Consider the following 52934-nt stretch of genomic DNA (forward strand, 5'->3'; position numbering starts at 1 on the left):
AACACTTGTCAATCTGAGCTTCAAAACCGATGGTGCCCTGTGGATACACACACACATAAACACACACAAGTGTTAACATAAATGACACACACACACACACACACACACACACACACACACACACACACACACACACACACACACACACACACACCAACCACACACAAGGGTTAACATAAAATGACACACACACACACACACACACACACACACACACACACACACACACACACACGTGTTAACATAAATTACACACAAACACACACACACACACACACAAACACACACATACACACAAACACACACAAGTGTTAACATAAATGGTCTGACAAGGTGATTTCCCCCCAGGGTCTGATACACGAAAGATAAAACCATGGCAACAGCTCCGATAGGCCGACATGCTAATCAACAGCACATAGCACAACACCTGGGAATAAACACAAACAAACAGGGTTACAGCCAGCTGATAAAGCAACTTAAACAGAACCATCCATCTACCGAGAGCAAAGCTAAATGATAATTCCAGAACCTTCCACAGGTTTCTGAGGCAGGGAAACTGTATCCCTGCGGCTTGGCCTTATGTCTCTTGTTACAGATATGACAGGTCAGTGGGGATGGACGGTTGCCATATCCTGGGCTGTGTTGAGCATCACCAAGCCCTCTTTATGGCCACCATGTGTGCATAGCAGACTGACTCAGATTACCGCATTCACTACATCTGATGAAGTGTATCTCTATTGAAAGCATGTGTCTTGGCCACGAATCATAAAAATCTCTTAATGACAAGGTATATTAAAACCTTTGGGCATACGTTCATGCTCTGTTGGACTCAAAGGTTGGAACATAAAAGGGACACAGAGCAGGACATTTCCAGTAGGAGAGACAGGAGTTTGGATACCCCGGTCACACATGGACCCAACGGCTCTCTATGTAAGGCACAAAGAAACAGCAGCCGCTGTCTGCAACATGTCGGAATCTGCTGATACACATTGCCGTGGCAGGATAAGCAATTACCTTTCCTGCTCACTGTCAAGTGCGAGAGAATCTGCTGATCGAGACAAACCCGCATCCAGCTTCGAAACACGCTATCAGGCGCTGCTAAGGGGGGACGTCGGCCCACTCGTACTGTCAATCAAGAGTACAAGTCAGAGCCAAGAGATAAGAAGGACAATGGGGAGCTCTGCCAGTACACTAAAACAATGCAAAAGAACACGTCTTACTATCGAAACCAGAACTGTTATCTTTCCATAGTCACTTCAATCACCTACTAATTACATCTGACATCACAGGTTGCAGAACTACGCCTTATCAACAAAGACCCTTAATGACAATGCCTTAACCAAGTACACATTTTGAAGACATTCCATCTCAGAAATACCAGCTGTACAATATACACACAATAACTCCAATAGGAGTCAGGGGGAGGTCACAGGGAAAGTAATTAGAATCAGGTCTAATTTAATACTGACATCAGCCAGTGAGCTCTCAGCTGGACCTCAGCTCGTGAGCTCTCAGCTGGACCTCAGCTAGGTGGACCTCAGCTCGTGACCTCTCAGGTGGACCTCAGCTGGTGAGCTCTCAGGTGGACCTCAGCTAGGTGGACCTCAGCTGGTGAGCTCTCAGGTGGACCTCAGCTCGTGACCTCTCAGGTGGACCTCAGCTGGTGAGCTCTCAGGTGGACCTCAGCTCGTGAGCTCTCAGGTGGGCCTCAGCTCGTGAGCTCTCAGGTGGACCTCAGCTAGGTGGACCTCAGCTCGTGAGCTCTCAGGTGGGCCTCAGCTCGTGAGCTCTCAGGTGGGCCTCAGCTCGTGAGCTCTCAGCTGGACCTCAGCTCGTGAGCTCTCAGGTGGGCCTCAGCTCGTGAGCTCTCAGGTGGACCTCAGCTTGTGAGCTCTCAGGTGGACCTCAGCTCGTGAGCTCTCAGGTGGGGCTCAGCTCGTGAGCTCTCAGCTGGACCTCAGCTAGGTGGACCTCAAGCTCGTGACCTCTCAGGTGGACCTCAGCTCGTGAGCTCTCAGGTGGACCTCAGCTTGTGACAATCAGTGAGTTCTCAGATGGACCTCAGCTTGTGAGCACTCACCTTGGCCCTCCACATGAGCCAGAGCTTGAAGATGTCCACGTGACGTCCGCACTGCAGGGCCTTGTCCCCCGTGTCGTAGGATAGGTCGTAGTGCTTGTCCTGCTGGAACAGGTAGAACCGCGGTGCATCTGGTTGCAATTCTGCATCAGGCCCTGAAAAGTAGGCAAGGGGTAAGATCAATTAATTAGTCAATAAAGAAATGAATAAAACAGCTACAAACTAACAGTGCAGTCTGTTAAGAAGCAAACCACTTAAATGTGAGTTTCTGAGTGAATGTATAAAATTATGAGACTTCCATAGTACTGTGTATAGTTGAAGGAGTAATACAGATTAATGTTGAAGGCCTCCTGTATGGATCACCAGGCCAGCATGCATTCATAGATAAAAGGGTTCAGAGCTGGTCAGCATCAGCACCAGGCCAGCAATGCATTGATAGGGTTCATAGCTGGTCAGCATCAAGCTGGACAGTAATCAGCTGGTCAGAATCAGCATACCTCTTCTCTGACCAGGAGGGCAGAACACTGGCAGTGGGACGGCCATCATCTTGTGGGGGTTCCATGTCATTGAATTGGCTCTATGATGAACCAGTCACATGATAATGTCATCAACCAAGCCTTAAATAAATACACTAAATGCATATATAACTCACAATTAATGTCATCAAACCAACCTTAAATAAACACACTAAATGAATTAAAAAAAAAACATAAAATCACAACAGCAGCAAAAATACAGGGGGGGGTGGAGACCACCGAACTGACCTCTCAACCCCGTTCAGCTTCCCCCGGTGTTTCTGTGACATGAGCAGACTGCCTCCCCAGGCACCCTACACACACACACACACACACACACACACACACACAGACACACAAAACAGATGCTACAGAATCATCACGGTAACGTCACACCTGGTGAGAACTCAACATGGCACTGGGACAGCACCTTCCACCTCAGCAAGCCTGTAGTGCCAACAAGCTTTTTTCACTCACACACACGTCTGTGTGTCATTTAGCCCCTTCGACCTGAGCAAGCCTGTAGTGCCAACAAGCCTTTTTCACTGACACACACGTATGTGTGTCATTAGCCCTTCCCCCCGAGCAAGCCTGTAGTGCCAACAAGCCTTTTCCACTCACACACAAGTATGTGTGTCATTTAGTTAACAAACTACGAGGAAAAAAAAAACCCCAATTCAAAACAGAGCTGTTTCTGACTGAACTTTTTACCCTACCTGGAGGATAACAAGATGAAGCCATACGTGAATCGCTGTCATTCATCCTCCTAAGCTATTCCTACTGTTTTTAGATAGTTGTAATATTGTTGTGTTATATGTTGTTGTTGTGTTATATGTTGTCCCTCGTCGCACCAACAGGAGAAGCACTCCAAATTTTGTTGTATGCAAATACAATGACAATAAAGGCTTTTCTATTCTATTCTATTCTATTCTATTCTATTCTATGGAATTTTACATGAAGACAAAATGGACAGAAAGGTCGCGCGCACACTAGACCCTCTCACCCAGAAGGATAATGAGCTACTGGACGGAGGGAGTCTAAAAAGGGAAAGACCTTCATCACTCTCTTCATCACTCTCTTGTTCTCGTGTGCTCTGCAGTGACACACACTCTAAATGGCTCACCCTTGGGCTTGCAGGTCAGCTGAATGTAGGAGTGTGTGTGTGTGTGTGGGTGTGGGTGTGTGTGTGTGTGTGTGTGTGTGTGTGTGTGTGTGGGGGTGTGTGTGTGGGTTTGGGGGGGGCCCACACTGCTAATAACACACCCATAGGCTACATGGTATGGAGTCACGGACTAATGAGGAGACAACACACACCTATTAATCTCGCAGCGCTCAGAGACACACACTAACATACACACTAAAAAACATACACACACACTCACTTTGAACTGACATAATAAACACCATCTGTTGAAGCATTTTTTTTTTTAAAAGCACAGCTTGATTTAATTTCTTGATGCATTAACAATGCAGAACTCACTTCAGACTTATGATGTGCTCGCGGCACTAAGAGATCAATTTTGAACAGTGTGATGCACAAACCAGTAATACTTCACTTACACGCCAACACATCTCAGGACTCTTCAGACAAGAAGTGTTTCAAAGAGCACAGAGCATGAAAGCCAGTAAGAGCTGAGCACTTCAAATGATTATTCCACACTGGTTTGGGCTTAGGAGATCAGCTTCCCCTTTTGGTAGACACTCCTGTCTGCAATGAACATCTCAACCCCACACACACACACACACACACACACGATAGGAAGTGAGGTCCAGAGGAGAATAACATGCCCACTCACGTCCACGTGGAACCAGACGTTGTATTTCTTGCAGATGTCAGAAATGGCGATGAGAGGATCAAAGGCTCCGTAGACAGTGGTGCCGGCCGTGGCGCTCACAAAGAACGGGACGAGGCCCTGGAGGACACAACATATTCACAGGTGACACCTTAGTTCCTGAATGGGCCGCCACACAGAGTCTGGAAATCATGCTTGTCACGGCATCAGTTTAAACAGAAAGAGATCTTGGGACTTATATGAGAATATACTGCTGGAGCTGGAGCTAGAGCTGGGTGAGACGATTGCCAAACATACCCTAAATCTATAGCCTGACGTTGTCATACTCATAATTCTAGTCAGAATATGAGTCTGATACTGCTCCATTGGGCCTTGTGATTATGGGGCGTGTTTCAACCGAATCAGGAAAAAAATGCCTCTTCGCTCAATTGGTTACCTACAACCAATCAGAGCAACGTAGTATGTGACGAGGGCCAGCTGATAAATTAAACTTTTACCGAATCCCGTAGGAAGGACGGCAAAAACATCTTTCGATCGACAAATGCCTTGATCGCGTTTCTCTGTTCCTCTTTCAAAATGAATGCGCTGTCTTCTAAAAACAGACTTGATGGCAGAACACATCTCAGCTCTCCAGCGGCAGCTATGTTTGTTGAAAACGAATTCAAACCAAGCACTCTTTGGTGACGTGGTTGATTACGTTACTGTTGATCATCTGTCCATCATCGTATAAAGCCCGCCGAAACTTCCCGACCTCAAATGTTGTGGGCGGGGCTAAGTTCGGCTGGTTCCCAGGCTACTAAATCTATTAAGTTTCATGTGAAAAATATGAATGGAATCTTCTATGGTTTCAAAACATCTAATCAAATAATTTTGGTTTCTCTGTAGTAATACCCCACATATATTCCATTTAAACTATTAATATCTACTTTGTATTGAAAAACAATAAATGTTAATCATACTGATTGGACAGAGTGATGGTTGAGTTCCCAACCAAAACTGTTTGGTCATTGTCACTTCAGTCATTTCAGTCCGAAAGCTATTCATTTCCACGGAGCACTGGAGCAGCTAGTGTTACTGATGGGGTTCCTATACCTCATCACAGGGGTGCAATAACATGCAATGAGCTGTTTGGGACATTATGCCGAAAACTAAATCTTCCCAAGCTCTCTCTGTGAGCTTGTTGGGCACCACTGGACCATGAAGTCCATTAGATGGAGAAATATTTCTGAAAGGGTGTGATCATGCGGGGACTAGGAGAGGAGGTGCAGGGACTAGGAGAGGAGGTGTGATCATGCAGGGAGTAGGAGAGGAGGTGAGGAGGTGTGATCATGCAGGGAGTAGGAGAGGAGGAGAGGAGGTGTGATCATGCAGGGAGTAGGAGAGGAGGTGAGGAGGTGTGATCATGCAGGGAGTAGGAGAGGAGGTGTGATCATGCAGGGAGTAGGAGAGGAGGTGTGATCATGCAGGGACTAGGAGAGGAGGTGTGATCATGCAGGGACTAGGAGAGGAGGTGTGATCATGCAGGGACTAGGAGAGGAGGTGCAGGGAGTAGGAGAGGAGGTTTCAGACGGTACCTTCTGCTTCGCTTCCAGGATCTTCTTCTCAAGGTCAGATGGTATCATCTTCCCTCTGGTGAAGACAAGGTGGATTAAAATGTGTTTTTTTCCTTTGAGCTCATGCCACCATGTGCAGAATTGGGAAGTGTATTTAATTTAGAAAAATCTTTCTATAAACTCAATTTAAAATCCAATTACTTTTTCATCTCTGATCCACCATACTTATTCTAATTGACAAGGAAAGCCGAGTGGGCTAGTAGAAATTTTGCAACTGTCATTTCACATTTTACATGCTCATTACATCCTCATCCTGTCCTAAATTACTTCCAAACCATGTGAGTTGCTTCACTCATGTTACTGAAAGAAAATGCACTACAAAACAAGTTTCACCACTCATTACAACCATATCTTCCCCCAACTTCTCACTGTCTCCTGTGGCTGTGGTAGACATTGCCAGGGGCGACAGTGGTACAGGAGGTAGAGAAGTCGTTTAGTAACCAGAAGGTTGCTAGTTCGATTCCTTGAGCAAGACAATGAAGCCCTAATTGCTCCTGATGTGCAGTGTGCCATCAGTGTAAAATGTGTATACATCCTTGTAAGTCGCTTTGGATAAAAGCATCTGCCAAATGTAAATGTAGGTAATCACAGTAGCGCTTACGTCTCATCCACCTTGATGCAGATGACGCTTTCTGTCCCGATGCCAAGGGCAGCAGCACCTTTTTTGATGGAGAAATGGCTCTAGAAACAACAGACCACAAATATGTTATTGGTTATTTTTTTTCAAATCAAAGTTGAGATAAACATTCATAATCAGAATTAGGCATTTCTTTATCAGAAAATGATAAATGGTGACCATTGAAGAGAATTCATGAAGTATGTGATCTACCACAGCAGCTGATTACTAGTTATTTTACATGAGTTGTTATGGCTATGGTCTCTCTGAACTTCAGTGTCATGAGTTTCAATATTTCATCACACATGCCATTGCAAAAAGCAATTGGCATCCAAATCCTATAAATATGATGGAAAAGGGACCATCTTTTAGAACTAAGAAGTGACATCGGATATTTTCTCAAAAGACTTTCGATTCCTCACCAATGATCTGCATTTATGTAAACATGAGCCCGAGGATGGCTACTGTTGGCACTTCATCTGACCAGAGTAAACCACATGCAATATCTTAATTCCCATTTCATCTTTCAGAGCGACCTAATCAAATCAAATCAAACTTTTTTTGTACGGTGCATTTCATACCAGAAGGTAACACAATGCGCCTCACAGAAGGAAAAAATGGGGGGGGGGGGGGGGGGTTCAAACCCTTGTAAAGACACAGATTTTCCAGAGATAAATAAACAGGAAATGACGTACTAACCACACCGTAAAGGACTGCTCAGTAATGTAAAGAATAATGTCAAAATATGAATTCCAAGCCGAAGGATATAGGGATGATACACTCTAAAATACTAATTTTAAAATACTGTCATAAAATACTCATCATAAAATACTGTCTGAAATGATGTTCTTATATAACTTTGGGAAAGAGAAAGAGATGAAGCAACAGAGCAGAAGAGAAAAGACAATGATACAAGACAACAACATAAAAACAACAATATAAAGACAACGATATAAAGACAACAATGATACAAGACAACAACATAAAGTGACTGAGAATGAGCAAAGAAAAGTAGCAACAGTGGGGCCTACATGCTCTGAGGTGAAGGCTGCTAGTTTGGGGATTGACGACATTCCTTTTTCCTTCACTTCAGGGAACATCTTGAAGCGTGCCAGCAGCATGGCGTACATGTTGGATATGGCGCCACCTAGAGGAGAGTGACAGTCGCCAGTGATTATGAGAGGCAGGTGATGGGGCTGTGCAGCCTCAGCCAAAGGCAGCTCACAGCTGCCTGACAAAGAGCAGCGGCACAGTTGGCACAAAATCTCACTCACATTCACTCACACACACTCTTTCTTTCTCCCTCTCACACACACTCTTTCTTTCTCACTCTCACACACACTCTTTCTCCCTCTCACACACATCTGTCTGTCTTTGTCTTTGTCTCCGTCTCGTTCCCTAATGTTTTGTGTAAACACTCCTCTATTAGCGGAAGACTCACACACTAAAGGAGTGTGCCTGTTTTTTTCCCACAGTACAAAAACATACTCACTACTGATTTGGCGTACACAAAATATCTGAAGCTGAGTAGTAGTAAAAACATCAGGCAAAAAGGTTGACATCAAGGCTGAGCAGTTTCAGGGGCCTGCATGTGTGCTTTTGGCAACACAACTAATCTAGCTTCTCAGATACCCCTCAAAGCATGAGTGAGACAAACCTGGGATTCATATACATCTCAAACGCCTCTCAACTGTGTGACTCACGGCTCACTGATCAAAATGGAGGCCGAGATACAATGTGAAAGCCAGGCGGACACTCCGCTCCATCAGAATTAGGAAACAAGTCAGAGAGGAGAGGGTAGCAGGGTGGGTGGGGATAGGGGGTGTGGGGGGGCAGTTATGTGTGGGCGGAGCTCTGTGACGTGACGCTTACCAGGAGAGAAGATTCCGTCCCCGCGGCCCTCAGGCCAGCCAATGATCTCCCTCATCTTCTTGAGCGTGACGTACTCCAGCAGCACGAACACCGGCGCCACCTCATAGGTGAACCTGTCCAACGCCGGGAGACCACATGACCCGGTTACACAAAACGCCAAGACAGCACCCCTCCTCCCCAAACGGAGTCCATGATGTCGTTTTTTTTCACTGTTTCACAACAGTCTGCGCCAGTGGTTTTGCAACAGCGTGTCATTGACAGTTTGAGGGCGTATTGAGGGTGTTACATAGAGGAAAAAACTGGGCTGAGACGATAGACAGGGGCTCTGACATTAGCAAATCCTCAAAGTTAAGGACATTTCGTTTTTTTCACAGACACAAAAAAAACGAAATTCCTCAGTAAAATGTTACTCTGAATTGCCTGCTGAATTGATAATGATGCTATCAAACTGCCATTTCATCTGGAAAGATTAGGGAAAAAAATGCCCGACTGAATATCTATTGCAAACAGAATCCAACCCCATGGAGTAACTAGTAAGAATGTGTGTACACCACTGGTCCTGAATCATCCCATTGCCAAAGGAGGGGGATTTTAATTTTATTTATCTTATTTACTTTCCATTATCTAAAATGTACATCACTACCTACTGTATCAAAAGCTTGTCATCAGTTCAAAGGAACATCTCACAAACTAAACTGAAATGAACCTTTAATGTACATGAGTCAAAGTTGTTTTTCCCTCCATTTTAATTTTCTCAGCGTGAATGGCTGTTCTGAGGGCTGGGTTTGGGGGAAGGGCGTGGGGATAATTTCATGTTGGATTCGTTTCAAGCCAGGCTTTTCATTTCACTCCTTTCAAATGATTTCTTTGAGGCACTCAACGCTATCAGACGAAACAGGCGCATAATAAAATGGCATTACAGCGGGGAACCGGGGGGCAGGAAATGAGTGAAAATTCGCCATGTGGTCGAGCCGACAGGAGGAGTACTCACATATTGGTATTGGCAGTCGATGTCAACCAATCTGCCGCCAGGCCGACCATGTCTAATCCAGTGGAGAGTTGATTGAAATACCTGGGGTGCGCTATACATAGACAATGAATTGAGAGAGATTAAATGCTGTTGATGGATTTTAATTAGGCTGTGCATTTAATACGTGTATGGTCTGTGCCTGTTTTAGGGTTCGATTGAGGAAATGTCCAACCATGGCTAAAGTTCAATGTTAGCGATGGTTGAGGAGGGCCTAAAAACACAGGCTCTTCCTGCTACCATGATTTAGTCTGTGTTGTTCTCACAAGGTGCAATAACAAGCCTGACACACCTTTACAACCACAAAAAAAACATTTGCCATTTACAATTCAGTCGACTCACTGAAACCCTTCAATACAGTTACGACAGAACCGAGGAGAAAAATTAAACAATACTCGTTGCTCACTTATCGCCACACTAACACCATGTTGGTGACATTAAAATAACCAATAAATGCAATCTAGTAAAAAATGATTTAAAATAAAAATCGAATGTTAAAAAGACATGACAATTACCTGTTTTAATGGCGTATTTCAGGGTGGCCCGACAACTTACAAGGATATCATCCAGGCTCTCAGGGTCGTCGGAAAGTTCCCAGTTGTTTCTTTGGAGTAATTCATTGGGGTAGTGAAAATCGATGACTTTCGTTGACCTATCGAAGGACTCCACAATATAGGCTAACAAGATATCCACGACCTCCTGGAGGAAAGTCATTGTCTTCGCATCTCCATCCAAAGCAGGAAGAAGATCTGTGAAAATATTTTAATTGTTATCTTTTTAATTATTCATATTTATTTGACTGATACCGAATGATCACCACACTGTAACGGTGAAAAGTCTGATCATTTCACCTTGACAGAGGAAGGTCATGTTGATGATAAACGGGTAAAGGGTGTTTTTTTTTTTAGAAAAGAACACTACGCATTCAAACAGGCTACCGACTGCAAATAATCATATTATGTACAATAAATAATAGGCTGGTAGACAATGATTTACTCCATTCGATATTTATGTAAAATATGATTTCATGTCAATGATCAGTTGAGAAAATAAATGTGTCATAGAATAATGTTAGAAATAAAACATATCCACATTATAGGCTATTTTCTTTTAACATACAACAAATGAATGTGTTCCTGCAATAAACCTTTCTTTTAAAATGGGGAAATGAAGGGGTGTCTTGTACCTGTTGAGTAGAGATCGGAAAAGCCGGTTGCTGCTTTAGAACAATTACATGGTTTATTGCAACCGCAGGTCTCATCCAGTGTCTCCTGCTCTTGTTTGGTCGGTGTGTCTGCTGGTTTCTCTTCCTCGCCGACGTTTAGCATTGCTTCAGTAAAAGCCGAATATCAATTCAAGTCAAAAATCGTAAATCTAAAACAAGTGAGCACCTTTTCACACTGACCTAATACTTTGGAGCAACAAAAAAAAAAACTTAAATTCCGGAGAAATTTTACACGTATTTGATTCTATTCGAAATATTTAAGACTAGCATGGCAATTAACGAAATGTGCAAAAAATCAGGGGATAATGTCAGAAGAACATACCACATAATTTCGATCCAAGACCTCCGGGAAATTTCTGGGCCGCTGCCTGGCACCATGCTCTTGCTGAACAAATACAGTCAAAGCGAAATTCGAGGACAATTCATTTACAGGCATTATTTCCACGACAATACCACAATGAAAAACGCAACAATTCAGGACATAAAAGCACCGTGATTTCATCGTTAACATTGTAGCTGAATTCTTAATAATGGAAACAGAAACAGACGAGTCGTAATGAAATACGCCTGCAACTTTCACATCATGTTAACCTTGAACTAGGAGATTTAGGCTAGGTTCACCATGGTAAATGTCCCATTTTCCAAACACGTAGCGAGCTGAATATGTAATATTGCAAAGCACATACGGTTTCAGTATTACCGCTTGGTCCATTCTGAAGCGTAATGTATAAGGGACTAGGCGTCTCATAGCTTATGATTTTTTTTTTTTAATGATAACTAAAATGTAGCCCTTACTTACTTGCACTGGGGCTTTGGTTGCCGGGGTTATCAGCATTTTGGCCACCGAGAGACCAAAACCCGCTAGAAGCCATTGCAGTCAGTCACAACTACGAAAGACGGAGACAGATAGTGCCCATCCAGACAGAAAAACAAGCCAGCGGGAAACGGGAGCTGTTCAGAGACGTGGTGCTGAAAGCGTCCTGGCGACTCTTCAGTTTGCTGTTGCAAATCCAATTGAGCATTCAACGGAAACACGAACAAGGCGTTAAGATCGTTGCCCCCTCTTCACTCAGGTATCCGCCTGTCTTAAATCTCGGTTGTCCACAGGTACCACAAAACTGCGTGGCGTCTGCTCTGCGCGCAACGCGATTTAAAATGAACAACCACTTCTTCTTGACAGCATGCTCTCCAAATACGCGATGCGTCCACACAATGCGATGAATTGCGTAAAATGTATTTCGAAACGATGTTTTTGAAACAAATCCAAAAATATGAACTAATGAGGAAAAATACCGGCAGATTTACGACCAGTGCAATGCTTGAAATAGTTTCCGGTAAGTGCCAGATTCACTTTTATAAGTGCATATCATAGTCCAACGTGGAAAATAGAGCGAGGGGTTATAATGCCATTAGTAATATAAAAGCCTCGTGTAGCGTGATGCTAACCCAGGTTCACGTCACCACGAGAAATTCTGACGTGATTCTCATCATGACGAAGGGCGTTGCGTGCTGAGTCGTGACCACACATTCGGAGCTTTTCTCTCCTCCTGCTAATTTCAACACTTTGGGAAAAGGACAAACATTCCGAAGTGAAAATTCAGCCTTTTTTCTTCAGGTAACTGTCTCCATGAAGCCCTGTGACTGGAAATGGCGCGCAGCATTTTTACAGCCATAGAATTAAAGTGCGAGCGCATGAGTGAGCGCTCAATGTAGCATAACGTCTAAACTGGGTTGATCTATGATTTTCGGCTCCCGCTATTTTTGTGTATATGACCGACCGGTACCCTTGATGCTGTAACGGTTTTATTTTTTCTGTTATTACGGACCAACACCGAGACATTAATAAACTTCACAATTTTAGGATACCGACAAACCACAACAAGCACCTGCAGATAATTTTAACAATACTTTAGATAATGAGTGTCGCACATTTCATGTGCTCGTTGTGGTTTGTTGGTAGCCTTAGACAAAGCAAAAATACAAATGTATCAAAATAAAGAAAAACATTCATTTATTGCCAGCACGTGCGCACCAGAGGGCACGCGCCTATTACGCACGCGCCTTTCACAAACGCCAATGTAACTTTGAAAATAATCTACACATTTTTCATGACCTTCAACTTCCAATCAATCATAGTCACATATATTTCACAACCTAGCGTTCTGCAGAGTAATGCAAAAGACGCACACAAACAGCATCTGTCGGTTCGCGGGAAGTAGAGTCCGCATCAAGCTTACAAACGCTAAGTGTGGCTCCATCCATCCCTAGCAATAATGTGTGCACCAGTGACCGCCACTCCAACCTACTCACACCCTTGCGGGTGTTGGGTTAGAAAATGTCATATGAAAAGGTTAGAGTTAAGGAAAGCTAAGGGAATAAGCTGATGTAGGATATGGCTTGTTCTAAGAGTGATTTTTTTTTTTTAAATTGGGGTTTGTAAGTGAGAGGTAAAGAGCTCCTATAACCTGTTATTAGTCTCAGGGGTTCCCTATAAACAGGCCCATATTATAAGGGGCTTATCATTTTAAAGTACTCCACATTTCATTATATCCATAACATGGAGCATAGGTGTTGATATTTATGTGCCCTCAAAATTCCATCCAAAATCACAAAAAGGAAGGGAATGGAATAAAATGTTTTGGGATCACACACACACACACACACACACACACACACACACACACACACAGAAAACACAACACGATATGTAATAAATTAGAAACGTTGTATTTTTTAAAGTAAAATATAATGAACACCAGAGACCTAAAAACCATGATGGAATGTGAATGTTGTGGCCCAGATTCTATTCTTATGGTAAGAATAGTTAAGCAGACAAAATGTGTTTCTAAGCACACACGTCATATTACACACAGCTCTCTGGTGTGGTTGTTACAACAATATGTACAGCATTCAACAATCATTAAAACGTCATTGACACAGTACTGTTTATGTTCATAATCTACGTTATTTACAGTGACATCTTCATTGGTAAATACATGTCTCACCCAAATGTGTTACAAGGTCTGATCAGCATTTTTCAATCAACCATAAAATATTTTCATGATGAGTATGTCAGAAGCAGATAAACACCAAATATGTTACATGTAGATGTGACTGGGTTGACATGTGTAGCACTGTGGTCCTACACATATTCTTGGTACAATGGCAGTGATTCAGAGGTTGATGGTCAAGTAGTGATAATGGACAGAAAACCAATTACTTTCTATGTCCATCCCTGAACCCACCAGTTACACTGAGACCATGACCAGTTAATCCTGTAGTTTTTGAGCCATTTCTGATGTCTTGTCACTCAGAGAGTGATCTGTGTATACTTACGGGCAGTTGTTTTGTTGCTAGACGATACAGATGGTAGATTACATTAGCCTCATTAATTCAGCGAAAAGATCCAAACCATTTGTACAACGTGCTCTTCAGTAGTTAACAGATTTTCAGCTATCTTACCAGAGAAAAGCTGTTTTGTTGCATTACATTTCCACAGTATGAATTCCACAGTCTACATGTAAACAAGTACATAGAGAATGAAGGAGAACTCTGTGGGATGCTCTATAGATGCCATTTACAGAAATGATGAGAAATAAACAGTTAAAAAAATTAAATATACATGTATCACAAACAATTTGAGAGGAGGGTGGTTGACCAAGGCCTACCAAAGGTCTACCCCCCCCCCCCCCCCCCCCTCTCTCTCTCTCAAACACACACACATCCACCCACCTACCCAAACACCCACACACACACACACAAACACACACACACCCACACACACACACACACACACACACACACAGTGCCACCTCAGCACTGCTTGATTAGTCTTCGTCTTTGAGAGGTCTTGCGCAGAATCTTCCTGAAGTCGTAAGGGTTGTCTTCTGCCTCACTCTCTGTGGAGGGCATTCTGGGAAGGGATCGCCTGTCCACACAGTGAAAGAAAGAATGAAAGAGAGAGCGAACAAAGGACAGTTACATCACTAGATCCTGAAAAACAAAACGCTTCTCGGAGGGTCGTGCATATGTTACAGTGGTCTTGAGGTACTTGAATTACTAAAACCAGCCGTTTCATCGGAAACTGGAAAGAAGATGAAGAGTTCAAGAGACAATAACGGAGATATTGTGAGAGCATGTGTTCAGGTGTGTGCATTTCCATTTAGACACACACACACACACACACACACACACACACACACACACATATATCTCTATGTGACCCATGGATGTGTGCATTGAGAAACACACAAAGTTTTCTATTATGCTTATGTTAATTAGTCTTATTTTATTCTATTGTATTATTATAGTTAGTTTCTACTATGTTGGCACTCTGAGATTCTTCTGAATGAAGAGTGCGTTACAAATAAAATAAATTATTATTATTATTATTATTATTATTATTAGATGACAGAGTGTATTTATTGCGTCCTGCTCTGCTCATTTACCGTTGGTCTCTGGGCACGATGGGGGCCCCAGGCTCCGAGAGGGGCCTGTCAGACGATCTGCTCCGGTCCGTGGAGGCGCGCGTGTCGTCGGGCAGCTGGCACTGGCTGGACAAGGCGCCCATGGACTTGGAAGGAGACAGGCCCTGGTAATACTGGTCATCCATGTCTGGCAGCTTCCCTCCACTGGATTCAAGACAAATCGAAAGAATGAATAACAAAATGGTTTGTGCAAGACATGATGACATCCCAGGACTGGACACACTGCTCTTGCTCTTACTCTTACTCTGTTGTTGAGTTATTAGTTCTTCCCTGGCCTGTGTCATATGGACTTTGAGACAGAATAAGCGATCAAACCTTTGGGCACTACTACACTTACTAATCTCTCTGCCTGGGTGGCTCACCTATAGCCCTACAATATATACTGTGTTTGGTTTGCCACCTGCCTCCTGGATCAGGCCAGGTTCAACTTGGGTGGTCCTTGCATACTTGCATACTTTTACGGTACAGTCATCCTGTGTACGGTGAACTCGTAACCAGAACGAGACCACTTCTCACGAGCGAACCTGGACCAGTCATTTTGGTCCGTGCCTGAACTCCATTGCTGTGACCTCACATACAGATCCAAATCATACCAAGTGCAGGAAACATTTAAGGTAACCTCAGTTTGTTCGGGTCATCTGGGATAATTTTCTTTGTTGAAAAAAATAAAATGAAAGCAGAGTAAAACTTGATAAAGCCGTATGAGTCATGGTGACATGCAATTACGAGGGTGTGGGTGGATTGTCAGCAGTCATTACTCTGACAGGGGTGACAGGCCCTAGGATATTCCCCCAGCTCGGGAGCAACCCCCCTCCTCCCACACACTTCACTTCAGCCAGAGCCACAGCCAGGGGGGCGGCCAGCGAGCCATAGGCATAAATAAAAGCTTATTACTGGGTTTCATAGCAGGCCGAGCATGGAGCTGCAGCGCCATTATTTCAGTTTCAGCTGAGCTCTCTTGGTCTGTGTGTGTGTGTGTGTGTGTGTGTGTGTGTATGAGAGATATATGAGAGACACACTCTCAGACACTCAGTTTCTCCCTCTGGTGATTTTCCCATCGCTCATGCCCTTCTCTCTCATCTCTCTCTCTTCCGTGTGCGGCCCGTGTGTCATCTCCCTACGACACCCTCCCTTTTTCTCTCTTGCCATCGTCTCCATCCCTCTCCTCCGTGTCGTCTCTGATTGCCCTCTGTTCTTCTCTTCTCCAGCTCCTCTGTTTTTCTCTTCTCCAGCTCCTCTATTCCTCAGCCTGATGTAGCACTGTCTGCTCTTCTTATCTGAAGGGCGCGCTGTAATTCCAATTTTTTTTTTCTTTCTAGAGGTCTTTCCATCTCTGAAAGTGAGGGCCATCTCTGTGGGTCTTCATGATCTGCAACCTCACTCAGTGATTATGATGTAAGGCTGACTAGAAATTGGACCATAACCGTTGTCTTATCCACCAATGAGTGATTGAGTGATGAGCTCCTACTGAAGCGGGGAATGTATATGGTCCTGGAGGCCGTCCTCTGTATATGGTCCTGGAGCCCTTTCACCACTCCATCTCATCCCCCTTCAATGCATGTTTTTATCTCTCTCCACCTCCTTCTCTCTCTCTCTCTCTCTCTCTATCTATCTATCTATCTATCTATCCACCTCCTTCTCTTCTCTCTCTCTCTCTCTCTCTCTCTCTCTGTCAGCCTGCATGCCCAGATGCTATCTTTCTTCCTGACCTTCTCGTTCCTAATAGGGCAGGGAAACGGCTCCTGTCCACAGTCAGCTTTATTTATGGGCAAACAAATTATGATGCCTGTGTGTGTAGTGTGTGTATTTCTGTGTGTGTGTGTGTGTGTGTGTGTGTGTGTGTGTGTGTGTGTGTGTAAGACAGACATGATGGAATGTCTGGCTTAGTTCTCCCAGCATTAAGTCAGATTGTTCAGCTTTTTGGCTGGCTGTCAGTTTGACTACAGGAGGCACAATACTCGCACAGAGAGAGAAAGACTGTGTGTGTGCGCGTGCGTGTGTGTTATACTGTGTAAAATATTTCTCTGTATCAGCTGTAATAGGCAGTACATCCATTTGGTGGAGATGCTGCTGCCTTTCCCCATAAGTGTACTGCTTTGGGCCATAAGTGTACTGCATTGGGCAGAGTCTTGAATTGCAGATAGGCTCAAAACAATATTTGGATCTTGTTAGGATTATTTCATTTTACCTGTGCATCCAAATAAAGTTATATAAATCATAACAATGTTCTATATTCATCCATGATTTGTATGTTCAGGGCATTTTCACATCTCTTAGGGAGACATTTGTAGTTTGGCCAGCTGAGCTGCTGTTTAGATTTCTACAACTGAATTATCATTTATTACATATTGGTCCTTTAGGCTGACTTTGTGGTTGTTGTGAGAGCGCATTAAGCTACGTGACTTGCCTTTTAATCTGTTATTTTTTGCTGGTAGTAGAGGGATAGCAACAGACCTATTGAAGAGATATAATGGGTTCGAAGTCTATACAGAGACAACGTACACACGCATTCTAATGAACAGAATAGAATGCGTGGTCTTTCAAGCAATTATTTAACTACCATGGACGTTATCTTGTTGATTATCCTATACCCCATTAATTCTCTCATAGGGATACACCATAGACATTACAGACCTAGGGTTAGTTTGGGTCACCTATGCTAACCCTCGGGTACATGTGGCTCACACTCACACATGTCTCCAGTACCTAGACTCAGTGAATACACATTTACCATTGCTTCCTGGGCCTTCGCCTCTCATCCTGGACTGATCTCTGCAAGAGAAAAACAAAAATAGAGAAGAGAATAATTAAGAGTTAAAGGCCAAGGTTCATCTGGGTGCAAATGTACCTGTCCTGGACATGAATGCTACCTACATATGATGAGCAGAATAATCACTGTGCACTGGAGGTCATGCGGCTTGACCTGGAGGCAATGCTACCTCAAGCCTCACACACCTCTTGGGTTTACTGCTGCGCTCCGAAATGAAGATATTTCAACACTGAGTCAGTTTTAAAACAGTGTACCTGCTGCAATACAATGCAGCAGGTACAATTGCTCCTTGAACTGTGTGTCTGCATAAACACCAGCGATTAAAAAAAAAGAATTTAAAATGTAAATGTAAATTGTCAAAAAAATGCTGTATTTTTCTTTGCATCAGGCATTTGCCAAACATGGCGGTGAGCAAAAAGGCTTGTGTTCTGTGTTCACAAGTGACAAACTTACATGGATGAGGGTGTAGTATGTAGAATCTAGGGTTAGACAAACTTACATGGATGAGGGTGTAGTATGTAACTTACATGGATGAGGGTGTAGTATCTAACTTACATGGATGAGGGTGTAGTATGTAGAATCTTCTGGCGTGTTGAGCGTCTTTGGTTTCTGTGTTCGCCGGGGAGTGCGCGTCTGCTTCGGGTCGACTAAGAGCAGAACAAATGAACAGTAGCTTTTGGTTAACAACAGCATCAAACTCTGCCACTCTCTCTTGCAACTCGAAATATATTGAATTCCTGTGAAAAGGTGCTTTGCAATTAAGACGTGAGCAGGGCTATTTGTCTGCCAAAACTGTCCATTCTCCACTTAAGAGATGGGCTGAGGGGGAAAATGTCATTTTCAATATGCTTCACACAATGGCACAGCTCAGGAGAAGGCCTCCCATCCCAGCTAGTGGAGAGGAGAGCACACAAAGGCTCCTGCTGGTTTAGCTTCGCTGTTTAGTAACTCTTATGTTGTTTTCAATGGACTCCTTTCAAAGCAGTCGCTGAGGGAAAAAAAGAGGGGCAATCCTTTAAAGTGGGATCACACACAAACACTTTCCACAGCGAATACCTGACCCCCCCTCCCCCCGTCCTTATTGAGCGGGGGCCACTACTGAGAGTTTAACCCCGGGGCGCATGTAGTTTTAATTTTTTTAACAATCAATCAGAAATCCCCTGCCAGTCACAGCATGTTCTAGGCTTTAGCTGACCTATTACCACCGAACAGTGTATCTGCGTTTGCTTGTACTGGGGTAAAGGTTTTTTTTTTTTTTTTGCATTTATTTGGGGATTACACTAACCAGCGCTGGTAAAAATGGTATATTTTCTATTGTTTCCTAGGGTTCAGCAGCGAAACGGTTGACACACTAGTGTTAAGTTAGTGACGTGGGGCAGAGCGCTAAGTCCAGTTCAATCGAGTTCAACTTCCAGAGCAAAACACAATGCTCATTAATGTTAGTTTAATGAATTCTAGGAGCATCTCAGGCATTCTGACCAATCAAAGCTGTAAGATTCTTTACAGGAGCGGGACGTTTCTTCTTTTGTTTAGAAATTAGTATTTCACATCACCTAACATTGAGATAGAACTTTGTTTAAACGAACAGAATTATTGTGGTCGGAGCATTGCGTTGCCCTATGCCTCAGGCACCTCCTTATTTTCATTGTGAGCCCCGCCTTACTGCCTTGAGAGGCAGAGATACATCTTTATGTATTACATTGTTGATCTTACAGTGATATATTTTATTCAACAATGTCTGATCATTATATTTCCCATCCAGGTAACTGTTGGGTTAAGCCCAAGAAAGCCTCCAGAGGAACAATTCATCAATGTCCAGGAACGCCAAATGAGAAGAAAAAAAAACGTTGTCATGTTTATTGTACAAGCTTTTCTGAAAGGTCGACCATGAGCCTTGATTGCTCAAAGGGAATAAAGCCAATTCAGGGGGCTTTCATTTTAATGGTCACTGTAATTGCAGGAGCACTTTCCACTGAAATATAATTAGCATTTAATGACCTTTGCATAAAGAGCAATGTGATTGGCATTCAAAATGGAAATTATTGCTCAGTTGTATTTCTTGCTAAGATGGGCGCCTACAGGTAATCTGGTTACATGTTCAATTGTTTATTAGCTTATTATGCTAAAAGCATTAGAGAAGAGCATGTGACTGCAACGAGACTGAACTGCTCACCTTATCAACATGCATTAAAACATGACATTTCTGTTTGCTTACTCATCACTAGTATTAGTCATGGCATGTGGTACTTCTTCACTAATTGTTTTTTGTTTTATTTTATACTTTAATGAAATTCCAGTGAACTAACAAAAGTGGTTTGAAAACTCTTCAAGTTTCCAACCAAGAACGTTTACACAGCACCTTATGTTACATGGGTCTGGCCGCTCGAATGTGGTCAGTGAAGAGTGTAAACCAGCCCAATATCCACAGTCTGTGTGTGGCACCCTTGCACTAAACTGATAGATTTGAGATGGATTGAATTGGAGGAATTGATTTGCCCATGGCAACCATTTTCTAGGTTTTGATTAATAGGTACTGAAAAGGTTAGCCAAGTCTTCAACCAAGCACACATACATATACACACACACACACACACACACACACACACACACACACACACACACACACACACACACACACAACACACACACACGCACACAGCTCTCTTGGAGATTAAATGTTATGACGATATAGCTTATAAGCCAACATGCGTTTTGGAAAATAGCAGGAATAGCAGATATAGCAGAAATTAAACCACAACAAATTTGGGAGAAATGGGGAGTCCCGAAGGTCATCCACACTGAAGTTATCAAAAGAATGGGAAGCCAGGGCAAATCAAAGTAATGGCTTCAGACACAATTATTTGTTATGTTCTGTGTGGACATGAGGTGAAACCACAGATAATAGAATCTTAGCTATCTTAGGGGCGAATTTGCTGATGGCAAAAAAGACTGAAGTTTGACTGTGTTCCCTGGCTCATCAGTCCTAAAGCAATTAAATATATCACCCAACACAATCAAACCAACAACAGATCCTGAGCTGCACTGGGAGTTGGCTGATGACGCATCTTGTCCAAGAAACACTTTCCTGTTTTAGCACTTGACATCTCCCACGTTTGCCTTTTGTTTCTTTTTTTTGTATCTGATCAGGTGCCACGGGAGAGAAAATGGGAACTTCTTTCACTGATAACATCTCAGCTGGCAGGGGGTACTGACACCCAATAACAGAAGCTGGGCTTTTTCAATCTGTCTCTGCACCTGAGGCAGCGGTTGCGATGGGAGGATTAAAAAAAGAAAAAAAAGAAAACCAGAGTTTTAAACAGTGTGTCAGCTCTGTGTATCTTAAAGAAGTCTTCGACAGTAAAATATTTTAACCACAGGGTCCCTGGGAACTCCTCACTGTAATACATGGAGTTCTATCACATTGGCTATAGCAACCCACTCTGTTTGTCATTCAGTCTGGTATTATTCTTGTTTCTATCTGGCTTGAACTTAAAAAACATACTAATGTCCTACTAATGACCCTCAGGAATGTCCATGAAAGTAAAGAATCTCTGGGGTTGGTTAAAACAGTTAACCAGTAAAACAGGCTACTATAGATATATTGTTTTAAATAGTAGATAAACAATAATACACGCAAGGTCGTTGATACATATTTTATCCTTGCAGTGCAGTTTAAGGGCGTATTAAGACTGCCAATCACATCCCCATGATTTATTTATGATATGTCATGCCCCCTGCCCTGGAAATGGTTCACTCAGAGCTACAGAATCTTGCTGCAGATTTAATGTCACTAGGAATGCATATGTATTTGCCTTGGTACAGCACAGCTTGTCCTGTATTTTGGTGTGCCGCTTCAGCTCAAACTCAACTGAATTCTACACCCGGCCCATGCAGCAGTGCCCACCTGACTGTTGATGAGCGATGCCATTCACAGCTTTTCCCTTCATGAACATGCCATTACTGCTGGGGTCCATCTGGTGGGCGAGGATGATCTCATTCAGTTTCAGCTGCACGGTATAGCAGTCCTGTGAGGCCTTGGAGATCTGAGGATCACAAGAGTTTAGAGTGTTGTTCCTTTAGGACCGGAACAAAATGGCACACAAGCTTAACATCCTTGGAATATGTGCCAGGTATACTAAGTTCTTCTAATGACTCTTCTATGACCTTGACCTCCATCCATGACCTTGAACGGTAATGCCCATGCAAGAGTATTTCCGTATCTGTAATCACCCAAATTTGGGTTTAAAATATGTAATCTGGTTTGGAATACTATAGGTTCATGTAAAGTTACCTGTGTGGAGAAGTCCTCCAGTTCCTCTGCCTCTCTCTCGGTGGCAGCCTTTAGATTCTTCCTGTCCTTGTGGCCCCTGAAGGTGCTCTGGATTTTTACGGCAGCCTGTTCTTCCTCATGGAGCTCATCCTGCTGTGACACGCATGTGCGGTGCTCTACATGGATATCAGTGATCTCCAGAACCTCTCCCTCAACCTCTTCACATTCTTCTGTATTCTCCTCCTCCTCCTCCATGTTCGTTTCACATCCCTTTTCTTGTTGTGTTTCTCCTCTCTTCTCCTTGAGCTTCTTCCTCTCTCTGTGTCCTCGGAAATTGCTTTGGAGGACAGTGGCTGCCTTTTCTTCGTCAATGTCTGGCTGGCTCGAACAAGGCTGTTCTACATCTGGCTCCTGCCCTGATTCACGCACACATTCAGTCTCTAGTTCTACCTCAAGTTCTGACTCAGTTTTTGGTTCAGAAGCAGGCTGTGTTGGATCTGGCAGGGGTTCCTCAGCTAAAGGCTCTGGTGACGGCTCACACGTCGTCTTCTCCTTTTTATTGGGTATCTTACCTTCTTCCTGCAGCTTCTTGCGCTCCTTGTGGCCCCTGAAGTTGCTCTGGAGAACCGTGGCGGCCCTCTCTTCATCCTCCTCCCCTGTGCCCTCGGCTGCATCTTGCTCCTGCTCAACAATGACCTCCTCACATGCCTCCTGTAACTCTGTGGCTTCGTCCACTGGGGGAGGCTCAGGGAAAGGCTCTTCATGCTCCTCGGGGACACCCTTCCCTTTCTTCGGAATCTTCCCCTCTTTCTCCAGACGCTGCCGTTCCTTGTGCCCTCTGAAGTTACTCTGGAGGACCGTGGCGGCCTTGGCTTCCTGTTCCGGGTCTGGTTCTCCCTCAACTCCTTCCTGGTTCTCCCCTTCGGGTTCAGCTTGCTCGATCTGTTCCTCTTCCTCTTGCATGGCAACAAGCTCTGGTTCATAATCGTCTGTGGAGCAGGGTTCAGGGTTCATGGCCAACTCTTGCCCAGCCAAGGTCTTCCTGCGCTCCTTGTACTTCTTCCTCTCTTTGTGGCCCCTAAAGTTGCTCTGGAGACAGACGGCAGCCTTAGTTTCATCCTCCTCTTCAGTTGTTCCACCGTCGGCCCCTCCAGACCCACAAGCCGGGCCCGATTCTGTAGCCATCGCAGCTTCCTCTGCCAGGATAAGGTCCTCTTCCATGGGGACAGGAGTTTGGGTCGGTGTGATCTCCTCGTCCTCACTGGCCCTTTCCTGCTCCATGGCCTCTCTGGGGATGAACAACAGTAGGTGGATAATGACTGGCACCAATCAACAACATGTTGTGTAGAACGTTCATTTTATAGCATTCTAAACACACTGGCATGATGGTAACTGCTGAAGGGAAAACTGGCCGTTTTGCAGCACTGCTTGGAACTCATGTACCCATTTAAGTCTGGCTTTACCAATTTGTCTGTCTCAGAACTGTCTCACACCAGGCAAACAACGAGGGAGAAAATGAAGCTCTCCTGAGCCAGAAACTCACTTCCTCTTTTTGAAACTCTTCCTCTCTCTGTGGCCCCTGTAGTGAGCTTGGATTTTGGCAGCAGCTTTATTCTTCTCATCCAGTAATGCCTTACACATTTTTCTGGCAAGATACCCTCTGCAGACTAGAAAAGCAGTAGGTTAATGCAACAATATGGTAACACAGATGGGTAAAAAACATTGAATGACCATTATAAAAACTAAAGTTACAAAGGAACCTACTTGCTTGAAACCGAATGATGCAGGCCTCAAACTTGGCTTTGCTTTTGTCGTCTGAAACCTGTTTCCGTACTTTTTGTCCTCTGTAGGCTAAAGTGGGAGGCAGGTATGAGCAGACAGGTGCACATGTTAGAGAGGACACAACACAGAGCACACATTCTTCATGTGAAACAATTAAGAAAAGACAATTAGAGTGATACAGAGACAAGGGCAAAGTTATATTCACTGTAATCATCCGTGGAGTCCTATGATCCTGCCCTCAGTGTAGTCACATGACTAAATCACATGACTAAATCACATGACTCTCAGTCTGGCCAGCTGACTCTCTTGACTCTCTCGACCCCTCACCTGACTGCTCGCTCTCTTGACCCTCTTGACCCCTCACCTGACTGCTGGCTCTCTTGACCCCTCACCTGACTGGTGGCTCTCTTGACCCCTCACCTGACTGCTGGCTCTCTTGACCCTCTTGACCCCTCACCTGACTGCTGGATCTCTCGACCCCTCACCTGACTGCTGGCTCTCTTGACCCTCTCGACTCCTCACCTGACTGCTGGCTCTCTCGACTCCTCACCTGACTGCTGGCTCTCTCGACCCCTCATCTGACTGCTTGCTCTTTCGACCCCTCACCTGACTGCTGGCTCTCTTGACCCTCTCGACCCCTCACCTGACTGCTGGCTCTCTTGACTCTCTCGACCCCTCACCTGACTGGTGGCTCTCTCGACCCCTCACCTGACTGCTGGCCCTTTCGACCCCTCACCTGACTGCTGGCTCTCTCGACCCCTCACCTGACCGCTTGCTCTTTCGACCCCTCACCTGACTGCTGGCTCTCTTGACCCTCTCGACCCCTCACCTGACTGCTGGCTCTCTTGACCCCCTCGACCCCTCACCTGACTGCTGGCTCTCTTGACCCTCATGACCCCTCACCTGACTGCAGGACCATGGCACTCTGATTCCTCTTTTCCAGGATCATCTTGTAGCGTTTGGCGCCCAGCCAGCCCCGCACATAGGCCTGTACCAGCACAATGCGTTCAGTGGTCAGACGCATCATCAGGTTCAGCTGCTCCACATGGTAGTATTTCAAGAACACCTGACAGAGACACACACACACACACACACACACACACAACACACACACAACACACACCATGAGTAAAGAGGGAGCTGGCAGTGCTTAAAGCGTCACTGGAGTGAAGGTGTTATGGGGACGTTGTTGACAGTGAGCTCACCTTTGTTTTACCCAAGACCCAGTTCTCCAACTTGGCTTTCTCCAAAATGGCGGCACAAGTCTCTGGAGTGAGAGGTGGCTCTTCGTTGGCCCGGAAGGCCAGGATGTAGTACCTGAAAAAAATATTCCAAAGAGCATTTCATGCACATATCCAAAAGTCCAACACAACATGGCAGTAATCATTTCAGGGATTAGATGGTCATGCAAATTATCAGCAAATAAATAACAATATAATAAACAAAACAATGCTCATACTGGTGGCGTGCTTTGAAACTGTTGTGTTGTTAGTAGGTTATCATCTGCAGCTTCCCTCACCTCTGGATGAAGTTGGCGAAGGCGATCCGGTGGGAGTAGCCCTGCCGGCGGATCTTGGCCGTCTCCAGGATTCCGGTGTAGCGCAGCTGGATCAGAACTTTCTCCCGATCAAACTTGCTGGCCTGGCGGTCGTTGTTGGGCTTAATGCAGCGCACAAAGTGTGGCTGGCCAGCCACCATCTTGGACAGCAGGTCCATTAAGGAGTACTGGAAATCGACAGCAGTGCAAAGACTGGAACACAGTTGCTACTGACACTAACTATGATGTGTGAACTGGTCTGTGTAACAAGGATTGACCGCAGTCTAGCATTAGATGATGCTTTAAAGGGAGAGTGAAACCATAGTATTTCCCTCAAGTAGTTTCCCTAAGTATTTCGTTCTCTTTAAGTACTTTGCAAATGACATAGGAAGACAAACGCTGGGCAGAGATTGCATCACAGTGTAGCCGTCACCGTGGACAAATCTGTTCTAGATTTGAAAACTGACGCAGATCAATACAATCAATTAGCAGAGTGGAGTAGAACATGGTCCTGCCTGGTTGTAGATAAGACTGAACAGGCCTTGTTTACAGTCAAGCACATCTATCTCTGGAATATCATGGTAAAAGATCCCTCTTACTCTGAAGTACGAGGCCACTGTTTGCGTCCTCATGTTGGTTGTCTCTCTGGGGTGACGAGTAGTATCACCACCTTCCCCCTACACACACAAAAACACACACACACACACGTGCACAGACACACAGACACACAGACACATACACACACACACGTGCACAGACACACACACACACACACACACACACACACACTCAGTAGTCTGAAGGACACATGACATACATAATGGGAATGATATTCTACTAGTCTATTCTAAGGTGGCCTTTTCTGTCATTAGTCTGTGCCACACCAGGGAACAGATGAGAGAGGCTGAGCCTGAGAGAGGCTGAGCCTGGGAGAGTCTTTGTGTTGCAATTAAGAATTTAGTTAGGCTCTTAAAAATAGAGGACGAACCAGAGGAAGAAGAGATAGGTGCTGTTCTTTTTTTTTTTTTTTTTAAAGACGAGGTTCTTTTTTTAAAAGAAAGAGGAACAAGACACATAAAAAACAAATCATAGTGCATATCCTCAATCACCATTTGAAAATGTACGGTGGGCAAGGCAAGCGTGTTTACATTTTCGGGGCTGAGCGTTAATTTCCAACAGCGCGGCTGCAAGAGAGATGCATAGACACAACAGGCATGTAAACGCACACAATGAGCACAGGCAGAGAAATAATGGATAATGACCTCAGGACGAGCGTCAGACTGGCATGCAAAAAGAAGAGAACACTCTGTGAAAACACCACTGCGACTTCCAGCCGGTCAACACGCAAACATTTTCCACAAAAGGTCAAGCCCAATTTAAAGCCCACAGTGCATCTATGAGGTACACTTAATAAAATGCCAACGCCCTCCTGTCACATGCGAGTGAGCTGAATCTCTGGCAATGGAAGACACAGAGGCTTTAAATAGAGCATCACCCAACTAATGAACCACTAAATGAAGGCTGGAGCTTTTTTTCCCCCCCACAATCCTTTGTGTCTATCGTGGCATTGTGTGAAAAAAAAGTCTGAGCCTCACTTGTAACAGAGATCCCCAAGCTATTCTACAGCCTAATAGGGATGCATGACAGAATGAGCCGAGTCATTAGTCCAGTAATGATACATTAGACCTCATCAGAGTTCCTGAAAGACAGACATGCATCTGCCCACCTGGACATAACATAACTGACAGGCAGCCTGCCTTCTCATCTGCACAACTATACAACAGAGACTCATTAACAGTATAAATATATATGCTAATCAGCACTATGGTAAAATGAACCTTGAGATGTTACATATGTTGCATGTAGGTTATTTCATAATTTTTGTATACATATCTGGGCTGATTTAACAACGGTAAAAGAAAGGGAACGTGGGGCACTTTACTGCCCTGTCTCTAGTCTGCCTCTAACCGTAATCAGTGGTGGGGCACTTTAAGGCCCTCTCTCTAGTCTGGCTCTAACCGTAATCAGTGTTGGGGCACTTTAAGGCCCTCTCTCTAGTCTGGCTCTAACCGTAATCAGTGGTGGGGCACTTTAAGGCCATGTCTCTAGTCTGCCTCTAACGGTAATCAATGTTGGGGCACTTTAAGGCCCGGTCTCTAGTCTGCCTCTAACCGTAATCAGTGTTGGGGCACTTTACTGCCCTGTCTCTAGTCTGCCTCTAACGGTAATCAATGTTGGTCTTACTGTGGGCCAGCTGGATTCTTTTGATGCGAATGTTCCGACTGAAAGGGTAACGGCACACTGCAGATGAATGCAAATGTGCCCATCACCATAAAACACAGGAGGCCATTCTTTAGTGCTGGTTCATGGACTGATTGATGGTGACCTATTATCTTTGGTTTAAACTACATTTAAGTTGCTTTCATAAATGGAAAAAAAACTTTACTTTTATTACTGCTTAAAATTAGTTTTGTCATGTCATTTTCTTTGACTCAAGAACTGTAGATAAAGGAGAGTAAGTGGCAATATTCCATTAAAATGTCTTGCCATACTTTTGCACACACTTTTCTGAACCAGCACTAAATGCACTTTACATACTATTCTTTCAGATATCAAAACACAAATGATGATGTTTGATCTGCTACTAATATAAAAGAAATACAGAACTACTAAAAGCCATATGCTCACATCCACAGACAGACACATATATGCGTGTATGGCCACAAAGATCTGATTGGATATGGGGAAAGGGCCAGGGGCTATAGCTATGTAACTTGTGTGTGTGTGTGTGTGTGTGTGTGTGTGTGTGTGTGTGTGTGTGTGGATATGCATGCTTGTATTGGAGTGGCTGAGAGTATGTGAGGTGACTGAATGGACATTGTGCATGTGTATGTGTGTGTGTGTACGTGTATGTTTCTACGGTGAATGGGAAAATTTGGCGAAAACTTGCACAGAGGAAAGAACGCCCTGTTACCTCACTGGCGGAGAAACTGAAAAAAGAAAGCATCCCCATCTTGGAGAGAAGAAAGGAAGAGGAAAGATAGAATGAAGCTTTTAAGATGAGTTAAAGCTGGAAACTGTGCAAGAGACGAACGATCTACAGCTACATCTACAGGGGTAGCTGAAAAAAAGGAGCTAGAGAGTAACAATACCTCTAAACAAAAACAAAAAACTGGCCGAGATGTTTGAGGTCTAGCAGGGGCAACATACCTTGGCGAGGTTGATGGTGCGTTGAGGGGTACGCTGGCTGCGCAGTGTGCCCATTGTCTTGCCCTTGGTGTGTGCCAGGTTACCTGAGACGGAGAAAGAAGTGGTCATCACAGTAGCACATCAAGGGACTCATTGACTGACGTTAATAATGAATCATTCTCTGATTTCGCCAGGTAGAATCAGGTGGCCCAACAGTGGTAAAGCTCTAGAGAGACACAGCTGATTGGGGCTCATTAGGAGCTACAACACAATGGGAACAGAGACAAAATGGTCATTCAGGCACCGATTTGGCATCAGACACACTACGCAGAGGAAGGAGTTAAAAATCATCATGAATCTTGGATGCGTAGCAGGTGAGAAAATAATTAGAAATGGCAGCTGCTGGTGATACTAATCCTCCATAGACAACTTCTCAACACAATGTTGAACATGAACTTGCTCAAAGGGGACGTATACAAGTTAAATCAGACTTCCAAAAGGGCCATTGGTTCACAATGTGCTGGACTATAAGCACAGGTTCAGGACATACAGGGCTTTACTTCACATTAAGTGTACATTATGACTATAAGCACAGGTTCAGTACCTACGGGGCCTTACTTCACATTAAGTGTACATTATGACTATAAGCACAGGTTCAGTACATACAGGGCGTTACTTCACATTAAGTGTACATTATGCCGTTCTGACTGCTCCTACTGTATTCACAACTACTGACGCTGAGAGCTACACACTGTGACACTGTCACGTAGCGTCTGTCAAAGAATAACGTCAATGAGGCGACTCTTTGAGCACTCGAGAGGAGTGTGATGGACTGTGGCGGCAGGATCTAAGGGAGGGCCCATGGACTGTTAACTCGCGTCCCAGAGCTGGGCCTAGCTGCTCCCTTCAGTAACGTCGTGGAGACAGGGAGGAAGATGGAGGCTGTAGAAATCTGCCAGCGATTAGCGTCAGCATTATCGAAGTCTGTTAGTGTGCACAGGGCCGTGGTCGGGAGGGATGTTAAACACACTTAAGGCCACATTAAAAAGTGATTATGCGACTCTGCTTGATGCATGACGTGTGGCACCGCGGTGTTAGTAGGAAGCCGGCACCTGCCGGGGATGGGTACTCACACCGCAAGGGCCAGCTCTTGGCAACACAAGCATGGCCGAATTGCTGAGGGGATGACACTGAAAGAGGGATATGCACTGGTTTGGTGTCTGTCTGAGGGGGGAACTCACAGAAGAGCCTTTGCCACCGTTCCCAAGTGTAATTACCCATTAGAGCAACTGATTTCAGTTTTAAGTAGTGTTCAAATAGTTTCAAACGCTTTCTTAAGGGTGAAAATGACATTGGAGGGATTTATACATCACAGGTCTCCCGTTATGTTCACCGTGTCAGATTTCAAGAATACTCAAAGTAAATTAACAAACATGCTCACAGACTTGTCTTGTTTCAAGCTATATCTTGTAAGACAAAAAAGGTGTCACTTTCTAAAAATATATTCTCAAGTAAGCTAAAGATGTTAGCTCCCTCTGATATCTATCTAAGCGCCTTGAGACAATTGTATTGTTATGGCGCTATATAAATAAAATTGAATTGAATTGAATTGAATTGAATATCCTTCAACACCACAGGAAATATCTCGATAAATAAATCTGGATAGCCACCACACACAAAACCAAGAAAAGCCTCAGGCCTGCCGAAGGTCTTGAAAGGTTACCTGTTTTGGTGAGTGGATGGGTGACCAACCTGCGGATAAGGTCATTTTCGGATGACCTCAGCAGCAAGACGATGTCAGCAGGAAGAGCATCTCTGTTTTTGGCCAGGAAACCACCTGCATTGTAAACCACCTAGCCAAGCCACCATGTATGGGATGGGATGGGAGATTAGAATGACGAACACAGAGAGAAAATTACATTTGTTTACATAAGACATTTATGAGGGAAGAATTATCACATTTTTAACTCCCTCAAGAAAAACTGACAAAGAGTGACTCAATAGCTCTACAAGTACCTTGCCGGCATAGTGGTGGATGCCGAACCCCAGGTCTACTCGCTTTGGTCTCCAGAAGTTCTTGGACTTCAGATTGCCTTCAAACTTTTCTGTATTGATTAACAGATACACATGTCTATGTTTTTATATTGTTTTGACTATAGTCAAAAGATGAAAGACTATTTTCCCTCAGTGTTTGTGCATATGTTCGATTCTGAGTGCATGTCTTGGTATACATGGATGAGGCATGTTTTTGTGTACTAGTACAAACATCAATATCACACCCTGCCATCTGACAATTTTATTACAGACTGCCAACTATCATTACGCAGCTTTAACGACAATAATCACCATAGTGACAAAGCCGTTATGGTGCCCACGCTATTGCTATGGTGACAGACATCTAGTGCCAGTGCTGCTGCTGCTACCTGCTGTTGTAACCGCATTGCTGTGAGCATGTTTATATGACCCAGATATTCACCCCCATCATCTGCACCCTTGATGTTGTTTCAGACTCCCTTACCCACGAGTGTCTGGTCCGTGGCCTGGGGGAAGCGGCTCTCCTCGTCCAATAGGGAAAGCATGCCCATGGGCTTCTGCAGGAACAGGTCCAGCAGCGGCCGGTTGTCCTCATACTCGATGACCCGTGCGTCCACATCCTCGTTCAGGTACTCATCCTGTGACGGGTGACAGGAGAGAGCAAATGGGTTTGTTGAGTGATGCAGCTCTTGTTTAGCGAGATGGTTAACTTCCTGTATTGCTAATGGCTAACGTTTCTATTCTTATTTGAATGTACAAAAACACGAATTGTCCTTGTCAGTTGATTTATTTTGTGCCATTTAGTGTTTAGTGTGTTTCTCACTTCCTGCTAATGTGGCATAAGAAGTATAGCATAGCACAGATGCTAACACAGCTCACAGCCAGAAATGGGGGACAGAGGAAGTGGGAAAACATGCAGGTGCTGCACACTCTCCTCAGTGCAGAGCACTCCCCTCGGCTCTGCAGTCTTTTTCTGCCATTTTAAGACTCTGACTAATGTCAACTGTGGCCAAAGGGATTAATATTCTCCGCCACTCTCAGAACTCTGAACAGCTCACAGCTCACAGCTCACAGCGCTCTCTACTCACAAATCTGAATGAAGTTTAGGTGTTCTAATGGAATACTTTGCTCATTTAATAAAAATTATCTATCAAGCAGATAAACGTTGTAGCTAGAAGTAAAGTTGTGTAGAAGACATTTGAATGAACAAAAACCATAAAGTATTAAGTAAACATACTGCTCAAATGCACACATAAAGGCTGTCTGAATATCTGAGGGATCTGCTCCAGTGCCCCTGCCCAGCTCTCAGGCTTTAGACTCTTTTTTCAATACTCCTGTTCCCAAGCGTGGCGTCCGAATCCCTTCAAAGCGTGGATAACCTGCAGAGCTCAGGACAAGGGATGCAGCCCCCGAAGCTTCCTCCCGCTTCCTGCTGGCCGCTTACCTAACCCGATAACATCAGAGAGTCTGCCTGCAAGGCCGACGCAGTGAGTCATCACCGGCAAACTAAACAACAGATCAAACCCCACTGCCCTCTGCACACAGGCATACAACTGCAGACTGAACTGAAGTATTAATGTCCTCCAGTGCCCTCCAGGTCACCGAACACAGGAACGACCTTATGTTTGTTTTTTGATGTTTGTGGCGGTCATGCCTACATATATGCTGATATCTGGATGGAAAAACACTAACGCTTACATATGTTTACACGTGTGCTGACAGGTGACTCCAAAGGAATAGGAAGGACACACACACACACACACACACACACACACACACACACAGACAGACAGATTCAAGAAATCTAATCTCTAGAGTGGAATGGGACTTGTAGCCTTGGGTAAAGTCAGTGCGGTGTTGCAACGACCTCTTTTTTTCTGGACAGCAGAGTTGCATCTGCGGAAACAGGAGCCTTGGGGGCTCAGAGGCATAACAAAAGGCTCCCAAAAACACTCAGACTCAGGTCACATCAAGCTCAGACGCTCGCTTACCACACTGGACTGCATTTCACCAATAACAAAAACGTATGAAATAAACACCAACCACCAAGAAAAAAAGACTAGTAAACATTACTACGTATCTGCAAATACCATACAGAATGTGACGCTTAATTAAAAGCCAGAGAACAATGAAAAGTGTTTCATACAAAATGAGACGCTTCCAAATTGCAGTAGGAGTTTGTCTTAAAGAGGTCTTGCTGGAGTATTGTTCCCCCGCTGTGGAGGTACAAGCGTCCCGACCTCCCCATTCACCCTCGTTGCGACTGATTTATGGTGGCCTTTTGTGGGGGCCGACTACAGCATTCACTGTACATCATCACATCATTCACTTGCCCAAGGCTATGCCCACACACCCCCAGAGACAGAGGTGAAGAGAGCTGCACCACACTTCCTTGGGCAAATAAAAGGAGCAGAGCATATTTTGCTTTTGTAAGCTGCCTGCTACACGCTCACACACTGGGAGGATAAATGGGCCAGTGTTGTCACCATTTAGATGGAAATAAGGTTAAAGAGAAGTGCGGGGAAGAAGATAAAGACAAAGTGGATGTGAGTGTGTGTGTGTGCGGGGGTGGGATGGTGTACAAAAAACCCACACACTTACAAATGGTCCCCCTGAGCCACTAATGAATTCACACTCTATTCATAATCCAAAGAGGCAGGTCTGTCTCAGGCGGGGGATGGATCGGCGGTGAGTACCTGCTCCCAGGCGAATATGTGCTGATTGAAGTAGAACTGGATCTGCTCGTTGGCAATGTTGATGCAGAGCTGCTCGAAGGAGTTCTTCTTAAAGTTCTCAAAGCCAAAGATGTCCAGGATCCCAATGTTCAGCCCTTTGTCTTCCTCACTGAGGGAGAGAGGGAGAGAGAGAGAGAGAGAGGGAGAGAGGGAGAGAGAGAGGGAGAAAGGGAGAGAGGGAGAGATAGAGGGAGAGAGAGGGAGAGGGAGAAAGGGAGAGAGGGAGAGATAGAGGGAGAGGTTGGGAGGGAGAGAGGGAGAGGGAGAGATAGAGAGAGAGGTTGGGGGAGATTAGAGGAGTAGAGAGTACAGGGAAAAGAGAAACAGAGGAAGATTAATAGGAAGAGAAGACTGAGGAAAGGAAACAATCAAAGGATAGAGGAGAGAAAGAAAGAAAGAGAAGCAAAGTAGAGAGAGAGAGTGTGTGTGTGTGTGTGTGTGAGTGTGCATGAGAAAGGAAGACAAGGCGAGAGACATAAAGACAAAGAGAGAGAGAGAGATAGAAAGAGTGAGAGAGAGCGTGAGCAAGAAAGCAGAAAGCCAGTGAAAACAGCAAACAGAGGGGAAAGACAGATGGAGTCGCTAGAAGGTCGGGCTCATTTGTAATGAGACATTATGATACAATTAGTCTGGCACCCACCCGCACCACTCTGGTGTGAATCTTTATTAGATCCTACAACTGGGCCCTGGAGTTTGGAAGCAAAACTATCCTGAGCGCTCTGTCAGAATAACTCCATTCCTCTCTACACTTAACACACTCACATTATCCTCTTATGTCCCTCTCTACTCCCTCTCTACTCCCTCTCTACTCCCTCTCTACTCCCTCTCTATTCGCTCTCTACACCCTCTCTACTCCCTCTCTACACCCTCTCTACTCCCTCTCTACTCGCCTTTCTACTCCCTTCTCTACACCCTCTCTACTCCCTCTCTACACCCTTTCTACACCTTCAGTGCCTCTTTTCCACTTCATACTTCATCTTTCTGACACCTTTTCACATCCTCGTTTTTCTCTGCTTTTCCTGCCACACCCCTCTCTCTCTCTCTCTCCTCTCTCCATCTCTCACCCCAGCTGACTGTCAGGCCTCAGCAGGGAGTTGATGCGGTTGACGATCCAGCTGAAGAGACGCCCGTACAGTGCCTTGCCCATGGCGTCGCGCACCTCGGCCGCCTTCTCCGGGGTGTTGGACCGCACGATGGTCTCACCGCGCGTCACCACGCAGTGAGACGTCAGGGCCTCCTGCAGCTCGTCTGCGCTGATGCGTAGCAGCGAGGAGGCTGTGGGCAGAACACACACACACACACACACACACACACACACACACACACACACACACACACACACACACACACAGATGTACAAACAAATGTGAACAAATGTCATGCTGTCTTTTGATTAGTACTTTTTGTGAAATTTGACAGTGAGGGATACAAACAGATTGAGACAAAGGTCATGGTAAGGTATAAGTCACGTTTCACACTTGTGTGGGGTTTCTATCAACACACATGCAGACATAAATATTACATACAAACACAGCCACACAAGCACATTACATATAAAGTATAAACACCTAAACACATACTAATTATTCTTAAGCAGTTGACCCAGGCCGCTATTGTCTAAAGGGTTTGTATGTCAAAAAAATCCAAGAGCACAGATATATGCTACTGCACATCGACTAGCATAATTGCTCCTAACATCATAACATCACTCATATGAACTAATGCTCAATGTTTCTTCCTGTAGATCAACTGGTAGAGCAAAGTCATGGGTTTGATACTCAAGGAGCAGACATACTGATGAACATATCTGTGTCAACTGTACTGTAAGTCCACACTAATTGAACAAATGTAATGCAAATGTAGCTCAAATATGCTATTTAGTCCTGTAGTGTTTTTTTTTTTTGTCACAACCATTTAATACAATGCATGATTGTTTTTTATGGCAGATTTTCTTTCCAGTTTGTGCTCCAAAGGATCATGCAGTGCATGTTTTATGTACAGGAAACAATGACCCGGACATCTAACATACCTATGCAGACATGACAATCTGCTTTCACATCTACCACACCTATGCAGACATGACAATCTGCCTGCTGCGCTGACAGTTTTATACAACGCCTGTCCTCACGCTCAGGTTATGCAACACAGTGAACAAGTCTAGGTCACTGGTTGTGAGGTGTGAGGAGGCAGTGGATGCTGCCTCAGACCTTATAAGCACCCGGTACACGCTGGCAGAGGCAGGGGGCGGACACACTCACTGTTCTCCAGCACAGAGGCAGGGGGGGGAAGACACTCACTGTTCTCCAGCACAGAGGCAGGGGGGGAAGACACTCACTGTTCTCCAGCACAGCCGTGTTAGAGATGTTGCTCTTGTCAGTCTGGTGCTCCGAGGCCACAGAGGCAAACTCAATGTCACCTGCGTTCAAGATGGCTGCCAGGGTGCTGTACACGCTGCCTAGCTCCTGTGAGTCAGGAGAGAGAGAGAGAGACAGAGAGAGAGAAAGAAAGAAAGAAACACATTATACACATGCAGCATAAATACAAGGACATGAAAGAAAAAGAATGTGAATGTCCACTGCTGACATACTGGCATTATGGGACGTATGCTGATTTGATCTGAGAGCCACAGAAATGATTGTGTCACTTGCTGTCAGCTCAGCTGGGTCTGCGCACGATTTCTAAATGTTACAGTGCGGCCAAACACCACTGACATGTCTCTATAACTGTCTCTCTGATTACATGTGCTGACTATAACCTGCCACATCCCATAAAGTCATGGGTGGCGTACTCAGGTCCCTCGAAAAGCCTGCACTGTTTCTCACACACCGCCCTCCCAACAGGCATCAGGTCAGACAGCAGGATTGCAAAAAATGCCCCAATCACGTTCATCCTCACTTGATTGCATCGGTCAAAATGGCAGTCAATTTCACCGACCAGCCAGTGTTGATGATGATGAGAAAGATGATGATGATGATTATTTCACAATAACAGTGGCAGCAGTGGTGGGATATTATATGGTGGTGAAGATCACAAACAGCCCATTACTGACCACACCCGACCTGATAGGAGCTGTTGGCACCTTGACCGGAGGAGATGCTCCATTGTTGGCAGCCATCTTAAGATGACCCACTAAGCTGATCAGAGCTGCGTATTCAGCCAACAGCTCTGGCGGCGAGTCAGCACTAAGCGTGAGTCGCACACTTGTGGCTGGGAGTCCCATGTTCTGCCTACTGGCCATGAAGGAACCCCACTGCTTCTGCAGGCCTGAGTGGCCTTAACCCTTACTTCCTGATGAAGGAACCCCACTGCTTCTGCAGGCCTGAGTGGCCTTAACCCTTACTTCCTGGTCGGTGCACTCAGTCTTTTGCTATCCACTGATCAGTGAAAGTTGTTTTTGTAATTGCTTGGCTGCTGTCTCTCCCTTTAGCAAAAACACATGCGACCTGATGTGCTGTGAAATAAGAGTATAAGTGTGTATATTTTGTGTGTGTGTGTGTGTGTGTGTGTGTGTGCATGTGTGCATATGTGAGCATGTTTTTGAACAGTAAGAACTGTATTCCCACAGACAATAAGCCTTTATCTACTTCACAGGAACCTCACTCTGTCAAAGGGAAGGACACCTGGCTTTTATGTCATGTCCAAAGGTCAGGCCAGACAGCAGATGCAGCTGTGGGACTGGTGGGTTTGTCTTTGTCTTTTTTAATAAGTAATTAAGTCTTTAAGTCGCTGTACCTCCAGGGTGAATCCGATTACTTTGAAGCACTGTTCCACAGCCTCAAACTGCTCCTTGTAGAAGACGCTGGTCATGATGTCAGGTACCAATTTAATGTGCTCGCTGTGAAGGTATCTGGAGGACAAGAAAAAAGGACAAAAGAGAAAAAAAAGGAGAAGAAACAGAGGGTGGTTTAAAATGCAGTGAAACCACAGAGGCAATTACAGTGTGTCTGGGAGGGTGAATATAACCCACTTGGGAGTCTTGCTTTCAGAAAGCTTGTAGTGGGCAAGCTTCTTCCTCTCCGCCAGCCCAGCATAGATGTAGTAGAAAATGTGGAAATTCCTCTCACCACTGTGTGAGACCAAAAAAAAACATTCTTTAATGTTTACACAATGGACAGGAATTGATTAGTTAAGAGATTGCTATGCCAAACAAAAAAAACAGTTGTTCCTATGCTTTTTGCCAGAAACATGGTTTTAATTTTATGTTAGCAACCCAACTGATATCACAAATTCATATTTCCTTCAGTAATGAACTGCTTCATTTATGTTGCTTTTTTAGGAACAGCACTTCGGTCTGATAGGCGTTAACTCTAATTTCAGACTTGAATTCCATAATGCTTATAAATGGCATTATTTTTTGTAAAGCAAACGCCTGCACTGATTTGCAGATTTTCCCCTGTTTCAGCACTATCCCCGAGGCTACAGAGCTCTGATAATCATCTGGACACACTCCGTTGTCTGACTTTAATGCAGTCATTTTAACTCTCCAGAAAGGTCAATGTCCTTTGGGCTGCGGAGTGATTAAACCTGAATAAAATGCAGAAGGCTTCTTCTCTTTAATCAGCTCCAGATTTCTCACTGGAGACCAAAACAGTGCTCAGCTCTTAGGTGTGTGCGCGCGTGTGTGTGTGTGCGTGCGTGTGTGTGTGTGTGTGTGTGTGTGTGCGTGTGCGTGTGCGTGTGTGTGTGTGTGTGTGTTTGTGTCCCTGTGCGAGGGGTGACCTTCTGTGTGAGAATCTTTGATCAAAGACAGGAGCCTTATCTCATCCCCCTTGACCCACATTGCTTCCCCTCCCTTCCCCACAATGAGAGGCCATGAGAGGTGCTGGATTAACTTCAGCCAGGGTGGTAAATGCCAGAAGCCCCCCGGGAGGGAACAGAGACAACACAGTCTTGAGCTCAAATGTTTATTGTCTCTGATCTGTGGCTACGCTAAGCACAGGAATTAATATGAGATCCCTGGGGATGTGTTTGAGGATCATGCCCCATTTCCTCATGGGTATACTTGCCCTCGCTAGCTTTGCTAAGCTAACACTAATGCTAAGCTAACACCCATTGCTGAAAGGGTATATATATTACATCTATACATGTCTTACAAAGCCTGATGAATGACGCGAGATTTCTCCAGTAGATACTCGGAGATCTGAGCCCCCACCACCGTTCCACCACAGGTAAACTTCATCTCCAGGTACTTCCCGAAGCGGCTGGAGTTGTCGTTGATAACGGTGCAGGCGTTGCCGAAGGCCTCCACAAGATTATTTACCAAAAGGATCTTTTCCTGCAGCGTGCGGTTATTGGCCTGGAACATAACCAAATAATTTGTATGGCACTGGAAATAATGAACTGAATTTAATAATATAGCAAGCACATGGTACTGATTACAGATAGGTTAGAGATACAAAGCACTGGATGATTACAATTCAGCACATACACACAAGCGTATTATTCAAGGTTTAATGAGTTTATCATGAAAGACATTTTCCATTCCTTTAAATCACACAACCCAATGAAATCACAAATGAAGAGAAAGGCGCCCTTCAAATGCTAATTTCTCATTACTTTACAAAATGGCCACTGTCACTTGAAATGGCTCCGTCTGAATCTCCTAACCCAACACATTGTCATAATCAGAGATGGGAGACAAGGCCTAGACTGATCTGTCAATGGGAATGACTTTCCTGTCAGCCTGACAGAAAGGTTAAATGAGAAAAAAAATGGTCGGGGAGTCCACTCTGGAGTCTCTTTTGATTCTATCACACGCCAAAAAAAAAGAAACACAGCACTTTTGACACAAACTGGCAATTGACAGGGGTTTGACAGGATAGCAGAGATATGGCCGGAGGCAGTATTACCTTGCCCAGCACCGTCAGCTGCTGCACCAGCAGGTGGGCACTCTCCGTCTTCCCAGCACCACTCTCTCCACTAATCACTATGCACTGCAACACATAAGCCATAGAGGAGAGAGAGTTATGCAATACAGCTGTTGAACACGGAAGAACACAAACAACATGCATTTAGACTGGTATGGTCTCACACTGAAACACTCATTGACATGACTGACATGAATATGCATATTGCTACATTAACATGCTGGAAGTATGCAAAGTAATTGAAAGTACAAATGTGCTGCTATGCTGTGTGATGAATATAGCAGGAATTGACACCACAAAACACATTTTCAAAGGCAGGATTTACCTGGTCGGAGTTGTATGAAACCATGGATTGGTAAGCGATGTCTGCCACAGCAAATATGTGCGGGGGTTTGCGCTGCGCTTGGCTCCTATGTACATCTTTGTGTGCTGTCACAGAGGAGGCAGACCACACACACACACACACACACACACACACACACACACACACACACACACACACACACACACACACACACACCTCTTGTTCATCTTTGTGTGCTGTCACAGAGGAGGCAGACCATGGGCGGAGGGAACGTTAATCACACTAGATGTATTCTTATTCGTAACGTTGCTACACCTGAGCTCTAAGATATAGATAGGCTACTAACATACACTTTCAAGGACAGCCATGGTCTCTCCCTCTCTCCCATACACACACACACACCTCTGATGTGTAGATATCCATGTCACGAAAGGGATTGACTGCGATGAGGATGTCACCCACGTAGGTATAGATCTGCTCAGCAGCATACCGTACCTGCAGCTGCTCCGTTACAGAATTCTGTTCACAAACAATAACATCATTACACACCCACACAACCCACACAACAGACCACTTTGCCATAAAACTACTTTACAATCTATGGATGCCAATGTTCATTTGAGTATTATGTACGTATATCCAAAAATATATAATGATCTAAATATGAGTAGATGTGATTCCACTACACTGTCTCCTTCTGAGTCTATAAAATGTCTATTTGTACAACAGTTCAGATAGAGCAGATATTCACTGAATAACTGGCAGAAAGCCAGCAATGAGAAAAGCTACTGTATGTTGGCTCCTTTTTTTCAGAAGACTTCATCATGCATCTCCCTCTGTCTGAAAACCGACATGACATATTCCACTGTTTATAACCACACACAAGCAAGCACACACACACACACAGAAGCACAGACACACACACACACACACACACGCACACGCACACGCACACGCACACACACATAACACAAACACTTTCCATCCTCATCCATCACTCCAGGGACACTGAAATCAAGCACACAAACAAACACTAGGCTGATGTACATTCAGAACTACTTCTGCAGGTAGCAGCGGGTGATTTGTATCTCATGTATCGGATAACTGAGGCTCCACACAACCTGGATGAATCCCCCGCAATGTGTTGCACACACAAACACTGCCAGAGTGACACACACACACACACACACACACACACACACACACACACACACACACACACACACACACACACACACACACACACACAAACGCTGCCAGAGTGATCCAAAATACCCATTTATATTCCCCCAAAATATGGAGGTTGTCAGTTCTCAGTGGAAATAGAGTACCTTCTGCAGTTATAGAATTCACACAGACTCGGATATATGGAACAGCAAGAACAATGTGCTATCTGAGAAAGACCCATGTTTTCATGAAATTCACATTATCCACATATATATAATTAGCAGCACCATGAAAGAGATTTGTGAGGCTGTTGTCAACGCATGGAACTAAATACAGCATCTAGTCCCCCTAATGCCCTGGAAATCCACGGCTATGTATAGATGACGCGTCGGTGGGCCTGCTGGGATCGCCCAGGTCGCCTTCAATCCCACAATCCTTTACCTCATCCAGCACCTCCATAGTGGCCAAATCGTCCACGGAGCCGTGCGCCTCATTGTTGCACTTTGCGCAGCTGTTTTTCTTGGTGTGGATTCGCTCATGCCTGAAACACAGAGAGCGGGAATGACACTCATTCTGAAATGAGAGAAGAGGTGAATGTGTTTTGCCTGCATTTTTTTTTCATTGTTATATTAAGGACAATCAAAACACGAGAATATCAACGGGTTTGAGGGGTGAAGGGTGAAAAATCAATTTGGACAGACAAAACGAAGACACCCTACACACTAACTTTATGTGCACATTGCAATTAGTTTTTGATATTGATATTGCAATATCAACATTGCAATTAAAATAGGAGTGCAGAATGAAAGTGTGTGTGTCTTCGTATTTTCAGTCTAATTACATTAACCGAGGGGAAAGATGAGCCTCTACACAGGGGATGACATGGCATTTCTGAAAGGGATTCCCAGGATGTAGTTAACAGAAACAGTATTTAACTGCTGCTAAAATGTTATCATTATTAGTCATGTGAAGAATTTGCCTACATTCTAGAAGAGATTTTCTCATTTTCTCTGTCAATCACATGTACAGAATTTCACCTCCTGTCCTTATTGAGTTCAGTGGCTCTGAACAGGGAAGGCCCGGGTCAGGTGGCATCATGGCCCGGCACATGAAAAGGTGTGTTTTGTTTACAGAGAGGTCAATATATTTCCCATCGGGCCGCAGAGTAGTGGTCGAACACATTCACGCCAGGGTCAGGGTGTTTATTCTGCCCTGCCCTGGCCTGCCCTGCTGAACTAGGGAAGGAACACAGAACGTTCTGGAACTTTTGTTGTCCCTTGAGTGTGATGAGGCCACTCAAAAGGCTCACTCTCAGTCAGTCTTCACTGATTCACTTGTGGAAAAGGAGGTGTATCTAACAGTACAGTACAGGAGTTGAGATGTCACTATTATTACATGATGTTTAGAGAATAATTCAGAGCTGGGCATGTTAATATGAAAGCAGTCAAGCAAAAGGCTCAAAAAACAGCGATCTTTCATTAACGTTGCTGTTTGTCAACACAAACGGTTTGATATATGTGACACCCGTGTCACTTATCAACAGCGAGCTGAGTGAGTGTTGTAGTGTGTAGAGTGTTGTAATCAATTATTAACGCAACACTACGCAACAATGTGGCACTTTTTGACGTATCTTTTTGCTTTTGGCAATATCTTCAAATTATTTGGAACACCCTGCGAATATGTAAGAAAGCCTTCACAGCATGACATAGCCAACATTATGGCCAAAACATGCCAGTTCGAATGTAAGCAAGCTTTTGTCAGTGCCCACTGAGCTGTTGGTGGTGTTTGCAAGGTTTATTCCTATTTTTGTAGGGTAGGTAGCTCGCTAGTTTTAGACCAAAACTCCATAATGCTGCTTTAATCACTGAAGAACACATTAGTAAACTGTCTTTATGTGTCTGACAAACACATAAAACACATGTCCCTAAGAATACACAAAATACAAATGTTGAAGACAGCACAGGAGCATGGAAATGGTTCTATGTTCATTCAAGTACTGCAATCAGTGGATTGGCTGAAGACACTGGGTCCGGGGTGGGGCTACATCTATGTTTAGGGATCTGATTGGTGGAAGTAAGTAGACCTCTAATATTCTAGTGGTTCTTGTTGCAGTCAATATCCCATACCTGTCGTTACCCTCTGCATCTTTGTCTGGCTTTCCGTGTTGGCTTAAATGACAAAAATCAGGTTAATTTTTTACAGGCACAGGAGGATATCGATATACCTCTGCAGGTGTGTATGTGTGAGTGTGTGTGTGTGTGTGGGGGTCTGTGTGTCTGTGTGTCTGTCTGGCTGTCTGCCTCATAGTTTACACAATGAAAAGGAAAAAGAAAAAAAGAAGCACCCATTCCACAATAATCTACAGTCAGAAGCACAGCAGACACAATAACACAATCTCAGAGAGGATGTGATAATATAAGCAGCAGACTAGTGGACATAAGAACACAATCTCTCAGAGGATGTGATGATATAAGCAGCACAGTTTCGTCATCAGTGATATAAAGTAGCTCATGGACAGCTCATGAGAATAAGCCTCTCTGTGGGGATGACATGTAATTCCTCTCACTGAGGGTTAGTGTGTTAAATATCAGTGTCCTCACAAGTACGTCCTCTTAGGGTAGCAGAGACTCGGTGTATCAGACTTAAGAGTGCCCCTGACTCTTTGCAAAGGAGATCAGTTAGGCCACTTCAGCAGGGTCCGCTCACTGTAAGCCAATGGAGTACAGGTAGGCCACTGCAGCCGTGTCCACTCACTGTAAGCCAGTGGTTCTCAGCGCACTCAATATCCCTTCTTACTCTTTTCCCCTTTCTTCCTATCTGTCTCCCTTGCTCTACCTGGTCTTCTCGATGTTGCCCATCTGTTGGTTTAGGTCGATGAGCTCCATCAGCTGTTTCTGGATGACCTTCTCCCGTCCGACGGCTTGCCTGATGAAGGCATGCTGCAGGAGGTCGGTCACGTTGGGGCGCAGCTCAAAGTCTTTGATCAGACACCTGCACGGGAGAGAGAGGAGCACGTTTGGGAATTAGCACAGGATGCGGTGTCACGCGTTTACATGTTAAAAAGGGTAACACACTGAGGCATGAGCTTTCATCACAGGTTGAGTTCTGTTCTACCTGTTCTGGTACAGTGGACAAACGAAGGCCTGCATTTAATGATATAGTACGGTACCACCACCAGGGCGGCATGATATAGACCTAGACAGAGGTTATAGTTCTAGAACCAAAACTATGAGGAGCCACTTGCCTGAGCTGGAGATGCCACATGGCTGGTTCCCATAGTAACCGAAACCCTCCAATGACTGAGCACACTTAGGTGCTAAACCTTTAAAGTGTGATGTCCTGTCTAGTGCTAGTTTACTGCACTTGAAAGACCAATGAAGTCAGGGGATTCAGAGAGGTGTTTTCTATACATAAACAGGGATCTCTAATCTATTCAGTCTAGTATATGGTGTAACGGTGTAATGGCCGCAATTATCGTAATTTCGGAGGCTTTGTATGCTGGCCACTGTACTGATTGAATGCTTAATGGGCCCAATTATCTGACTCAATTATCTGTCTGGACAAATGCCATGTGCGCGCTTATGATTATAAACCCTCCCTTTGGGAACACGTGTGCGTGTGTGTGTGCGTGTGCGTGTGTGTGTGTGTGTGTGCGTGTAGGCTTGCTCACACCTATATATCATTTGCCTACCCAATACCTACCTTTAGGATATCACACATCACAACATATACAAAGAGCATCTCATACCCATATACACCCTTGACTCTTTCACTCTCACTCCCACTTACGTTTTAGCACACACACACACACACACACACACACACACACACACACACACACACACACACACACACACACACATCTCTCACACCCTGAGGGCACACCACAACAAACTCTGGCTCTCAAGCTCTGTCTTTCCAATGCTACACACTCTTTATCACTCTCTCTCCCCCACCCACACACACGCCCACACACACACACACTCCGCCCTGTGGTACTCACTTGCCGATGAAGTTGTTAAACTCAGCGGACCAGATCTCAGGCTGGTGGAGGGTTGGGGGCGGGTTCCTGTGGGGAGAAACGCTACTGATTAATGGAAAGATAAGACGAGCGGGGAACTCAGACCAATCAAATCAGCAGCACATGCAAATGGGTGATTTATAGAAGGATAAGATAATCATGCCTTCTCAACATAAGAGGGTCATGTATATCCAAAGCATGCACAAAAACACACTCTCTTTCTCTCTGTGTCTCTCACACACTCATACATAAATACAGTCACACACACATGGGAAAACCCTCCCCACGGAAAACTCAACTGTCCATCACGAACATCGAAAAGCCCCCCCTCCCCCCAACACAAAGGACTCAACAACATCCTTCCCACTTAAACATGACAGTTCTCTCCGGACACAATGCGCCCAGCACCAGAGTAGCAGTCGGGCTAATTAGACCTCATTTACTGCCCTTTTAGCCCGGGCCACTTCACTGTGCTCTTCAGGAGGGGGAGAGTGGCTCGCTCGCTGTGTTGCGATCGCCGCCGCTACAATAAATCTGGGCCTCACTTTCCTGCCCCCGTCTGACAGCGATTAATTGCCCAAATGGGGGGCATACATCACCCTGTTATCACACGCCGCCCAGAGAGAGCAGACATAGAGCGTCAGGGCCATCCCCCACCACACACACACAGACGGTTTAAGTGTGTGTGTGTGTGTGTGTGTGTGTGTGTGTGTGTGTGTGGTGTGTGTGTGTGTGTGTGTGTGTTTTCCTCTGCCTTATCATCAGGTTGGACAGACTAAGTATTACCCAGACTATCAGAGCTTGGCATCGCAGAAAAATACTAAGTTAAAGCTGAAATGTTGCATGACAGAATTTTAAAAGGAGAGAGAATCAGAAAAGAGAAAGATATAGAGGGAGACAGAGAAAGATCACACGGTCAATTTGTGTTACAGCATCTTGGCCCAGCATCTTTATCCCCCACCCCCCTCTCTTTCTATCTCTCTCTCTGTATGCAGCATTAAAGGGGTGAAACCTCATCCCACTGCAGCATCCTTGACTATATGCTTAGCAAGGCATACTTTTCTGAATATCCTGCTCATATGAGACCTACACTGCAGTCTCTTCCTCATTGTAATCAGGATCTGTCCCATTTCTGTTCACCACCACTGACCTGCCATAACAGCTAAGCACAACAAAGCCTAGTTATATACACGCATGTCTTGCCCCAGGGACAGTTATTTGACCTCCATTTCAATGGCAGTATGGCATTATCCAATATCCTGTAGCACTGTCTTACTAGATCAATCACAGATATTCTGAATTGTCACATCAATTTCAATGATCAATTGCACTGTGGATTGCCTTCATATGGGTAACTGTTACACGGGTCTTTATCTGGTGTGAGTATGTTTATGTGTGTGTGTGTGTGTGTGTGTGTTTGTGTGTGTGTGTGTGTGTGTGTGTGTGTGTGTGTGTGTGTGTGTGTGTGTGTGGCCTTATTCAGCAGTCCTCGTTTCACACATCAGTATACACACGACACACACAGACCTCACATGGACAGAGAGAGAGAAAGGAGGAGGATGAGGAGGAGAAACTGAGTGGCAAGTTCTATGCTCTGTCTTTCAGTCAATGAAAGGGATGTTGATTGACTGCTGAGTAGCATGTTCATGTTCGTGTGTGTGTGCGTGTGTGCGTGTGCGTGTGCGTGCGTGTGTGTGTGTGTTTGTGTGTGTGTGTTTGTGTGTCTTGTGATAGTGGGAAGAAGAGGAGGAACAGAGGGGGGAAGGGAGAGACCAAAGGAAAGAGAGAGAGAGAGAGAGAGAGATATAAAAAATAGGAGCATCTCATAGAGGAAGCCCCTCCAGCATTCAGGCCATCAGTCACAAAGACTTACACACAGCACAGTGATGACGGCACTGGACTGTCACCATGCTTACAACCCTGCTGTGTTTGTGTCTGTCATTCTGGGGTCCATGCACTCTCTGTATTTTCTATATATCTGCATGTATCTGTGTGTGTTTGTGTGTGTTTGTGTGTGTGTGTGTGTGTGTGTGTATGTATATGCATGTGTGTCCCTGTGTGACTGTCACTCTGCATTCAGGGTTTAGCTTGGTTGCAGGATGCTGAGTGCTGATAACCAGAGCAGGCAGCCCCTCTAGAGGACAGCAGACAATCAGGCCTCACCTTCACAGACAGGTGGGTGGGTGGACAAGAACAAAACAAAAGACACTACTGTTCTCTCTCTCTCTCTCTCTCTCTCTCTCTCTCTCTCTCTCTCTCTCTCTCTCCCTCTCTCTCTCTCTCCCTCTCTCCCCTTCTCCTCCTCCTCCTCCTCCTCCTCCTTGCTCTCTAAGAATAAAAGCACACACTTCTCTCTGTTTCAGTCTCTTCCTCCTTTCTCTCTCTTAATGTCTGCCTATCATCTTTGTCTGGCAACAGAAGCGGAGCAGCGTTGGGTTGTGTTTGTCTCACTTTGAGCTCCCTAATGAGAAGGGCCCCAGCTAACCGCAGCACAAACATCTCTCCGACAAAACACTCAGACACCTGCAGCAATGAGCCATGACACAATGAGATATGTAAGAGCGCGTGTTCATTTGAAAGCTATTATGCTGCAAGTGTGTGTGTTTGTTTCTCTGGAACACACATAGATGTGTGCAGGGGGGGGGGGGGGCCTGATTACCGGGGGATTTTGAAAAGCGCTCTCATTGGATGGAGGTCGGCAAGGGGCGGGTCACCGTCGCCCAGCTCGATGGCGGTGATGCCGAGAGACCAGACATCACAGCGGGCATCGTATGTGGAGTCCAGCTGCTGCTCACACGCTATGACCTGCAGAACACCAACACACAAGATCACAACCTTACACACTCTCAGTTAGACCATCATACCACACTGCTCTTACACACTCTCAGTTAGACCATCATACCACACTGCTCTTACACACTCTCAGTTAGACCATCATAGCACAGTACTCTTACACACTCTCAGTTAGACCATCATAGCACAGTACTCTTACACACTCTTGGTTAGACCCTCATAGCACAGTACTCTTACACACACCGCAAACCACCCCCTGCTCTGAATATGTAATCTCTTGTCTCACACAGACACAAACACACATGCACACGTGCACACACACACACAAACACACGTGCGCACACACACACACACACACACACACACACTCACACTCACACACACATGTGCGCAAACACACACACACACACACACAAACACACGTGCGCACACATACACACACACACACACACACACACACACACACAAACACACGTGCGCACACACACACACACACAAACACACGTGCGCACACACACACACACACACACACACACACACACACTCACACACTCACACACACACACAAACACACGTGTGCACACACACACACACACACACACACACACACACACACAAACACACGTGCGCACACACACACACACACACACGGCATGTTAATCTCCACTTCTTGCTGACCTCTTTATTCCTACAGGACTCAAAGAGACTGTGCCAAGCCGACCCCACCTGCCCAGGAGCTCAGCATAACAATATTTGACAACAGTTAACAAGGCTTTACACAAGGTCAACAGTAAACAAGGCTTTACACAAGGTCAACAGTAAACAGGGCTTTACACAAGGTCAATCTGGAGCAGCCTCTCCCTGTGCATTTCAGCAAACATTTTCAGCGCTGGAAAGTCTGTGCAGCACAGAATCAATAGGTATTCCATTTCACTAAAATCACTATTTTTTCTCAATAACAGTTATGATGGAAAGAAATAAACTGTAGAGACCATTGAGTGAGAAGGTCTGATGTCAAAGCAATGTGTTACTATTCTCCTTTGGAAACCCTGTCAAGGTTGCCTATTTATGAGTTACCTTTTAAACAAATCCAGCAAACTGTTCTTCACACCATGCAAAGCAAACATAAATATGAACAGAAGAGCCGCTATCTACCTCTGCAAACAGGAACATACCCAAGCGAGCAATAAAAGATAACTGATAAAGGATTTCCTGCTCACAATCAACGCAGGCTTGACTGAAGTTTACATCGGGATTTAATCTAATTTGACCTCTGACATCTGAGAGACTCGGAAAAAGAGAACAGGTGAATACCTCACACACACAGATCAACACTGTCAGAATGCCGGCATATGATGAAGTCTTACCGATGTCCATGTGGAGTGAGTTCCTTTAGAAGAGCTCAATTACTCTCAAAACCACCAAAATAAGAGCCTGTATAGCTCATCTAGCAGTGACAGCACTCGCAGTGTTAAAGGCAAACTGCCCTTAGCCACAGGTGACAAGCTACTGCCAAGGTGTTCTGCTTCTTCTGTCTGATCCATGGTCTAGCTGCGATAATCCAGCCCGTTACATGTGATTTGCAACATGTCTGGAGAGGACCGAAAGGTGACGGACAGGTCAAACCAAAGGAACTGGCCATGCGTTTCATGTGCTGTGATTGTGATTGGTCCACCTTTACGGAAATTTGTGTTCGATTTGCTTTTCGGTGAAAGTGCTAGGCAGAGATGGCTGCCCAAATTCCATGCTGATGACATGTAAATGTGGAGGCAAAGCCAGCTCTGTGACACAACAACTGCCCTATCAGCAAATTCAAATGGAAGGATTATGTCACGCTTTTGACAGTCAAATTAAAGTACAGCAGGCTAGTAGTGATTCCAGACTCTGTGCACCATGAATCATTTGGAAGGAAAAGGAATGGTGTGGTTTATGAGTTACAAAGCATGTCCTCAGGAGATGGACCCCCAATTTAACCTCCAGCGCTTGGAGCATGCAAGTAACTCCCATCCTCCAAAGGAGACATTAAGCGCCTTACCTCTGATCCTAGATCAGTCTCTGCAGCCCAGCCAAAGGGAGTGAGTGTGACAAAGGGACCCAGCCAAAGGGAGTGAGTGTGACAAAGGGACCCAGCCAAAGGGAGTGAGTGTGACATGGGGAGAACCTCACCTCAGGCGCCATCCAGAACGGAGTCCCCACTGACGTGTTTCTCCGCAGACGCGTGTTGGTCAACTGCGCAGAGACACCTGTGTAAAGACAGAACCCCCCAAAATAGAGTCAGACATAAATCAGCAACGCAACCAAAAGGAACAGCTTCTGAAGGACCTTAATGTAGTGCAGTTGGAGCAGAAGGTGTGTGAAAATGGTGGACTTTTAAACTCTTTCTTAACTCTGAGGGAAGTTCTTTGAGTATGAAGCCTGCAGACTGTTGGTGGTGAATGCTGTTGCCACTGCGGACACAAGTATGAAACTAGACCTGCACATACACTGAAAGTTGTGATTGGTTGCAGGCAAATGACACTGAAAAAAATGAAAGTGTTTTTGAAGTACAAATGGTTTTGTATAACCCTGAGGCCAGGCACAGAATGAGGTATTGTGGGGACGCTTGTTTAAACGAGGACAGCTGCAGCAGTTCTTAATTAGTTTGCTTTGAGTCATCCGCCAAAGTAATCAGGAATGAGTGGCGCTATGTTTCACTGTCTGCAGTGTATGATTAAGTGTGGCTATGTGTGAAAAAGCTGGAGTGTGCAACAACTTATGTATGTGTACCCGACAGTATACAGACTATGAATTTGAATGGTGTGCATATTTATACGTAGAGCATACTGTCTGTTCTTTGTTTAAGTGCTCCTGACATGTTTGATCAGTGTCAGTATTTGAAGCCTCAAGCTTCTGGAACCCTCGTTAGGCCCAAGTGAATAGGCCCTGTGAGGTTAGGGGAGCTTTCCACAGATTGGGCTTTCCGTCTCGTGACGGCTCCACGGCTGGGCTCCGGGGCGTGTGCATCTGAAGCATCTTGTGCCGGCTCTGTGGCGGTTGCGCAATATGTCAGATGATTCATGTAGCTGTAGCTGCGGGAGGGAGGGTTCTGTTGGTGCGGGAGGGAGGGTGAGGGAGGGAGGGTGCTGTAGCTGCGGGCGGGAGGGAGGGAGGGAGGGTGCTGTTGGTAAACAGGGCCGGGGAAACAGCAGGCTCTACAAGGGCCCGAAGCCATGTCAGATACTGGGGTCTTCCCAAGCGCTCTGATCCTGTGCAAGCATGGCTGTGTGTTCATGCACTTGTGTGTGTGTCTGTGTGTGTCTCTGTGTGTGTGTCTCTGTGTGTGTGTCTCTGTCTCTGTGTGTGTGTCTCTGTGTGCGTGTCTCTGTGTGCGTGTCTCTGTGTGCGTGTCTCTGTGTGCGTGTGTCTGTGTGCGTGTGTCTGTGTGCGTGTGTCTGTGTGCGTGTCTGTGTGCGTGTCTGTGTGCGTGTCTGTGTGCGTGTCTCTGTGTGTGTCTGTCTGTCCCACTGCCTGCAGGTCTGGCACATGGCTGGGACTACGCTCCCTCTAGACAGATCGCACTGATTAACTAGATTGGACCAATCAGATTAGATTAGGACAGAGTGTCAGCCCAGTAAACATCAAGCTTGGTCCTATTATCAAGCTACACAGCTAGCTAGCACAGATAGCCAGCAAGTCATAAATAAAATGCAATAGAGATGAGAAACTGGAATAACAAACATGACTCTTTTCATTTCTCTGTGCTCTTTTCAAAGGCATTTAATCAACCTATCATGTAATGAGCGCTCTCCCTGAATTGTGTCGACAGGATGGAGGGAGAGTGGACACTTTTAATTGCTTAACACTTAGGGGGAGTGAAGAAAGATTCCTTTTTAATCTCCTACCTCTCTGAAAGGATTTATGAATCATCCTCAGATGGTAGAGGCTGAAAGGTAGAAGCGGTGAAATGGGATTTCTCACCAAGCAGTCTCACACAAACACAGATGTTCTGAAACACACAAGCACCCGGGCCGTGCACAAGAAGACATGCAAACCCTTGATGACCATGCACACTAATACTGTCCAGGAGCTTACTGCTACAGGCATGCTGGCAAAAAAGCAAAACAGCTGCAACCACACGCACATTCAGACACACATACAAAAACACATACACCCCCCCCCCCCCACACACACACACACACACACATACACACACCAACACAACACAGCACAGCACAACAACCCCCACTCTCTCTCGCACACACACACACACACACACACACACACACACACACAGAAAAAGCCTCCTGCGGCCATCCCTCCTTTCCGCTACATTAGTTTGGCTCAGAGCCCCTGGGGCCCACACTTAATAATCACCAGAGAAAGATAACGCTGTCAATTACAATATTCATGAAGAGATGGCAAGAGAAGAGCAGCCCCCTCCTTCAGTCTTTTCTCTCTCTCTCTCTCTCTCTCTCTGCAATTTTTTTTTCATATTCTGAGAACGATAAGTCACTGCAGGATCTGGTTCGTTGTAGCATAGTGTGAGCTCCAACATGCGGATAAAGTATCAACACGCCATGACAAACATGCTTACACACACACACTCACGCACACACGCACACACACACACACACACACACACACACACACACACACACACACACACAAATACATAATACAGGCAGTTATGATATATTTTCCCCATAAGCCCATATGTAAGGAACTATGCATGCAGATGTAGAATGTATGCACACAAACACTCACACATCCTATATAACTGCCTAACAAAAAGGTCTTAGACCACCCCAGTGACTGAACCAGGCCTGTCTGTGATAATAAATATGCCCTCTGTTTCACTTCAGCGTTGACTTTGTTTTGACAAAAGTCCCCTACTTTCTGAGGAGTAAACTTTGCTTTGAAAGTAAATTGGAGCCCAACATTGCAACAAATACACAGCTGAAAATACAAGGTCACTTCAGTGAAAACATTTCCCCCTTATCCCTCATCTTTCTCATCTCTTTTCACATCTAAGCTATAAATTCACAGCCTCACCACTTCTCACCCACATTATCACCGACATGTAATAAGCTACAGCGTTAGCAACATCTCAGGCACTGATCATATCGCAGCAGGTGAAAAACAGCTGTTGTATTATCAGTGATACAAATTCGACAATCACTTATTTGGGATGGACAAACTGATTAAAGATGTGATGGAGCTTGTCGCCGCAGGCACAAGTAAGAGATGCTATACGTCCTTTC

The 52934-nt window shown here is 45.0% G+C and overlaps 2 protein-coding genes across 2 annotated transcripts; both read right to left on the reverse strand.

Moving 5' to 3' along the window:
• Nucleotides 1-4: 4 nt before the first annotated feature.
• On the reverse strand, nucleotides 5-12469 carry LOC122130693 (glutamate decarboxylase 2-like; the record flags this gene model as incomplete). The annotated part of the gene is given in 16 exon segments (XM_042705421.1): nucleotides 5-37; nucleotides 2081-2200; nucleotides 2203-2232; nucleotides 2575-2604; nucleotides 2606-2654; nucleotides 2842-2906; nucleotides 4389-4505; nucleotides 5960-6014; nucleotides 6600-6679; nucleotides 7646-7761; nucleotides 8487-8599; nucleotides 9478-9568; nucleotides 10029-10262; nucleotides 10700-10843; nucleotides 11061-11123; nucleotides 11538-12469. Coding segments are annotated over 16 exon segments (1413 nt in total), but the record flags the coding sequence as incomplete, so codon positions are not given.
• A 2002-nt stretch (nucleotides 12470-14471) lies between these two features.
• On the reverse strand, nucleotides 14472-50797 carry LOC122130692 (myosin-IIIa-like). Its single transcript, XM_042705420.1, is given in 34 exon segments — nucleotides 14472-14666; nucleotides 15187-15369; nucleotides 17957-17997; nucleotides 18551-18642; nucleotides 21900-22038; nucleotides 22287-23553; nucleotides 23809-23932; nucleotides 24030-24116; nucleotides 24951-25113; nucleotides 25253-25364; nucleotides 25567-25772; nucleotides 26184-26261; nucleotides 26847-26864; nucleotides 28559-28597; nucleotides 28795-28877; nucleotides 30497-30626; nucleotides 30790-30878; nucleotides 31292-31445; nucleotides 33504-33651; nucleotides 34607-34817; nucleotides 35878-36004; nucleotides 37275-37389; nucleotides 37510-37608; nucleotides 38636-38838; nucleotides 39392-39475; nucleotides 39735-39805; nucleotides 39808-39838; nucleotides 40116-40232; nucleotides 41322-41421; nucleotides 43007-43048; nucleotides 43716-43871; nucleotides 44884-44949; nucleotides 47561-47706; nucleotides 49861-50797. Coding segments are annotated over 34 exon segments (4848 nt in total). The 5' UTR covers nucleotides 49873-50797; the 3' UTR covers nucleotides 14472-14551.
• Nucleotides 50798-52934: the final 2137 nt, after the last annotated feature.

Source organism: Clupea harengus, unplaced genomic scaffold (assembly GCF_900700415.2).
Source record: "Clupea harengus unplaced genomic scaffold, Ch_v2.0.2, whole genome shotgun sequence".
NCBI classification, from domain to species: domain Eukaryota; kingdom Metazoa; phylum Chordata; class Actinopteri; order Clupeiformes; family Clupeidae; genus Clupea; species Clupea harengus.